General features: G+C 32.0%; 8 protein-coding genes across 16 annotated transcripts; 4 read left to right on the top strand and 4 right to left on the bottom strand.

Moving 5' to 3' along the window:
* Positions 1-786: 786 nt before the first annotated feature.
* LOC145958744 (uncharacterized) lies at positions 787-1,839 on the bottom strand. Its single transcript, XM_083076270.1, has one exon. The coding sequence runs from the start codon at positions 1,837-1,839 to the stop codon at positions 787-789; it is 1,053 nt and encodes a 350-aa protein (XP_082932396.1).
* Positions 1,840-4,741: 2,902 nt separating this feature from the next.
* Positions 4,742-11,511, top strand: LOC109796729 (putative vacuolar membrane protein YML018C). Of its 3 annotated transcripts, none has more exons than XM_020356491.3 (8): positions 4,742-5,104; positions 6,901-7,299; positions 8,068-8,282; positions 9,341-9,411; positions 9,495-9,596; positions 9,761-9,878; positions 9,956-10,091; positions 11,155-11,511. In XM_020356491.3, the coding sequence occupies exons 1-8, from the start codon at positions 5,024-5,026 to the stop codon at positions 11,215-11,217; spliced, it is 1,185 nt and encodes a 394-aa protein (XP_020212080.1). In that variant the 5' UTR covers positions 4,742-5,023; the 3' UTR covers positions 11,218-11,511. The 3 variants fall into 3 exon arrangements, with proteins under 3 accessions (XP_020212080.1, XP_029126735.1, XP_020212081.1); XM_029270902.2 differs by having other exon boundaries at positions 4,743-5,104; positions 6,914-7,299; XM_020356492.3 differs by having other exon boundaries at positions 4,744-5,104; positions 9,344-9,411.
* Positions 11,512-14,278: 2,767 nt separating this feature from the next.
* LOC109796853 (ER membrane protein complex subunit 7 homolog) lies at positions 14,279-17,279 on the top strand. The gene is made up of 7 exons (XM_020356675.3): positions 14,279-14,436; positions 14,524-14,567; positions 15,385-15,493; positions 15,678-15,741; positions 15,853-15,969; positions 16,075-16,183; positions 16,838-17,279. The coding sequence occupies exons 1-7, from the start codon at positions 14,345-14,347 to the stop codon at positions 16,930-16,932; spliced, it is 630 nt and encodes a 209-aa protein (XP_020212264.1). The 5' UTR covers positions 14,279-14,344; the 3' UTR covers positions 16,933-17,279.
* Positions 17,280-18,715: 1,436 nt separating this feature from the next.
* On the top strand, positions 18,716-23,046 carry LOC109798161 (Cysteinyl-tRNA synthetase, class Ia family protein). Of its 4 annotated transcripts, none has more exons than XM_020358403.3 (9): positions 18,716-19,129; positions 19,225-19,288; positions 19,667-19,828; positions 20,050-20,220; positions 20,377-20,658; positions 20,819-20,944; positions 21,162-21,365; positions 21,804-21,905; positions 22,650-23,046. In XM_020358403.3, the coding sequence occupies exons 1-9, from the start codon at positions 18,792-18,794 to the stop codon at positions 22,878-22,880; spliced, it is 1,680 nt and encodes a 559-aa protein (XP_020213992.1). In that variant the 5' UTR covers positions 18,716-18,791; the 3' UTR covers positions 22,881-23,046. The 4 variants fall into 4 exon arrangements, with proteins under 4 accessions (XP_020213992.1, XP_020213993.1, XP_020213995.1 ...); XM_020358404.3 differs by having other exon boundaries at positions 18,923-19,129; positions 19,221-19,288; XM_020358406.3 differs by having other exon boundaries at positions 19,053-19,129; positions 19,636-19,828.
* A 5,449-nt stretch (positions 23,047-28,495) lies between these two features.
* Positions 28,496-42,276, top strand: LOC109797401 (topless-related protein 1). 3 transcript variants are annotated; one of them, XM_083077495.1, is made up of 25 exons: positions 28,496-28,655; positions 30,460-34,071; positions 34,158-34,337; positions 34,509-34,622; positions 34,716-34,874; positions 35,009-35,235; positions 35,324-35,388; positions 37,363-37,474; positions 37,603-37,712; positions 37,817-37,886; positions 37,977-38,053; positions 38,133-38,228; positions 38,330-38,425; positions 38,522-38,649; positions 38,741-38,975; positions 39,153-39,299; positions 39,371-39,433; positions 39,643-39,798; positions 40,162-40,272; positions 40,348-40,530; positions 40,851-40,979; positions 41,073-41,168; positions 41,266-41,454; positions 41,548-41,711; positions 41,932-42,276. In XM_083077495.1, the coding sequence occupies exons 2-25, from the start codon at positions 33,986-33,988 to the stop codon at positions 42,125-42,127; spliced, it is 3,189 nt and encodes a 1,062-aa protein (XP_082933621.1). In that variant the 5' UTR covers positions 28,496-28,655; positions 30,460-33,985; the 3' UTR covers positions 42,128-42,276. The 3 variants fall into 3 exon arrangements, with proteins under 3 accessions (XP_082933621.1, XP_082933622.1, XP_029126737.1); XM_083077496.1 differs by having other exon boundaries at positions 28,497-28,929; XM_029270904.2 differs by having other exon boundaries at positions 28,497-28,990.
* A 1,060-nt stretch (positions 42,277-43,336) lies between these two features.
* On the bottom strand, positions 43,337-47,086 carry LOC109796299 (uncharacterized). Its single transcript, XM_020355985.3, has 8 exons — positions 46,246-47,086; positions 45,213-45,297; positions 45,030-45,098; positions 44,813-44,925; positions 44,418-44,529; positions 44,106-44,249; positions 43,735-43,912; positions 43,337-43,598 (listed from the first exon to the last, which is right to left on the bottom strand). Exons 1-8 carry the CDS (start codon positions 46,292-46,294, stop codon positions 43,458-43,460), a joined length of 891 nt encoding a protein of 296 aa, XP_020211574.2. The 5' UTR covers positions 46,295-47,086; the 3' UTR covers positions 43,337-43,457.
* A 2,472-nt stretch (positions 47,087-49,558) lies between these two features.
* Positions 49,559-54,363, bottom strand: LOC109797271 (protein PHOX1). Its single transcript, XM_020357254.3, has 3 exons — positions 52,031-54,363; positions 51,714-51,942; positions 49,559-49,904 (listed from the first exon to the last, which is right to left on the bottom strand). Exons 1-2 carry the CDS (start codon positions 54,099-54,101, stop codon positions 51,800-51,802), a joined length of 2,214 nt encoding a protein of 737 aa, XP_020212843.2. The 5' UTR covers positions 54,102-54,363; the 3' UTR covers positions 49,559-49,904; positions 51,714-51,799.
* Positions 54,364-54,763: 400 nt separating this feature from the next.
* Positions 54,764-58,124, bottom strand: LOC109797571 (calcium uptake protein, mitochondrial). Of its 2 annotated transcripts, none has more exons than XM_020357648.3 (7): positions 57,737-58,124; positions 57,577-57,644; positions 56,806-57,029; positions 56,579-56,662; positions 55,988-56,201; positions 55,388-55,642; positions 54,764-55,217 (listed from the first exon to the last, which is right to left on the bottom strand). In XM_020357648.3, the coding sequence occupies exons 1-7, from the start codon at positions 57,996-57,998 to the stop codon at positions 55,002-55,004; spliced, it is 1,323 nt and encodes a 440-aa protein (XP_020213237.1). In that variant the 5' UTR covers positions 57,999-58,124; the 3' UTR covers positions 54,764-55,001. The 2 variants fall into 2 exon arrangements, with proteins under 2 accessions (XP_020213237.1, XP_020213236.1); XM_020357647.3 differs by having other exon boundaries at positions 55,388-55,684; positions 57,737-58,118.
* Between the last annotated feature and the right edge of the window lie 12,124 nt (positions 58,125-70,248).

The following is a 70,248-nucleotide window of genomic DNA, read 5'->3' as shown; positions in this document are numbered from 1 at the left end:
CAAGAAGCTGAAGATTGAGTGTCCGGACGCTCCGTCAACTAGTCGGTCGATACAAGGGAGTGGGTAAGCATCCTTGGGGCAGGCCTTATTGAGGTCGGTATAGTCGGTGCACATTCTCCATTTCCCATTATTTTTTCTGACTAATACTACGTTGGCTAGCCAAGTCGTGTAAGTGACCTCTCTGATGAACTTTGCTTGCAACAATTTTTTCACCTCGGCATCGGTTGCCTTTCTCTTTTCGTCGCTCATTTTTCTTTTCTTCTGTGCGACTGGCCGAGCGTCTCTACATACTGCTAGTCGGTGACATAGGAATCTAGGGTCTATCACCGGCATATCCGACGCTTTCCATGCAAACAAGTCTCTATTGTCTTGAACCGCTCGCTTCACCTGGTTCGAATCGTTTTCGTTCAGCTGAGATCCTATGTGTGTGACCTGTTCGGGTGTTTGCCCGAGTTGGAAAGGAACAAGGTCTTCGGCTGGCTCGATTCGATCCTCCTCACCCAGGCGTGGGTCGAGATCCAAGCCCTCTGTCATCTGTCTTATTACATTTACGCCTGACAACGTTGACAGGGGGTCGGATACGGGACGGACCTTTAGGCTAGAGAGATAGCATTCTCTTGCTGTCTTCTGGTCGGCATGAACGGTTATTACCTGTCCATCTCTCGACGGGAACTTCAAGCACAGATGAGGGGTCGAGACGATGGCTCGGAGTGCGTTGATGGAGGGTCGGCCGAGCAGGACATTGTAGGATGTGTTCGCATGCACAACGATGTAACGAATTTTGATTTATCGGGAAGACTTTTGGTCGAAACCGAAGCGAGTGTACAAGTCGATGCACCCCCTCGTCATTACTCTTTCACCAGAAAACCCTACTAACGGTTCGTGATATGGTTCTAGGCTTTCTTCTGGAATTCCTAGTTGCACGAACGTGTTCCAATATAAGATGTCGGTCGAGCTCCCCTGATCGACTAACGTCTTCTTCACGATGCAGTTATGCATTTCGACCGAAATTACCATGGGATCGTCTTGTACAGGGTCGGCGCCACGAAAATCTCGGTCAGTAAAAGTGATGGGTGGCATCTTTGGCATTCTTGGCTGGTTCACATTATTCACTGATCGGATAGCTCGGAGGTGTCGCTTTCGTGCTGAAGAGGAGGAGCCGCCTCCGGCGAAGCCACCGACTATTGTATTGATCACCTTCCGTGTTCGGTCATTGTCCTCCCTGGGACGCTGTGATCGGTCTCGGCGTTCAGCCGAACGGGATCGGCGGCGTCGGTCCCTCGGTGGACGAGCTTCATGAAAATGCTCTCTTTCCCTTGACCCGTGGTCTTGGGAGGTGGTAAAGCTTTTGAGGTGACCCTGTTTGATGAGGTCCTCGATCTTGTCTTTCAATGTCGAACACTCTTCGATGGAGTGCCCCCGGTTTCGGTGGAATCGGCAATTCTTTGCCTTGTCGGCTCTAGGGGGCGTGTTCGCTCTTTTCGGCATCGCCAGGATTTCTGACGCAAGAGCCTGCTCCATTACTTTGGCCCTGCTTGCATTGAGGGGAGTATACGCTGTATAGCGGGGTCCTCTCGGGGGGCGGGTGTTTAGGGGTTCGGCGTTGGTCTTCCTCACTGGTTCTCGTCCGGGCTCCTTTCGGCTATAACCCTCCTCGGCTCTGGCCTGATTCCGGGTCTCTGCCAACTCCTCCATTTGCATGTATTTTTCTGCTCGGCGTCGGAGGTCATTCATATCCACCGGCGGTTTTTTGCACAAACTGTTTACGAAGGGTCCGGGCCTGAGTGCCGTGCTCAGCCGGTCCATTGCCACGGCAGGGTTGAGGTCGCCGATTTCCATTGCGATTTTATTAAACCGGTCCATGAAAGTCCTCAGACTCTCTTTTTTCTCTTGACGAACCCCCGCTAAGGCTAGTGAGGTCGTCCTGTACGGCTTGCTCGTTGCGAACTAGAGAGTGAATTGGGAAGACAGTTCATTGAACGAGTCAATGGAAGAGCTCGGTAACCTTGTGAACCAAACCAGGGCCCTTCCTTTCAGAGACGTGGGGAATATTCGGCACAGAGCCAAGTCGTCTTGAGTGGAGAGAGTTGCTTGAGTCAAGAAAACATTCAAGTGCTCTTCTGGGTCGGAGGATCCGTCGTACTTCTCGATCGGCATGCTCTTCCAATGGTCCAGCAGTGTTGCCTCCATGATTCTTCTGGAAAAAGGATGCCTTAGGGAGTGAACGGTGGTGTCGGCCTTGTTGGCTATCAAAGAAGTGACTGGGGTTCGGGTGACCTGGTCTGTTGGGGCGTGATAGGCGGACTCTTCCACGAGCGTAGGAGTGGACGGCACGTATGTTTGGTTCAGATGCCGGAGCTCGGCGTTTTGCCGGCGTAGCTCGGCCAGCTCTCGGGCGTCGGCTTCTCTTTGCCTTTGGATGGCCACCATTTCCTCGCGAAGTGCTCGCAAGTCGTCTTGAAAGTTCGGTTGAGTTTGACTGGTGTTCGGCTGGACTTGCTGTATCACAGGTTCCGGTTGGGTCCGAGGCATCCCGTACGGGTAACGCTCTTGGTTGGTCATGACGGGGTTGCTTTCGGGGTTAGGAATCGGGTGAGTCGTTGTCGATTGTCCTTTGCGCGTTGTTACCATATCTCGGTCTCAATCGTAGAGTAAAAAGGGGCTGAAAACGTCTCTTCGGCCCCACGGTGGGCGCCAAATGTTCCTGTGTTAGGAAACACACTTCAATTATCCTTGTTGTAACGGGTCGGATCTTAGGTCTCGGTCTTCTCGTTCCTATCCGGGTAGTCCGATGTGAGGGGGGGTGTGCCTGCAAAGATACTCCAACGCTCAAGTAAGTGCTCGGCGTAATAAATGCGGTAGTTGAAAGTTAGTTACGTACCTCGTTGGGACTCTATTTATATGACTTCTTATTGGGCCGTGATTAGGGACTGGGCCCCGGGAAATTAGGGGGCTAATCCAATGCATTACGTTAATTAAGCTCTTTGGAATTATCTTGGGGCCGGCACATGGTTTTGGCCGAGCATACCGACGTACTCCGTTCGATTCTCGGGTGATCGATATGTTAGGGTATTCGGCCAAGTGTTTGAGGGTATCCGGTCCAAGTGTTCGAGGGGTCGGGTGATCGGCCCGAGTATTCGAGGGGTCGGGTGTTCGGCCCAAGTATTCGAGGGGTCGGGTATTCGGCCAAATCGGCCCCCATACGATATATAATTGATTAAATATCTTTTTCTTCTAATAGTTAGAATCTGGGATTAAATCCAACTTCTCACGTGTTTTATATCTTTCCATGGAAAAGGTAAACAATATGTAACTCCACTTAAATTCTAAAAGAATTTAGTATTTAACTTTGTATAAGCCGTACCTTATTTTAATATAAATTTTTAAAGACTAAAAATTACAATAATAAAAAATATCTTTAAATATAGAATGATTCTTAATTAGATTAAATAAATTATGAGATCCTCTTCTTTTATTATTATTCAATATAATAGAAAAAAATAATTTGATAGTTGATTCTTTTGTTAGAAATTCAATTTTGGTCAATCATAAGAATATTAATAATGAAATTCTTTATTGTATTCAAAATATTATTTTAATAGAAAGATTTTGATTCTATTAGTGTAAAGAAATATTTTAATATAATTTTATTATATAAAAATTATTAAAAACTACATAATTAAGGGTAAAATTTATTAAATAATAGATAATTTTATAAAATATTTTTATTTAGAATATTTTTATTCTAATGCAATATATATGTTCTAAATAATTTATAAAAAAAATTAGTTATGTTACTAACTTTTTTATTATTATTTTATTTATTTTTTATGGGTATTTCTCTTCTTTATTTGAGTTTTTTTTACTCAAACAATACTATTTTTAAAAAAAATTATCCAAATAACAACTGTGCAAATTTATTTCCCCAACGAGCACTATTTACTGTTCACGTTTCGGAACGGGCTTGTTCTGATTTATTTTCCATGTATTATTTTTTAATCCGAAACGGCCTGTTCTGATTTCAGAACGGCCCGTTCCAAACATAAATAGTAATTGGTATTAATTGAGAAAATAAATTTACACAATTATTATTGGGTAAATTTTTTTAAAATAATATTATTTGAATAAAAAACCTCTCTTTATTCATCGCTCTTTCGTCGGTGTGGAAGTCACATAAGCGACATGACGTGCATTTAACTACTACTATTTACATTGCTTCATACGATTACGGAAATAATTTCAACTATACGGGTTGTCGGCAATGAAATGGAAAATTAAATTCCTCTACTATATATAAAATGAAAGACATAAAAAATTGTTCCTCTCCTGTTTCATTTTTATTAGAAAATTAATATTCACAAATAAAAAATATGTTTCTCGACATAAATTTTCAATTGACATCATTTAAATATAAATTTTAATTAGTTTAATAATTTCAAATTAAATAACTTCTAACCCGTGGGACTTTTTTTTAATTATAATTCATTCTAATCATAATATTTTTAAGATAAATATATTAAGTTGTAGTAGTTTTATATTTTTACGTGCTTTTGTCTGAGATAGCCAAACAAAATTAAAAAGTAAAATAAAATTCAGTCCTTGATCAAAGAGAGTTAACAATTTTGTTACATTGTCATTTTTCTAAATTAAAAATATCTCAATGAGGTTTTTGTTCTTTAATTTGTGAATTTGGGAAGGAAATGGCATTAGAATAGGGTGGGTGTCCCTGACAGGTGAGAAAGAATTAATTAAGGTATTAACAAACTAAGAGAGGAACTTAATTTTAACGTTTGCATCACACAGGCTTTGGCTTTTTCCGAGGTTGCAAGAAATAGAATCCTCCACCCCACCCACCTCACCTTACTACCTCTCTGTTGTCTTGTGGTGTGTCTCCGACGCAAGATTAGAGCTTTTTTCCCTTTACCAAAGAAGAAGATCTCGTTCACAAATACGATACAAATTGGTGCACGGATCTAGTACTTTCTCTCCATCCATTGCGATTGGGGCATAGCTTGTTTTTGCGATGGGTTGGAAATACAACGCTGGCTTGTTCCTCATAGCCACTGTCGTTATTATTTGGGTTACCTCTGCAGAAGTTACCCAGGTACCTATACTAACACAACACGTTTCTATTCCAATGTTTTTTTTTTTTTTTAATTGGATTCCTATTTCCTTGTTAGTTTGATTGATCCCTCAGCTTCTTTACTAATCAAAATAGTTATTGTTCCTCATCAAAATAGGATTCAAGTTAATGTTTTGACTTAATTTGACTTCATCTTCCAACCCCCCAAATCCTAAGGATCAGTTTTTTTCTTCTTACGATATATTTTTGTATACAAACGAGATACAAGATCTAGTGTGGGGAAAGGAAGGGTAGCTAAAGCGAGGTAGGAGATACAAATGGATCGGATTTCGATTTTTGATCCCAGTTCAACGGGTCAAGTCGTCTAATATACTTGGTGCCACTTGAGCTACAGCTAGTGTTAGAAATAAGGATCAACCTTTTTATTAATTCAGAATTTCAAAATTTATAATTCAATAATGTAATTTTGTGGTCGAGGTCAATGTCCATGGGTGGGGTGGAACAATTAATTCGTATAGCGAACCCAAACACATTCGATCATGTTGGTTTTGACTGAATGAGAACTGCAGCCTTGTATTGTATTGCTGTATGTTACATGTGTCCACTAGAGTCTAGAGGACACTATGTTTGAAGATTTATAGCTGTATGTTATTAGCTTCTCTTGAAAGATGGCATTTCACTTCAATCTCCTCGTAACAAAATCTGAGTCATTATCTGCATATTTTGTTAAATCACCTTATGAAGCACCGATACAGCTGCAGAACGCCATGTTGGCGTGTTTGACATGTTTTAGACACGACATATGTCAAACATGCCTTTGGCATGCATCAAACACCTCTTTGTTGTGTCACAATTCTTTTTTATTTTTTATTTTTGGTTCAAACACCTCTCTGGCACGTCTTGGGCACCTCTTTGATATGAGTTAAGAGAGTGAGCTGACACTTTCACTTAGCTAAACACTTATCTAACACCTGTTATAAGAAAATTTTTAAAAATCAACTTATTTTATAAATATCGTAAGGTTCATAACATCGCTGTTTTTTGTGAAGCTCATTTTCATATGAATAACTAGTTGGTTAACTTTTAAGAGATATATTCATCTTCTTATCTTGAATTTTTGTTCATAAAGATTGCATTGTGAAATGATCCATCTTAGTATTCTATTTATAAGGATCTTTATCATATGAAATTCTAAAGCTTAACAACTTTGTTTCTCTAAGGCAAATATATATAAATCTTAATTAATTCTCAATTTAGATTTTTGTCATGTCGATCTTTTTTATTTATACACACACACATTCCATGTCTTGGTGTCCTGATGTCCGTGTGTGTTTGGTTTCCGTGTCAGAGTTGATGCTTCATAGGTTTTAGGTCCTGCTTAAGGGATACTTCCTCTGAACTTATATTTAAGCAAAAAAAACTAATTTCACACAAATTAAGAAAGATAGTTAAATGTATTTAATTTTCACTATTTCATATAAAATGTATACTACATTTACTAAAATGTTCTTAATCACATTAACTATAGATAATGCTCTCATTTATTGTCTGAAGGGTATTTTTCAATTAAAAACATTAAATAAAGTTGACTTAGTTGAAATTTGCTTATATTTGAGTCTAAAAAACTTAAGTACTTTTTTGCTTATATATAGGTACAGAGATATTATCTTAGTATATAACTATATATGTAATATGTATACATTATAGTATCTTAGTATATAACTATATATGTAATATGTATACATTATCATGCAACAATCTCAGTATCAAAGTTTTACACCTGTGAGTAATTTTCTGAGCAAAATCTTTCTTAACAGGACATTTTTACAGATTATAAGCAGCCATTTGCAGTGACATATCTTGGAGCTTCTCTTATGGTAGTTTACCTCCCAATAGCATTCATTAAGGACTGGTTCTGTAAATTACTTAAATGCCGCTCCTCTAAAAGTGGTAAAAATGCAGAATGCGTGGATGAGTTTTCTGTCAAGATTAGCTCTCCTCTCAAAAGCAATGGAACGCAGAAAAACTATGAACTGGAACTGGGGAGTGTAATTCGAAAAGATAGTGATTTAGACCTTTCAACACTTGCAGAAGTAAAGCCGTTAGTAGCTAAATATAATGATAATACTAATGTGCTAAAGGTGGAGAGAGAACTTACGGGGAAGGAAATCGCTGCTTATGGATTTTACATTGCACCTATCTGGTTTATCACAGAGGTAACTGCAAAGTGGTATCACTGTTTTTTAGTTAAGGATTATAGCTAGCTGTACAAGTACAGCAAATATATGTGGTTATTTCTTGTCTTTCAAGAGAAGAAAAGTGCTTGATTATCTGTTTTAAAAAAGGCTATGAGTTGACAAGATGTGAAATTATATTAAGATCATATTAGTTAAACTCAGAAAAAAGGTCTTCTTCCACAATAACTGTCATTGTAGCTGGTTTTCTTACAAATTGAATGTTTTTAGCTGTTACAAAAATAATAATTTTTTCTTTAGGTTGTTATTAACATAATTTATTATGGTTGTGCTTGCATTTTATAAACAGGCATTCCATGATTTATACTAGCAGAGCATAATACACAGAACACTTCTGCAAGTTTTTTGGTCAAGTGATCCCTCATGGTTGATAACTTGATATTGCATAAACAGATATTTTACGCCATACTTGTAGATCAATACATACATATACACCTAAGTTCACTAGTCCTTGAGGCAGTTAAATGCGTTGCCGTATTGATCATATTGGTGAAATAAGATGTTTTCATGCTTCTCATTTTTAAACATTTGTTTTTTTGCTGACAATATTTGATTGATTCTATTGGACTATTTCAACATGCCTTTCATCATTTCATTCCTTTTCTCTGCCTTGATGTTTTCGGTTTCCTCAATTGCACATGCTGAACTTTGATGTTTTTCTGCTGTCACATGACAAAACTTCAGGAAAGCAGCAGTGGTGCTTTACTAATTCTCTTCTATTGCTTTCAGTATCTATCGAATGCTGCCCTTGCACGAACAAGCGTTGCAAGTACAACAGTATTATCATCAACTTCGGGACTTTTCACTCTTTTCATTGGTGCATTTATGGGTCAAGATTCTTTAAATATAGCAAAAGTAGCTGCTGTCTTTGTCAGCATGGCTGGGGTTGTCATGACAACAATGGGAAAAACTTGGGCTGCAGATGAATCACAAATAAGTGATGCGTAAGTTTTTACTCAGCTTTTGATGGCCAAATTGCATTTATTAGATTTTCTAGTTTGCTGATGAAAAATGTTAGCAACATTCTCTTTAACACTCTCTTTCTAATATTCTTTCTTTTATTGACTGAAATTTATTGGAAATTACAAATTTGGTGGTTTCATGTCTCATTTAACAAGTTTTTCTCTTGATTTAGTGGTGGGAACTACCAAAACTTGTGATTTCCAATAAATTTTCATCCAATAACTCATTATTATAAAGATAGTGTTAGAGAGAATGTTGTTTGTATTTTTCTTGAGCTGGTTAGTGGTTATTGGTCGTTCAGTTAAATTAAGAACAAAACTTAAGTACAATTCCTTAGGTGTGGTTGGTGATTTCTCTAATTAGAATTGAAGTTTTACCTCGGTAATATGCACTTATATTTAATTTAGATCTTATTAATATACATTTATGCATATTTTTTAAGTAAAACTCCAATTATGATTAGAAAATAGTACCAATTATATCTAAAAAACTGTACTTAAGTTTTGTCCATAACATTATTGGTTGGCAGTACAAATATAAAACATAAAAGAAAAACATTATAGTACAAAACAATAAATAATGACCCATATCTTACTTCTATTCTGATTCTATCATTTATCCATAATTACCTGAAAGTTATACAAAGTGAACAAAATTCCCATAAATAATTCATATAAAAAATGATAATAAAATCATTGAGGTGCAAAACACAATTTCCATTGATCCTTCTTTGTCCTGCTTCGCATTTCTCTGAAATCTATCTCTTTCTGTATTTGTTCATTGATGTATATGTCATACATAATGAAGAGACAGAAAGTACCATATAAAGTGATAGAAAACTAACTATAATTACTTAAATCATATGGCAGAGCTTTAGCGAGTCAAGTTCATGTCTTTCATGATGTTTGCATTATCCTATAGGATGTCATCAGGACTGTTCTTATAACCAAGACCGAGTCTTATAAATAAATATGTCATTATCAGCTTGTTCTTTGTAATGCTTTTTTGGGACATTGACAGTTATAGTATTTCTGTTCAGCAGTGGAAAGCACTCTTTAGTTGGAGATCTTTTTGGAATTCTCTCAGCTATGTCATATGGTCTATTTACAGGTTAAGCAATGTCCTAGCTTCTTCTGTTTTTATCAGATAATTTAGATAGATCATGACCAGTTCTTCAATCATTACTACTGCAGTTCTTCTTAAGAAGTTTTCTGGTGAAGAAGGAGAAAGGGTTGATGTGCAAAAGCTGTTTGGGTATATTGGATTGTTTACACTTGTAGCACTGTGGTGGCTTGGTAAGTTTTTGCTTATTAATGCTCCTGTAGTTACTCATTAATGTCACATAAATGAGGTTCTATGAGCACACTATTCTTTATGTACTCATTTATAATTCAGCCATGAAAAATCTATACATTGCTACACTAAACAGATTGCTCATTCTCTTCTATACTTCTCACAGTCTGGCCATTGATGGCCTTAGGAATTGAACCCAAATTTACCATTCCCCACTCTGCTAAAGTTGACGAAGTGGTTCTTGCAAATGGATTTATTGGAAGCGTACTTTCAGACTACTTCTGGTACGTGAAAAGCCATATTAATTAAAACACTTGCAATTGTTCAAAATCTTATATTAGATTTCGTTTCATCTATCCAGGGCACTTTGTGTTGTATGGACTACTCCCCTTGTAGCCACTTTGGGTATGTCACTCACCATTCCTCTTGCTATGGTGGCTGACATGGTAATTCATGGTCGGCATTATTCAGCAGTATATGTTCTTGGCTCAGCTCAGGTATTATTATCTCCAAATATATCAGCTACTTTTCTTTTCAGCTGGTGCCTGTGGGAGGATTCTTGCTTCTATTTGGCCAAACGAAAAATATTATATATATATATACATAAAATAGGGTCCTACTTTCCTCCTGGTGTTATGATGATCCTTGCAGTTCAATATCTGTTCAGATAATTTACATTTGTTTTCCTGCTTGTTTGTTTGGGCATGTCCCTAACTTGCCTGTTGTTGGTCTTGTCTTTTATAAATCGTTGTGAATAATATACTGTTAAACCCTATCATCCTTGTGTTTTTAAGTTGTTTGTCAAGTAACTTAAGAAAGTGAATTTCATCAAGTAAACCCCATTTTCATCTCCAATCTTGGCACGGATTGTCATATTAGATGCTACACTAAAGAAACATAAATACAAGTCCTCAACCTCTACCTATGCTTTTGTCAGTCAATTTTGTCTGCCATTTGTGCTTTTATTTGATGCAAGTCCCTAATAACCAGAAATGTAACAGACAAAAAATAGATCAAGGACTTGTATTTTGCATTTCTTAAGTTTAAGGATTAATACGATGATACATGCCATGATTAGGGACCAAGTTAGGGATGAAAATTAGGATTTACTGTACACATACACATGTCTCCACATTAGTAAGATATTGTTTGCTTGGGCCTATACCTCACGGTTTTGCTTTTGGATATCATCTAAAATGTCTCTCTACCATTGGAGACAATTACGTGTATATAAACACATGTCCATTCTCTTGTTTGAATGATGTGAGACTTTGTTTGCATTTCAACACTTTTAAAAAAGAAAACATTTGTCCTCCAAAATTAATCAAAACTGAACACCCATGAATGGGTTGGTGAAAAGGGGTGATCGACATGAGTGATAATTATCATTTTGTTTGACCTTATGCATGCTAACTTTTCTGTAATTCTGTTATTAATTAAACATTTAAACATGAAGTGGGAAATTTTGTCCAGCAAAACATTAACTATTGACTAATGGAGACAAATCATTTTCAACATTTTTGTTCACATATTAATGTTGGAATTGGTTTGGAATTGCAGGTATTTGCAGGCTTTGTAATAGCTAATCTTTCAGATTGGTTGACGAAGAAATTGGGATTGTAGCTATATTATTTTTTCCACCAATGATTCTTTGTTCGGTCCTTCATCCGTCCACTGTTCTGATAGGGTGCTGTACCACGAGACAACAATGTATATCCTTAATCAATGGGGTTTTTGGGTGCTGTATTTTTTTTATTTTTATTTTTGTGTATATGGTTCTAGAGTGAGATTTATTGTTGTATTCATGATAGGTTGATCTTTTAGTCATAAATCACATGGATGTAATGAAGTAATTTTACTTTTCTAGTATGCAATTTTTTTCCATATAATTTAAGGTTCTTTTCTTTCTTTCTTTTAGATGTGATATGATGTACCTCATTTCTCTTAGAACAAGTTCTTTCAATTTGTAGTGCATTTATTAATGTGAACATAACCAAAAAAACTGTTTAAAGGATAAATTGTTTTTTTTTGGTTATAGAAGATATATAATTATATCATATTGGTTCTTTCATGTCTTATATTTGTCATTAAGTTTCTTAAAATGCCATCAATTTTTTTTTTAACGGAAAAAATGTCAAGTTGCTTCTTAAAAGCAATTTTATTAGAGTTGGTTGGCCATCAATTCATTTTAGGTATTAGGTCAATAAATTACTATTATTTATTTATTTATGAGAGTTGGAACTAAGAGTAATTTCAATGGGAGTTGTTTGTCCCGTTTCTTGTTTCAAGGGATAGTTTTTTTCTTATTGGAGTATTCCTACGTGGTAATATGAGTTGCTTGAAGAAAAGAGAGATTTGTTTCTGCAAGTAACTGTTGCTTACTAAATTTTGGTGGGGAAGAGATCCGCGGGGAGGGGGTGAGGCGGGGTTTGACAGCAAGGGCGGAGCTGCGCGTGATGGCTTTATTGAAGGCGTCGAGAGCCTTGACGGCGAGGACGGACGTTGTGACATCTGTGCTTGAAGCGCTTCCCCCACCGGAGTGGCACCATGGCCTCTCGCAACGGCCCCCACTAGGCACAACATACGAGCGATATTGTGTAGAGGTTAGGGTCGTCGAAGGAGGCGGTGATCTTGGCCAGCATGTCGTATGGAAGTGTCAAGAAATGGGTGGTGGGGAGGGGGAGAAAAATGAAAAATGAGAGAGGAAGAGAATGAGATGGAGAAAAATAGAGAGTGAGAGGAAGAGAGTGATGGTTGAGAAAAAAAAAAAAGTCGTTGAGCTTAAAATTTTTTTTAAAAAAAATATAAAAGTTGAATTTTTTAAAGTTTCTTATTATTAGAGTAAATTTGTATTTGAGTTATTTAATACTGACGTGACATACTAGAGATCACTTTTTACACTTTTCAATGCATGAAGCAACTCAAATGAGTTGCTTCCATTAGAAATACTCTAAGAAAATTTATAACAATTTATGTATCTTTTTCAATTAATTAAATTAGGCTCTTTATGATTACTAATTAAAATAGTGAGTACTACTTGAATTCATGAAAAGCTTGTAATTTTGCATTATATGAATCATATTGTTGTATAAAAACTAAATAAACAATATGGTATAGGATTAGGGATAATATTTATTTTAACAACTCATGCTACTATACTAGAGTATCTATTTAATGTTTATATGACAAATATAATTCATATACAATATTTTTATATAAAATTTACAAATTTGATATATATTAACTTATGTACTTTAATCCATAATTTATTGGACTGACTAACAATCTATTGACCTAATATCTTGAGTTGATGATTAGTCTAACTTCAATAACATTGATGTCAAAGTTTTATCTTTACATTACTTAATAGCTTTTTTTTATAAAATATATACGATATTAACTTATTTAATTTTTTTTATAAAGTATATTAAGTTTATACATTTTTGTGCAAATCCAAAACTCATTGTTAATCACCTGCACTATTTTATTTTGACAAATAATATAGTATTTAAAAATATAAATAAATATCTATAGATAACATACTAACTAATAAATGTTTAATTTATTTAAAATTTGATATAAATTATCATAAAGATAATATCAAGTGATTGAACATATGAATTGATTAATATCTTTATGCAGAATATAAAATCAATATATCAATTCGTTGAATTTTGTACACAAATTAAAATCATACATATCCAGTTTTATATAATTCAAACATTCATTGAGTTGTTATCTAGCAAATAGACACTTGTTTATATTCTAAAATTATACTATTCGTTAAAATATATCAGTACGATGAAGATTTAATTAGTTTCTGATTTATATAAACTTGGCATACTTTGTAAAAACTGAGTTCAATAGTTGATTATTTAATTTTGTGTTTTACAAAAAGCTTTTTGGGTGTTTTAAGTGTCAAAGTTTGACATATATTGTAAATTTATCTTATCTCTCATATTTATTGATGTGAAGGAAACATATTTAGTGCAAATATTATTTTTATATGAAGGTGAGAAAAGTAAATTTAAATCGTACAATCACATAATTAATATTAAGAAATTTTAAAGTCATAGAACCTCTTAAAAAGATCACATAACTTTAAAAAGAAAATCACATAAGTTATATATTTTAATTAATTATAACAAGATCTAAATTTAATATTTATCCTTTTCATTCTCACCTAAAATGATTTTATCATTTGATACATCTCCTTGGTTTGAATTTCTATAGTAGATAATAGTTATTTATTTTCTTTATAGTTGAGATTTGATGAATCATTAAATTAATCCTTCTTTTTTACAAACTCTTCAAACGTACATATATAAATAATCATTAAGATTAATCTGGATGGGTGAAAAAGGGTTGAAATAGTTAAAAATATAAAAATTAAGTTCAATTCTTATTAAATATTTTTATAATCTTTTCTATTTTTTTAAAAAAATATATATAAAAAATTGGAACGAAAAATACTCAAACGTACATGTTGAACTGTCGATATAAGTTTATTATGCAGGTTTTTTTTTTTATATATTTATTTACAATTTACAAGATCAAAAGTTAATTAATTAAACCTATTAAAAGTTAGCCTCCGAAAAAAAAAAAGAGAAATTTTTTTTAGTACGTGTGACTTTTGGAGCGTGCGTGTAAAAAAGCGCAACAATATAGCGGTTTAAATAGAAAAAAAGAAAAAACAGTGTCTTGGTGTAGCTGAGAAAACAAAGGTTTAGATCACCATTGAAATTCTGCTATGGCCTTCATCAGATCACAAATACTTTTTCTTTTCATACAATTGTGTTTCTCACTTCTGCCCTACTCATTCGCGCAATCCCCTGCCTCTGGGTATCAATTCACTATTCCCTAAACCCTAATTTCACTTTCCTTTCTGTTTTCTATTGTCCTTAATTTTAACGAATCTAATTTCTCCAGGTCTGCCGAAGGTTACACCATTTATGGTCGAGTGAAGATCCCCAGTACGTTCTTACTTTTACTTTTTTTTTATTATTATTTTGAATCCCGATTATAGTTTAGTGTGTATTCCATTCAATTTTAGATGAACAAAACTATTGAACTTCGATCTGTAACAGTTTATTACACAATAAGACAATATAGGTTATGCCCTGTCATCAAGATTGATTTTGAATAGTTGTTGGGACTGGTAGTGGTACCTGGGTCAATCAGATCAAGTTCATATGAATTTACCAGAATTGCTTTTTCTCTAAAGTTACCTAGTTATCTTGTACTACATGATTGGGACAATGCGTGAAACATGTCCATGGACAAAAAACACAACTTGTATAACATGATTTTTTTTTTCTTCTTTAAATTAAAATCTTGTGGATTCACAGACAAACACACCTTATTTTACTTGACCACAAATCTTGTCATCTTTAGTTGATGAAATTTCATGCGTCTACTAGACCATAAAATTCACATTTGAATTAAGAATGTGGATGGGTTTAAAGCTTGGCGGTTGCTCTCATCAGTTACTTTGATGAACTATATTCAAACAGTTGTAATAGGAAGATAGAGTTCTTAACCTGTTACTGTGTGTTGTCATTGAACAAGTATATCGCATGGACTCATGGAGTTTAGTTATGTCAGATTTAGCCAGGTTTTATGGAAGTTGATGGTTTAGTTACCAGTGAAATAGAAAAATTTAACTGTTTATTATGCTTGATGCATATTGCATACTGTTTGTTGCATATCTATTGGCTACACACGGGTTTGCTATAGCAGTATAGCCTATAAGTCTGCTTGTATAATGATATCGGTAAATCTTTTTGGCAGGTGTGGGAACAAAAGATTATATTCTTCCTGGAAAAATTTCAAATGTCAAAGTCTTACTCAATGGTGGTCAAAGAGTTACTTTTCTGAGGCCTGATGGATATTTCTCATTGTATCCTTTGATTTTCTGCTTAATTTATACTTCTGTTTAATTTCCATGATGACTGTTTTTTGGATATTAAGTTCTATTTATTTCTATCTCTTTATCTTCATGTTCTTGATTTTAAGAAGTTGTAGTTAATGCTGGCAAATCATTGTTAAGAAATGATCTAATTCCTTAATGTGTACGCCATAAGCCACAATGTTTCTGCAGGGACACATCTAATTGAAGTGGCTGCAATAGGCTATTTCTTTTCTCCGGTGGACACTCAACCTGAAAATTACAGCTTAATTATTTTCCTCTAATATATATATATATACACTCTCTATGTATGCTGATTTATTAAATTGTTGTGTTCATTATAAAAAAAGGTACGAGTTGATGTAAGTGCTAGACACCATGGCAAAATTCAAGCAGCATTGACAGAAAATAGGAGGGGGCTTACTGAGTTTGTCTTAGAGCCATTAAAGGAGGAACAATATTATGAGGTTGGTTTATGCTACAAAGTTCCTGTTTGTGTTCCCCTGTTCCCTTCCCCATTCCTTAAAACTATCATCTACACGGTGTTATCTTCATATCTTGTCTTGCTACAGGTTAGAGAGCCATTCTCTATTATGTCCGTTGTGAAAAGTCCAATGGGTCTGATGGTGGGATTTATGCTGATTGTTGTCTTCCTCATGCCTAAATTAATGGAGAACATGGGTATGCCTTCTAAAATTTATCTGCAATTTATGCAATTTTTTTGCATGTCTATATATGGATGTACTTGATATGGGTGAAATGTTTACTTCTTTTCTTAAGGAAAAGTTTACGTGACTACTCCTATCCCATAGTTGATATTAGTGTTTCTTAGCATATGTGATTTATATCAAGTTGAAATATCTTAAATGCGTTCTATCTTTCTCCCTCTCTATTCTTGAGGAAAAAATTTTCTCCCCAAATATTCTCTTATTATTGAGTCGTAATTGGATGCCTTGCAATCCTGCTTGAGCTATGCTATTTTATGTGAATACATTATATTTGTTAAAATTTATTGGCCAGGATATGCATCTTTTCTTCTTTTAGGCTTCTGCTGATTTTTTCTTGCATGGTTATCAAACTTGATGAGTTCATCAGGAAAAACTTTTAGCTAATCATTAATTCCCAGTTGGTCAAAACTCTGATAAACTAGGAAAAAATGATGAAAGTCTTGAATTTCAAAAATCTTGTTCAACATTACTTTTGATTTTGTGAATTTCTTTGCTTATTTTATAGACAATCTGCTAAATGGTAGTTGATTCATATTATAAAGCAGCATATTCTGCTACTCTTTGCATAAAATATGCTGATGGCTTCATTGCATTTTCATGGAAACAGACCCAGAAGAAATGAGGCGTGCACAAGAAGAAATGAGAAATCAAGGAGTTCCATCTTTAGCAAGCCTATTACCTGGTGCTGCAAGAAGCAACTAGGTATCTGAGTAAAGGAAAATCCGTTAGCAAGTTGGTTAGTGGTTACCTCAAGCAGGAGCTGAAAAAATATGACATCTGATGAATGTTGAATTTTCTTATTTCAAATTGGTACCGAGAGAAATCTTTTGATTATTTATGCTGGGGTTTAGCTAAAATTTGAAACTTCTGATGGAGATGTTTATATGTTTGATTTGAACACTCAGGAGTAGGCTTCTACATAACTCTGCTCACTTTTTTGTCTATGTTGATAACCATGCGCTAATATGGATAATTTTTTTTTTTGCTTGTAGAAACTATTAATTTCCACTTTTGGTCCTCTTGAGAAAAAGGAAGTGATTTATGATCTATTTTGGCTGCATTGATCTACTCAGTTTTCTTCTTTCAATCTATTTTTTTTCCCTTTTGCTATTTGATAGGAGGGTAAAATATAGTATAAACCATCCTACTTGGTTCAATTTTCGGAACCTGGAACCAAAAAGAGGAACAGGACCGTAGGGAGTATGATTGCTAGTTATGTTAAAGACGGCAAGTCATCGGTGTAATATCTGATTGGGGTGATATTTTAAACTCGAGAGAAATTTAGATTGATGAGCTATAAGCGTCCAAATTCTGAAATAGCTGTATAATTGAAAAAGTAAGTACAGACCAGCTGATCTAGCCCATTGGAGATACTTGATATTTTCAGAAACTATGATCTTGTTTCGCCTGTTACTCATTCATCATCAAAATGCACTGATGTACTGACAAAAGCAAATCGTACACTATATAAGTTTTCTATCCAGTCTGATCTTGTCTTGTTGAAAATTAGTCGAGAGTTGAGTTTGGTTTAGCTTTCTCGTGGTGAAATCTGTTTTTTGTTCTTAACCCAATTTTTGTATCATTCAAGATTTAAGAATTATTTTTTCTAATTGTGTTTCAGACTTTCAGTATAAGAATCTAAATTAAGTTTTTAATTTATTTTATATGAATTTTACAATAGGATCAACATTTTTTTATATTTAAAACAGTTAATTGAGAATAACAAAAGTAATAAGAATAATATTGTTTTTTATTGATAAGAATCAATTATTGAAAGTTTTTATATAAAAACGGTTTACATCATATCATCCACATTAGAAAGTTCTTGTGGTAAAATTTACAAAACTCTGCTCTTATATTCAAAAATACAATTGAAAGCTCTAATCGGATATGACCTTACATTCCACATTTCAAAATTAAGTATCCATGTTATCAATTGTATTAATTTCTTCAAATAAATGGTTATCCAATTAATCATTTAAAAATTCAATCTACGGTGTGAAAAAATTGAATAAACATATATTTTCTTTTACTTGATTTGAAAAAAAAAAAAAAAAGAAAGAAGACTTTTATAAATAATTAAAAAAAAAATTCTTCAATTAAAATTTTCTTTTCTTCACCTAAACCAAACATATTATTAAAGATCTAATAAGTCAACATGCTGATGAAAATAAATCTTGAAATATCTAATTTAGTGATAAACAAAATTTTGAGGAAAAAAGTATAAACCGTCATTATATATTAATAGTGAAAAGAGATAATTTGTGTTTTTTAAATTAAAAATAAATAAAAATAAATGCTTATTTAAAAATTATATGAGAAATGATTTTTTTAATGTTTAAAAATATAATCATCCACTAAAAAGAAAAGAGAAAAATAATTACACATATTAATATCTACTTTATAATTAGCATAGATTATTATTGGAGAATAAATATAAAACAATGATAAAATTCCATGTAGCAAAGACAAGCATTTAAGTGGTACGCTGATAAACGATAACATTAGAGTGCGAATCCGGTGATGTTCATTGTGAGGGCGAAAAGAGAGAGAAGGTGCAAATGGGTACCCTGTCTCTTCTCAAGTGCTACAGACCCTTTTTCTCTGCGGTTTTCCCTCCCACACCCCGCGCTTCCACCTTCACCAGGAAAAACCTCTCTTCCTTCTGCGCCGGCTCTTCTCCGCCCTTGACGACGGAGAACAAATCCCACGCCGACGCTCTGCCCTTCAAGAGTCCATCGCCAGAGGTGTGGCTGCACAACACCATGAGTAAAACGAAGCAACTGTTCAAACCCAAAGTTGAATCCAAAGTGGGAATGTACGTGTGCGGCGTCACCGCTTATGATCTCAGCCATATTGGACATGCTCGCGTATACATCAACTTCGACCTTCTTTACAGGTTCCTCTATTCTCTTCTCTTCACTTTTCAAATTCAACCTTACCCTCCTTTGCTTTTTTCTACTAATTGGTTTTCTCCCTTTGGCAATTAGGCAGATACTTTAACCATTTGGGATTTCAAGTCTGTTATGTTCGCAATTTTACTGATGTAGATGACAAGGTCAGTGTCTATTTACTTTCCTTTTTCTGCTTGGCTCCTGTTATGATGACTTCATTGATGAGTTTAAGTTGTTAAGTTTTTTTGCTTGTTCAAAATATTAATAGCAAGACAGCTAAAGAAGAAATAAAAACCTTCAAATTGTTATTTTTGGAACTAAGCATTCGTTGTAACTTTACACCGAGTTGAGGAGGGAAATGAAGTTGGGGACAGTCACTTGTTATCATGTAAATAATTATTTTTAATCGTTCTGTTTAGACCCTAAGAACTTTTTTGAGAAGTTTTGAATTATGATTATATCCGTTTGTTACAAATGCAAGGTACCCACTGCTTTTTAATTGCTATTACAGGATCTTAGTCTGGACTTTTCAAATTATGTAGATAATTGCTAGAGCAACGGAGTTAGGAGAAGATCCAATTAGTTTGAGCCGGCGCTATTGTGAAGAGTTCTGTCAGGACATGGCAACTCTTAATTGTCTGCCTCCCACTGTGGAACCAAAAGTCTCAGAGCACATGCCCCAAATCATTGATATGATTGAGAAGGTACCATTGTTGTACATTCACTGTGGCATAGAAATTGATGCAAGAAGATGAACAATTTTTAGTCTGTTTATTCATATTCCATTTTAAAAAAGCTAACTTGGATATGTTATTGGTATATGAAATGTTTCTCTTCATAGTTTATTATCAATACCTCTTCTCTTAATCTGCTTAAGAAATATGATGTTGATTCATTGTTGATAAGTTAATATGCTTGTTGACAGATTCTTAATAATGGGTATGCCTACGTTGTTGAAGGGGATGTATACTTTAATGTAGAAAAATTTCCAGAATATGGGAAACTATCTAGTAGAGATCTAGAAGATAATCGAGCTGGTGAGAGGGTTGCAGTTGATTCAAGGAAGAAAAATCCTGCTGATTTTGCTCTTTGGAAGGTATAATATATCTGTGTTGAATAATAATGATTACACATCTGTTAAATATGTTGATTTCATTATATGTTACAATTACAAATCAATCATTATTATATTTTTGAAATATCAATTTAGTTTAGAACTTATTTATTGTGGATTTCCAATGCTCTTCTGCAGTCTGCAAAACCTGGGGAGCCATTTTGGGAGAGTCCTTGGGGTCCTGGAAGACCTGGGTGGCATATTGAATGCAGTGCCATGAGTGCCACTTATCTTGGTTACTCTTTTGACATCCACGGTGGAGGAATCGACCTTGTGTTTCCTCACCATGAGAATGAAATTGCTCAGAGTTGTGCTGCTTGTAAGAAAAGTGATATTAGCGTATGGATGCACAATGGTTTTGTCACCATCGACTCTGTGAAGATGTCGAAATCTTTGGGAAATTTTTTCACAATACGTCAGGTGACGCATTCTTGATGGTTTAAACTTATCCTGTTTAAGGCTAATGTCATTTTTTATTGGACAAAAACTATAAACTCTCATTATGGATCTGCAGTTTCTATTTGTTGATGGTTACCTTTCAAAGGGTTACATTCTGATTCCATAAACTTTGTTTTATTAGGTTATAGATGTTTACCATCCACTGGCTTTGAGATATTTTCTGATGAGCGCTCATTATCGATCTCCTATCAACTACTCAAATATACAGCTTGAAAGTGCTTCAGACCGTGTTTTTTATGTATATGAGGTACTACTTTCTTTAGATGAGCCCCCATTATCGAACTCCTATTACCTTATTTCTCCTTGATATGTTTGCTTGTCTGTTTGTCTTCCATAATCTATACAGTTTGCATATTTCATCTTTTATGCATTTGCTTCCCAGATATTCTAAATAGGGCTTACATCTTTATAATGTCATTCTATATGTTGTGTCGACGTGTCCTGAAAGTTTCATGTGTTTGCAGACATTACATGAATGTGAAAGCTTTTTGAATCAGCATGATCAGACAAATAGGAAGGATTCTGTCCCACCAGATACTTTGAATATTATTAATAAGTTCCATGATGTTTTTCTGACCTCAATGTCGGATGATCTTCACACTCCAGTTGTATTGGCTGGAATGTCTGATCCATTAAAATCAATTAATGATTTGCTGCATACCCGTAAGGTAACAATATTTTCTCCTGTGTTTTTGACATTATTATCTAATTACAGTTTTTTATTATTTTGAATGAGGTCAAGGTTTGGAAATGAATAATCTTCATAGTAATTCATCATATTTTTGGTGTGCAATTTTGGTTTTAGTTTAATGTCAATACATTGAACTTCAGATTTTGGGTTACACTTGTATCTTTAACAATCCAATTTGCTTCAAACAAATCTATGTTTTAAGTTGTTTACTTGCCAAGTGCTATATGATGCCAATAATCTAATCTTTAGCAACGGTTGAACAAAAGGGTTTCTTCCAGACCTCTTCATGGTTTTGCAGCTCTAAAGATGTGGTCTCTAATTATGTTGTTTCAGAGTTTCAGTGCTAGAAATGCATCTTTGAAATATCTTGTGGATGATTATTTGAATAATTTTTCCAAGTTCATAATCTTCTCAGGGGAAAAAACAACAATTTCGAATAGAATCACTTGCAGCTTTGGAGAAGAGCATCAGGGATGTCCTTATTGTTTTAGGACTTATGCCTGCAAGTTACTCCGAGGTATGAATATGTTGAAATGATTGCTTTCCGTCACTGTTTTCTAATTCTTATACGTGAGATATGATAATACCCATCATTTGTTTTGGGTTGGGAGTAGAAATCCCTAATTTATGTGTACATGATATATCCCATCATTTGTTTTGGGTTGGGAGTAGAAATCCCTAATTTATGTGTACATGATAGAAATCCCTAATTTCTTTTTTCTTGCTGGTGTGTAATTGTTATTTTTGAACACTTCAACCTCTTCTTTACAGGTTATTTATTTGTTTCACACAGATTAACTTCTGCTTCTTCCAATTCTGTTTCTGATCTATTTTCTACATTTTCCCACTCGGTTAAGGATTGGCTCAGTGAACCCTCCCATTTTTTTTTATAAATTCTTGAATTCCCATTCAATTGTTACCTGGTGTTTAATGGGTGGTATCTCTATGGCCATTCTTTCATGGTACCCCCTGCATTATTGACCATTGGATTAAATATCGGGATTAATCCAACAATCAGTAATACTTCCACCCAGTCTAAGGTTGGTACAACAATAGACCGACACAAAATTCTCCTTATTGATACTGCAATATATATAAAACATAACATGCTTGCAAAGTTGGTGGGTTTTATACGAGGTAAATCTAATGGTGTGAATGAGTTTGAGATTTTGTTTCTATGAATCTGTTTGTGCAACGTAATCCTAATTCTTCTGCCAAAAGCTTAATCTTTATCGTTCATAATCGTTGTTTAATGCTGCAGGTTTTACAGCAGCTGAAGGAAAAAGCTTTAATGCGTGCAAACTTGACAGAAGACGAAGTGTTGCAGAAAATTGAAGAAAGGGCTGCTGCCAGAATACAAAAGGAGTATGCTAAATCGGATGCAATAAGGAAGGATATGGCTGTTCTTGGTATTACTCTTATGGACAGTCCAAATGGCACAACTTGGAGACCTACCATTCCTCTTCCGCTTCAAGAGCACCAGATTGATTGATTCAACATCTCCAAAGAAATTTAGTTATGATTTGCTCAATATGATTATTGATTCTTGATGCTTTAGATATTAGAATAATTTTGATAATTTATATTTGAGAATACTATTTTAAAAATGAATTTGGAAGAATTAAATATAAAATGTTCTAAAATCTTGGAATAAATAATATTACGAATTAACAATGTAAAAAAGAAATATTTACACTTGAACGGCGTCGACAGAGATACGATACGAGTGTAGCCAGGCTGGCAGGAAGGATAAGTGGACAGCGCTATCACTTTAATGAACTGATAAAGTATACAAACTATCATACCTGAGCTGTACTATCCCAGAGGCGGTCCCACACAGACTTTCTATTTTCTATGTCCAAATTCACAAAAATCACACCAACATAAGGTTTTGTTTCCCAAAACACTCTCAAATGCAATTTTTTTTTCTTTTTTCACTTTAAATTTAAAATTAAAGTTTTAGAAGTAAAGTAAATATTATAATGTTTTATTTTTGGAGTTAGTTTCATTTCTAATTTTTAGAATTGTTATTGTTACTGGTATCAGCATGCTTCTGGTATTCCGGTAGGTAATATCAAAAGTGTCTTTGTAGTATATTAGTATTTTTTTAGCCAGAAAAAAATAAAAGTAATCATCACATTATTATACTAATAACATATGATTCATGGTTAAGTGAAGTGCATGTGAGTGTTATAAGTTTTTTTATATATCAAATTCGATTCTCATAAATAAAATAAAAACTTTTATAATAGATAGTTACAATCATAAGTAAAGAACAATTAAATATTAATATTTTTGGTTACTTTTAGTCAATTTTAAAATTTGGTGCTTGTATTTTTAAAATTAAAATTGATAAATATAATAAATGAATGTATAATAATCAGGTAATGAATGCATAAATTTATAAAATTTATTATTCTTTCCAGATGTTTGATAAATGTGCATTTAAATGTATTTTTTTATTAAATGTCTTACTAGTTAATGCTTTCTTCGTTTTTATAATAAGTATCATTTCATATTATAATGTTGACAAAAAAAATACTCACTTTGTTTTATAATAATTATTATATTAGAAAATAAATATTAAAATAAATATTATATTAACTTTTCAATGCAGTGTTATACACCTAATAATATTATATAGAAAGTCTGTATTGCATTTTCTAACAGAAAAAATTAATCATAAAGTTAATTTTGTAGAATTATTATTCTTTTTTATTTATCTGTTAATTTTTCTTAATATGTATAAGATAACATAAGATGACACATTATGATACAAAAGGAGTAATAAATAGATGAAGAGAATAATAATTTTATAAAATTAATTTAATCTTATGATCAATCTTTTTTATTAAAAATGATATAATAGAAGATCAATTTTTTGAAAAATAACATAAAATAGTTATTTTAAAACTTTTTTTTCTCACAATATTTATTATGAGATGAAGGAAATATAATTTATTAAATAAATAAAAAAAATAGCTAAAAATGAATTATCTAAAATGTCGTTAGTTTGGGTGGAAAAAACTGCACAAAAAAAAATCCTCATATTATAAAATTATACTTTCTCATATCCCTATTATAATGTAATTTTAATCAAATCATAAAAATTGATATAAATAAATTATGTTAGTTTATTTTATTAGATCTATAAAATAAAGTTATGATGTACTAATTTTATCTTTTTCACTTATTATTAAATTTTTAAGAGAGACTTAAAGATATTATTCTATATCAAAGTTTTTGCACTAATGTAAATAAAATTAACAGATGATATTTGGAGAGTTTAAGAGGTGAGAAAGACATTTATTTATCAAATTTTCTTCTCATTATCTAAGAACAATCTTTAGGAAGGATAAAAGATGAAAATAAAATTAATACTTCATATAAATTATAAAATATCTTATACAAATGACCACCATTTCTTATAAACTATGCATAGTAAGTATTTTACTTTTAAATATTAAATTTTAAATTTCAAAATTAAAATTTATAAATATAAATAAATATATAAAAACCAAGATGAATTGAAAATCTCATTAATGACATGTTGATACTAATAAAATGAGTAAATTATACTTTTGATCTTTTATCTTGTTTTTTATATTCATTTTGGTATGTTATCTTTTAAGATGTTTATTTTGGTCATTTATCTCCTAAGTTTAAGTCATTTAGTCCTTTTGAATCATTTTATGTCTGATTCAAAACATTAAAATTGTCTCATAAGATTTATTTTTATAAAAACTATTGAATATAATTGAAGTTCAAATCAAATATGTTATAAATATGATGATAATCAATCTTAAAAAAAATAATTTCATATTACTTTATAATTGTACATGGGATATATTTTCACATGATTTTCACCGTATTTATAGTTCTTTTGGATTTAAATGTTAATTGCATTTCATAATTTTTATATAATTGAATTTAATGTTACAAGCTTTACATATTGAATTAGTAAAAAATTATTCAAAATTATGTTACAAAATTAAAAATGATTATTACTTTAAAGGAACTAAATCAACTCAACTATAAAAGATGAGTGACCAAAATGAACATTTTAACACATAAATGACTAAAAAACCTAAAAAATAAAATAAAATAACTAAAAAATACAACTTAACCATGTTAAAACCCATTATCCTTCTTCTGGTATATAATAATAAATGTACATTTAAATCTCACTTTATATCGAATGTCTAAACGTGAATAGATCAAGGAATTTATAACATTCATACACACCCAAAGATAATAATTTTAAAAAGTTATTTTCATTTCATAATAAATGTCATGTTGAAAAACAAAATAAGTTCCAAAATATATATCATATTATGTTATTTTTTTAATGTAATATTAATTATTATTTTTATTTGTACTCCCTCGTAATATTCGGTTAAAAGAAGTTGTTATGTTGCATCATTTTTAGTAAAAATAGTTAGTTAGAAGGTTAATTTTGTAAAATTATTATTTTTCATCTATTTATTACTTCCTCCATTCCTTGTAAAACTCAAAATTTTGAATATAATTTGGTTCTTTTTAAAACCCAATCCATTATTTTCCAAGTATTAATTAATTAATTAATTTACAAAAATACTCTTGTTAAATGTATTTATTAAGTTGAAAAAGTAAGTAAAAATTATTTATTAATCTTAGTAGATTAATTATTTGAGTCATATAATAAGGGTTAGAAGGAATACTTTTTTATTGGTTTGTAATCTAAGACAACACTTATTATGGAATTAAAGAAATATCTAAAAATAAGTTTTTAATCCCTAAACTTTTTAAGAATTCGATTCTTAGTTCTATTACATTTTTATCATATAAATTAGTCATTAGAATTAAGTCTTCTCTGTTAATTGATAATGTCTACCGATAAATAATGACTGACTCAACTATAAATATTTATGTGGTTATTTATTAAATGTCAAATCATATGACACATGTAATTTTTCTATTCATTCATAATTAGACATTATTTTTTTGAAAGTAAAAAATGCTACTAAAATAAAATCTTCACTCATGTAACTATGAATGAATAGTAAAATTATACTTGTCATATGATTTAACATCAACTAAATAGTCATATGAGCATCAATATTTGAGTCAAGTATAATTTATTAACATACATCATCACTTAACAAATAAGAGTATATTCCAAGGACATGGCCATATGATTTGACATCTATTAGGTAATCATGTAAACATCAATAGTTGAGTCAATCATTATTTATTAACAAACATTATCAATTAACAAAGAAGATGATGACATAGTGTCTACCACTGGATCTATCACAAAGACAATGTCAAGGACGATACAAAAATAATGGGATCTTGATGAAGTTAGAAGACCCAAGGTCTTATTAGGCTATAAGCTTATTTCTTAGCCTTTTCTCTCTTGTTGTATTTTTACCTTATTTCCTATTTGTAGACCTTGTATTTGGGTCATGTGGTATAGGTATTTTTGCCATTGTATTATTTTTAAATTTGAGGATGTAAATAGTATTTTAGGTGGTGAACTATACAAGGTCAAATGGATGTTGTTGGGCTTGGATGGACCAACTTTGACCTTTTATACCATGGCTTAGACATCCACTTATCTTGTGCAAGTGTTTTGGATGTTAAGACATGTGGGAACCACATGTTTCCTTGTCCATCCAAGTAAGCCAACAAGTTGCATGACCTTGCCTAGTCACACAAAACACATGTGCCACATGATAAACTCCTAATGGCTCTTCTACATCTAAGATAATGTCATGAGTCACACTTTTCTTTTTTGTCCATATGACAAACTCTCATTGGTTATTCTAGATCTAAGATAGTGATATTAAAGTTTGGGTTGATTGAATCATTCTAGTTAGGGTTATGGCTAGTAACTTGAGTATAAATTAACCTAAATTAGGTTATTTCTAACCTATATTAGCTTAGATTGCACTACAAGCTACCAACCCCTATAAATACATCATCCCTTATAATATTTATAGGCACTTTGAGATTTATATGAGTAAAATTGGATATCCCTCCATTTCCAAAGTCCTTAGTTTTCTTTAGAGGAGAAACTTCTCATTAAGTTCTTTTACCAAAGAATTCTCCTTGTGGCAAGAACCTCACTCTTACTTATCTTTCTACAAGGTAGTGGCACATCCATCTCTAGTATAATCCACCATTTTTTAGATGTTTGAGCTTCAAGAATCTATAGAAGAAGGTTGGGAGCAAACAAGAAGCTAATTGGAGTGAAGAATCAACCATCCTCTAACTAGTCTCATTAAAAGAATTAACCATAAAAATTAATTTATATGACAAAAAATTAATAGAGGACTAAGAATTAACAAAAAATTTAAGGACTAAAAATTGAATTCGTAAAAAGTTTAGGAACTAAAAACTTATTTAATCCTAAAAAATTATAAATGCCCCAAAGATACTTTATATATATTTTTAAATTATAAAAAAAATACTTCCTACATCCTAAATTTTTAATCTTTTTAAATTTACTATTAATACATATGAAGTAAAATCACTAAAGATGCCTTCATAATGAGAGGTTAGAATAATATGTACATAATCCTAAGAACTTTATTGTAATTCTTATGGATAAAAAAATACATATAAATTAAGAAATATTTAAATAAATATAAATTTACACAAAGAAATTCTTATTTATTTTTTATTATCTCAACTCTATTATATTATTGTTGTAAAATAATAAATGAACAATTCATAAAGAAACTGCTAATTAAATATGAGTATACTTTGAATAAATAAATTATATTTAAAATTATAAAATAATTTTTTTATATAGGAAAAAAGACCAAAACAGAGAGAGAGCAACTAAGGACCAAAACAAATGAGATGTGTTCGTTAACTTATGAGTCACCTGTGGTCCAACTTTATTGTACTACACGACATATATATATATATATATATATATATATATATATATATATATATATATATATATATATATATATATTTTTTTTTTTTTTGAAGCAGACATATTATTCAACTATCCTAAAAAAGTTATTTAATAAATAGTTGAGATTCATTAACGAATTCCTATAAAAGTGGTTAAGTAAAACCATATTAAATATTTGTTAATTAGTTCTTTTTCCAAAAATCTGTTTCTTACTCCATTGGTTATGTTTTGGTTTTTCTTCATTGGTTTCTTCACAAATTTCATTCCATTCAAAATTTGATATCACTGAAGTTTTTAGACTTAAGTCCTACAACACTGCCACTAAATTGATCTCTATCGGCCTTCAGAATTCTTGTATGTATTGTTCAACTCCCTCATCGTATTTCCATGATTCCATCCCTTATATTCATTCTCTAATTTCCCCCAAACTAAAGAGAACCCTAGAACACAACTCCCCTAAACTTTTAAAGCATTCATGAGCGCCAGAAGATTCATGTTATTGCACGTGCTTGCTTTTTCCTTTTTTTGGAGCCATTCTTGTTCCTTGAGTGCTTTGGTGCTCCCATTTGGGACTGGTGTATGTTGTTTTTCTTACAATATTTCTGAACCGGCATCTAAAGCCATTCAGGTTGGTCTTGTTTGGGAGAATGAATGACTTAGGGTGGTTCTTTTGGAGTTCACCCATTCAGGTTGGTCACGGGTTTGATTTGTTTGGGAGAATGAATGACTTAGGGTGGTTATTTTGGAGTGGGGAACATGCATGTTCATGGGGTCATTGGTCCTTTTTATTTTTGAATTTGCATGTGGATCCAGGCCTTAGTATGGTTTGCATGTGACTTGATTTGGATAGTGAGGCACTTTTGGTGACCCTTGTAATGGTGATAAATACGTCTGGTGACCCATGTTTTTTTTTTTTTTTTTTTGTAAATGTTTTTGTTTATTAATTATAATTACTATGAATCTGAATTTGCACGTGGAGGTTGTGGGGCTTCTTGTGTTTTATTCAACTAATTTGTTCTATTTGGGTTAGGGGTTTGTTGTGGGTAGTAATATTTTTTTTTTCTTCTCTTTTTGACATGTAAATTTGTTTCTTTTATCTTACTTATTTTGCATTTGGGGGTTGGATGGGTTGTGTCTGGTGGCTGTGAAAATTGCATTAACTTGGGGTTGATTGGAATTAGTTTAATTTTGTTAAGCCTGGAGTTCAAGAATTCAAGGTCTTATTTTTACGCACTAGTTTTCTTTTGTTTAGTCTTTTGCAGTAAAAGAGTGTTTTGTTTTTACGCATCCTTTTACTGAAAAAGGTTATAATAGCTTACATGTGGCTTATATGCAATATAAGAACCCAAATTGCTTCTTTTTGGATTTTGTAATATTGTTAATGCTAGATGGTGGATTCTAAACTAAACGTATAATTCCAATTGCTTCTTTTTGGGTGAAGGATCTGGTCTTGCATGTGGGCTCTCATTAGAGATTCTAAATTTGTGTTTTTTTAAACAAGCTACCGAGTTGAGAGATTATTTTTATGTGGGAGTTTGTTTTGGACTCAAGGTTGACATTGTAAACCTTGAGACTTGCAATGTTACAAGTGGCTGACACGCCCTCTGAATGTTGATTTGCATGGGAAATTGATTGTTTTGCAAGTGGTTTGAAATGTTTTGTATGCTTAATTGTGAAGTGTTGCATGCTATTGGTTGTAAAATATGTGAGTGAAAATTGCATGTGCAGTAGATGCATTTGTTTTCATCACATAGGCATGACAAGTGGGTTTAAACTGGTATGACAGAACATTCCAGATTGTACTTCTGTTAGTTTGGCCCAAATTTGACACGGGAAGCAACTTTGAATCTGGGAAAAATGGCTCAAGCCATTACAGATTAGCTTAAGCTATTTTTTTTTTTCAACAAGTCACATTTTGCTTTCTGTCTCAAATTGACTTAAGCCAATCTGAAAAGGCTTAAGCGAATTTGATGCAGATTGTACATACCTTATTCATCTTTTTTTTTTCTTTTTTCTCTTTGGAAATCTTGTTTTATGTCTTGTTTCTTTAATCTTCTTCTCTTGTTTCAATAAATTGGTGTCATTTACTACCTTTCTTCTATCTTTTATTTAATTTAACATGCTCCCTTATTTTGTGTACTGGTTTTCTATTTTTCAGAATGCCTCTGAGGAAGCCCACTCATCAAATTCCTGCTAGCAAAAAGTGCAAGGGCATGGTTCTAGTAGAGGCCTCCCAACAGCCCCAACAAGAAGGCCATGAGGAGGAGGTAGAGACCACTATTCCTCCGGGGATCCTGGAACTGTTGAAGAGAAACAGATTTCTGAATGCAAGAACAGAGTGTGGAGTTGGAGAATAGAAAATTCATAGCAAAAAGGTGAGTGGTCTTACAAACAGGTAATGTCACAATATTTTAGTGAGCTTCAATGGAGGAATTGGGTGAGATTCACAGAAAAATTGAATGAGGTAATTGTAGAAGAATTTTATGCAAATGCAAGGCCACTTAGGAGAGATCCTGACAAAGGGGAAGTCATAAAGAAGTCTTGGGTTAGGGGTCAATGGGTCCTGTATGATCGGAATGCCTTCAACAAATTGTTGGGGGAACCCATGGTACTCCATGAAGGCCAATGTTGCTCTTATCAATTCATAAAAAAACAGCAGGAATGGGTTTCCCTGCGGGAGCTGAACTATTGTGTTTATCTGGTCAATCTTATAAGTCTAACAAGCCGGGTTTTGCATGATGTGAGGGGAAAAATGACAAAAATTGCCAGTGTTTGGATGTTTTATTGGACAATGTCTCTCGTATTGTAGACCCATGTCTCGGACATCTGAATGTCATGGGCTCATCTTTGTTCTATTTTGCACCCATCCACAATTGACACTTCAGGGTCTATTAATGCTACATTTATCAATAGATTTTGCAATAATGAGATAACAAAGGCTCCTATGGCTTCTGTCCACATCATCCTCCTATGTAGCTAGTTCTTACATGGAGCAGTGTTTGTCTACTCAAATATGGGAGAATTTTGGTAGAGGTCTTGAAAGCCTCAATGACTCTTTTTACATTGTACCAGCATCAACATGATCCAAATGCCTTTCCATGGCCTACTCCGGAGCAATTTACTTCCCTTTGTTCTTGGCATTCCATAGCCTACTCCTGTAGATGAAGATGAAGAATGAAGACTAAGAAGAGGAAAGTGATTCGGCAGAGCGATATGAGGATGAAGGACATTGAGAAAGATGACATCATTATTTACAGTTTTCTTGCATTTTTAATTTCAGTTTCAGCACTTTAAATTCAGTACTGAGTTAGTTATGTTTATATGGTGTTGTTTTGGATTATTATACTTGGTACTCTGGTATGTTGCACTCTAGGTTGCAGCGATATAATTTATCATGATCTGTTTTGGTGCTCTAAGGTAGTTTCAAATTTTGAGGGTACTGCAATACATATTTGTGATGCATTTTTGATGATCATGAGAAGAAAGAGAAAAGTTGAAATTCTTTTGAAGTGAAATGCTTTTTGAAACCTTGTGCACGAATTTTGATTATGATTATCAATGTTCAATCATGATCAATGCCTCATTGGTTTAGCATTTTAATGAAAATGAATAGAGAATTTAAAGAAAATTTGAAATTTGGTTGCATTCATATGATCATTGCATAGTCACATTTGGAATGCATTTATAAGTTAGTGTTTTTTTGACATCTAAGAGGTGAGTAATTGTTCGGTAGTTAAACCTAAGTGAGTGAGTTATGAGCATCATATAAACACTATCTGAGAGCCATCATTATTGTCTTTGTAGTTGATATTGATTGATTCTTTCAATTTTTCTATGAAACATGGACATGATCAAGACAATCATTCTTTGAAAATTTCTAAACCAAGGGCCAAATAGCCAACCTTAAATGTTAAAATTTCATTTGAACCGTATTTGAGCCTTGTGAAAACTTATTTTGTGAACCTAAAGCCTTGAAAAGAAAAACCATGATTCTCTCCTTCACCAAAGTATAGAGAGCATAAATGAGATTTGATGAAACTTAGTTTGGGGAGGACATGTCAAAGTTGAAAAGAAAGAAAAAGTTAGGAAATTAAAGGATGATGATGTGTTGGAATTTCTTGTGTTAAATGTATTTGAAGTTTATATAAACAAAAGTCAAAGAAAAGAAACAAATGTGAGGTGTGTATTGTATAAGTTTGTGTTTGTGTATAAGCAAGAGAGAATTTTCTCCTATTCAGTTTGTGATTGGGGTGGTTCTTTAAGGAAGATAATGGGAAATTAGATTAGCAAAGGAGTTGGAATAGAGGAAAGAGAATTGGGAATGAATTGGAGTTTAAATATCACTTATGCTATCCAAACCTTGGTGTTTTGATTGTTTGTCTAGAAAAACCAATATTCCTTGTGAGCCTAGCCAAGCTACAATCCTATAAAGACCTTGTGATCCATGATTGATTCTTACATTATAGTGACATGTGAGAGATACTAATCAGTGTTAGCTTCCATTGATGTAGTGTATAAATTGAGTGAAACACTCACCTTGATGAGAGAGATACATTTTGGTAAGGATCTTGCTTAATTGGTTGCTTGACTGGACTGCTAATTACCACTTGACCTTGTGTGGCCTTGCTATTTTTGTGTTGTGGGCACCAAATTGAATGAAAGACATGTTATTGATTTGCTTTTAGATTCATGTGATAGAAAACAATAATTCTTCACTGGTAATCAGCTTTGGAACACTATGTGAACTATGTCCATGGACAAAAAAAATCACAATTGAGCTAAACCCCATTGGTAGTAACTATAGAATGTAGTAATTAGTAAAAATATTTTAATCAAATAAAATTATTTTATTATGAAAATTAACATAGTTAAATTTTTAAGATATATATACGTTATACAAATAAAAGAAAATGAAATGAGGAAAGTATTTAATATTATTAATGTCTATGTGGCTTTTTACCCGAAAGACTTTGTTCATGTGATTCTCGTGACACGATAAGCCATAGCACTTATCATATCTGATGAGATGATTTTGTAGTGTACTTATCTTGCTCACAACGCCGATGAACATAGTATATTAGTCGGCCCTAGTAGTCATGTTTGCATTCTTACATAAAGGTGGTTCCTTTCCCATTCAGAAAACCTTCATAAATCTTCCCTTATTTTCTTCCTAGTTTCCCCCTCTTTTTCAGGTGAACTTCTGTTGAATTCATTTTTATTTTTATTTTTTAAATGCTTAAATTAACAAAGGAGAATTTTCCTTTTTTTCTACTGGAAATTTTCAAAACATGATGGAGGTGACTGCAGGGGAGATACTATTATACCATGATTTGTGTCATCTTTTAACTTTTATTTTTCTGCTTCAATTTTAATTGTTAATGACTCCAACCCTATATTTTTCAATTTGGCCTTTCAATAAAACATTTTGGGATCTAATTGATTCCTTTTTTGCTTTACCTTTTCTCGTGATTGTCGAATTTTTCCATAATCAAAAGCCTAGTCAAACAGACTGAGATTTTGACGAAACAGAATTGTTTCCAAGTTTTCTCTGTCCAATTGGTCTATCATTTTAATGAAAGCAATATGTTAGTATTTGATTTGGTACTAATTGTGATTTGAGTAGAAGTTTTGATTTTTATAGGATTGTGATGTAGGGTTGGTAATTTGAAACAGACAGGTTTGTAATGGAGATGTCTACTCTGGATAAAGACCTTCTTTTTTTAATCTTACAATTTCTCCATGAGGAGGGTTTCAAGGAAACCGCACACAAGTATGCCTCCCTCTGTATCTAAATTCACTGTTCTTAGCCTTTGTTTTTGGCTTTTGGCATTTTTTCCTTCAAATTTTGATTTGTAGGCTTGAGCGGGAAAGTGGCTTTTACTTTGACATGAATTATTTCGAGGACATGCTGCTTGCTGGGAACTGGGATGATGCTGAGAGGTATTTTTCTGGATTCACAAGGATTGATGACAACATGCACTCGGCCAAAATATACTTTGAAATCAGGAAACAAAAATTTCTTGAGGAATTGGACATGTAAGCATTTTTTGTCTCATATTATAGGGACCTTGTTGGTCTAAGAATAAATTTTTGGGCTTTGATACCATCTTATTGTTTACAAATGAATGCTTATTTGTTTTCGGTTAGGTAAGTTGTTCACAGCCTATGACTATCTAAACTTGTATTTCTTGTGTCATAACTCATCAGTGACAATCGTGCCAAGGCTTTAGATATCCTCATCAAGGATCTAAAAGTTTTTTCCCCAGGGCATGAAGAACTGTTCCATGAAATGACTCAGCTTTTGACAATTAACAATATAAGGTATGACTCACTGCTAGTCACTAATTTTAGATACAAGGTCAATAATATCCTTTGAAGATCTTTAAGCTTAAATCTTTTTTTGGTTCTAAAAAGGGAGCATGCATTACTTTCAACATATGGAGAGGCAAATTTTGCGAGGAATATTGTGGTGGATTATATTAAAAAAGTAATTGAGGCAAATCCTGTGTTCCATGGAAAATTGAAATGTCCTACCATTAAAAGTCAGAGGTTACATGGTCTTATGAACCAAAGGTTTCACTCTCCTTTCCCAATTTATAGTTGATAATGTATAAACATAATTTGCAATCACGATTGCCTGTATTCTTGACATTTTCCTGTGCTTTTCAACTACCGGTAGAAAATGTACTCATTATTATTTTCGTCAGTTTGAATTGGCAGCATCTACTTTGTAAAGATCCACTTCTAGATCCTGATATAAAAACCATCTTCGTGGACCATGTTTGCAAACTGGATTTAAACCTTTCATCTCTACAATCAGAAGAAAGTGATTCAATTAAAAACACTGATTTTGCTAAGCATTTGTCAAACCGTAATTCTGGCCCGTCTATTATAGCTAATTCTGTACCCTTTCTTGCTGCACTTACAAATCCAGGTATGAGCTTTATTACATTTTTTTTTCTTGCCTTAGTAATCATTTGAATATATGCTCATTGTGGTAATAGTCCATGACCTTTCTGTAGAAACTACAACGGAGGATCCTAGTGTAATATCACTCAAAGGAAGGCTTTATCAGACTTCCAATGAGGTCAGTTGGATTACTTTTTATTTTTTTAATTTTGTTAAACATGACTGCAAGATTTTGTGACACTCTCTACCCTTTTAGTTAATACTTAAAATAAAAGATTTTTGAAAAGAACACTTAAGTAAAAACAACGAAAAATCTAGGCAATACTTAAGGTATCAAATGAAAAGAGTTTGCAAACCACCTCCAAGGATAGAGGGCAATACTTTAGTTACCAAATGAAAATTGTTCACTAGCTAAAACAATTTCTAGAAGGGGATAATATTGCGGAAACCAAAACAATGAAGTCAAGTAGCTATACAGGAGCTGTTATGAGTTCTAGAGAGATCTAATAAAAGTTTCTAAACAACTAAACCAATTAAAAGGAAAGATATCAAAGAACATAAAACATAAACTTTAAGTCTCCGATGTCACATCCTATATTAGAGCATATCCTAAGCATAGCCAAGGCACCATGCCTTGTCACCGATATCATCATCTTAATAACCCTCACCTATAAAACATTCATAAAAGTACAACAAAACAATAGAGGAGTAAGAAAAGTCTCACTATGGCTACTAGTGTACGATATAGCTTGATAACCACACATCAACAACATAAGCATTTATTATACACACACAACAAATCAATATGATGTTCACAATAGTTATAACTTAAGGAATAATCCAACAAACACCATGTTTACAATGTTCATGATTCACACAAATGCAATGAACATAGACTTCACTAAACTATATGCATGTGCTGCTAGTATAACACTTTATCCTTGCTTGAAGACTCACATATAGTAGCCTAGAAGAACATATTGGAGTTAACCCATCACAACACTTTACACTAGGGAGAGATACACTGGGCACATCAGGACAACAATGTCAGCCAAGTTTCATTCCATGCACACAAACATACAGAACTAAGACTCCCAAATCCAGTTGTCCCCAAGGTCATGAATCCCTAAGCTCACACAAGAGGAACCTTTCCTAGTAGTGTATTCCACAACGTACCCTTCACACAAAACACTTAATGCATAAGGTGCATGTCACATAAGACCCAATGTACAGTTCATGTTATATCTCTATCACAAGTACAAATCACATAACTTTATCATATCACTACTAGGCACTCATGCCCAACTTTAATCCTACTAAACCTCAGCTTAGACTTCACTTGACATAACCATCATATGGTTCACACACAACATGACAGACCATCATCACATACACCTAATTAATCAAGCGGATAATTATAGATTGACCTTAACTACTCTCTTAAATCTTCACCTACTCACTATCATGTTACCATTGATGTTACAAATCATGTCCGTTAGCTAATCATCACCAAATACCTCAACCTCCATAGCTAAGTTCATGTTCATATACAAAGTGGGCCCAGGCGAGGCATCCTCGTGCCCGACACCAAACCCACAAAGAGCACATATTGCTCTTGGGAGGTCCCACATCTGGTGTGATCTTAGTCCCACCCGATGAAAACACAACATAGAGCCCATAGAGCTCCCGTACCCAGTGCTACCTAACGTATGAGCCACAAAGAGTAGCCTATGCTCTTTGTTGCTCTCGCGCCTAACGACATCATATTGGCGCTTCACACCATAGCAATTCGTCTCAAACTGCAGAATATGCGAAAATCGAATAAGCTAACCCAATTCCCAGAACTTGCAAATTGCAATCTAATCGGTAAAAATCACAATTTAAGCCTATTAGTACACAATCACATCACCAATAAAAATAATTAACTAAAACATCCTTCTCCATATAATATAGTAAACATAATAATTTCGCAACCTTTAATAATTCAATAAAACACTCATAATTATATAAAAAAAAAACCTCGAATTTATTTTCCAAAACCCAATTAATTAAATAAAACACCATTTATTAATTTTATGGAAACTTGGGGTGTTACAAATTTCCTATATATATATATATTTTAATCAAATAGATGATCTGCCTTCATGTGCAGGTGACATCAACTGTAGCAAATGTTCTTCCTGGAAATGTTGCACAAATATTGAAAGACGATTCACCTCCTATTACCATGGATTTCCATCCTGTTTGCCATACAATTCTTCTAGGTTGCTTCATAGAACTTAGTCTTAACTCCTTTTTCAAATCATTTAATCATAGATGTAGTTTGAGGCAATTGATATTGATAATAATAAATAAAAACAGCTAACATGTAGATATTGTTTTGATTCTTCAGTTGGAACAAATATTGGCAGTATAGGACTTTGGGATGTTAAATCTGGTGAGAAAATTTTCTCTAAAAATTATAGAATATGGGGTAGTGGAGCAAGCTCTGCCAATTTCAAGGTATGTTCACTTCCCGAGTATGTTGTCCTCCAAAGAATACTTATTATTATCATTATCAATGACCTAAACAGTAAATGCTCTGAATCATTATCAACAATATTTAGGAAGCTCTAGAAAAGAACTCGTGTGTTTCAGTTAAGAAAATCAAGTGGAGTCCTGACGGTACTCTATTTGGTAAGAATCTTCCGCTACTTAAAGGGTGTATCTAGTTACTAATGATTACAAAGATTTATTGCTCCTAACTTATTCTTACTTTATATGCAGGGGTTGCATTTTCAAAACATTTTGTTCAATTGTATTCCTATTGTGATGGCAATGACATCATTAGCCAACATTTACAAGTAAATATATTTCATTTCCCCCTCTACATGTCTAGTTAGATGCAAGTCTCAAATTAACTTCTAAATACTTTCTTCTCAGATTGATGCTCATGATGGTAGCGTCAACGATCTAGCATTTTCTTGTCTTAATAAGAAATTGTTGGTCATAACATGTGGAGATGACAAGACAATAAAGGTCAATTCTTATGACAGACAATAAACTATCATGCATAAAGAAACTAACCTTAAGGACCCAAAAAATAACTAACCAAATGTCCTTTCCTTTTTACTTTTAAGGTTTGGGATGCTGTTAATGGTGTCAAATGTCATACTTTTGAAGGTCACGATGCTCCAGTTTGTTCTATTTGTCCTCATGTGAAACAACATGTTCATGTAAGAATAATTTTCTGTTGTGTCATAATGTAATAATTGGTTGCATTTGTTGATCCTTCTTTTATGCTATATGATTCTTTTGCACCTACACTTCAGTTTATTTTTTCAACTTCAATCAATGGAAAGATCAAGGCATGGCTATATGATTCTTTGGGAGCTAGAGTTGATTTTGATGCCCCTGGTCATGGTTACACTACTTTGGCTTACAGTGTTGATGATCAAAGGTTTTGATCTACTAGTCGCAATACATTTGGAATAGTTTTTTTCCTATTAGCAAGTGATTGTAGTCTCACTAATGCCGACAAACTTTTATAGGCTTTTTTCTTGTGGAAGTGGTAAAGATGGAGAGCCCTATCTTGTGGAATGGGATGAAAGTGAAGGATATATAAAAAGACAGTATAAAGGACTTAAAAAACCATGTTTTTCAACCATCCATTTTGATTCAACTCAGAAAGGATTTTTGGCTGCTGGTGATGACCACATGGTTAAAATTTGGAATATGGACAGTATTGAGCTCTGGACAAGCACTGGTGTTGGTGCTGAATTACTGGTAAGTTCTTCACGAGGTCTTTTGATTACTAGATGCGACTTGAAAGTTGTTAGTGTTCTAACAATCGAAAATTCACAACTTATTTTATTGAATATCTTATATTTCGGGGGAGGTGGTGGTTTTAGTTAAACTTTGACAAGAAATAGTACTTTTAAGTTTTAATTCATTTTTCTTCAGGAAAATCCATGTATTTGCTTCAACAAGAAGGGCACATTATTGGCTGCTACTGCAAAAGAAAACAAAATAAAAATTTTAGCAATTGATGACATTTTGCTGAAACGGAATGAAATTCATGACCCCAGTAATCTACATGAAACTTTAAAGGTAATCATATGTAACTTAACATTGACTATGTTGTGGAGTTTCTCAATCCTTGAACTTTTGATTTCTTGCAGCTTACACAAAGCCCACTTTTGATTGATGCTAGTGCTGGAGTTGCAAATGAAGGCATTCCCATGGTTTGTTGTTTGAAAAGTTATAAAATAATCTTCTGTTATACATAGAAAAGTATATTTTAGATTCATTTGTTTAAGTAACCTATAAACATGATACATACAAAAATTTGTCTGTTTATCTTGTTTTTGGAGTAGAGTTTCTTTCTTGACATTTCTTTGCATCCTATACTTGGGTTTTTGAGTTAGTATCCTCATTTCAACTTGGTTTTTAGTTAAAGAATGGGCACCAAAAAGGCTTGGAGGAGGATGGGAAGTCTAATTCAATTGAAGAGTTCCACAACAAATCAAAATTTCCAAATGTCTCAGAAATTTGTGACCCATCCCATTGTCTGTTCTTGCAGCTTCCAATTCATCCTAAAATAAGCAAGGTACGACATTTGTATGTCAGTGCTTTAATGGATTATTGTAAATAGTAATTTATCACTAATTTTAACAATAGTTGAACAAGATACATATCATCCTTTAATGTGTAGTATCTATCATGGTCATGGGATAACTCTATTAATATCTCTAGCATTCTTTTGCATAAATGTTAAGGCAGTTGAAATCATAAAATAATAATTACTATTGGATCCCATGTATTGATAAACATGTCATCCACACACATCAAATCAAGAATGAAAGTTTCAGTCCATATAAAGATGGACATACAAGATAACCAAACATTTAGCCAACTAGCTTTCACAGATGAATAAGAAATTATTGATAATTTTCCCTCTCATAAAACACAGATAGTTAGACTGTCTTACACCAATGCGGGAAATGGCATTTTGGCATTGGCATCAAATGGTGATCATCTACTTTGGAAATGGCCTCATAATAACCTTAACTTGGATGGCAAGGTAAGTGGAAAAATAAAATCCACCTTTTTTTACTTTGTAGTTAAATTTATTGTAAAATATAAGCAATACATGTAGGCAACTGCACAAGTTTCCCCTCACATTTGGCAATCAAGGACTGGCTTGCAATTGATGAGCAATAAGCTTCCAAGTTCTTACAATGAAGACATAGTTTCCTCTTTTTCTTTATCAAAGAATGATTCATATCTCATGTCAACATCCGGGGGGCCAATCTCCTTGTTCAACATGGTGACATTTAAGGTAAAGAATTCTCCTTCATTTCTATGAAATTGTTTAAAGCTGACATTTTAATATCATTGTGGAAGGTTCCATTATCCCTACATTCATAAAGTTTTTCTAAAAACTTGTAGTCTATATATATGCATCAACTTTTTCTAGAATCAGAATAATTGATTTTTCATTTATTTAACATGTTATATACTTTTTTTTCCCTCCAATTCTCATTAGTTCAGAAAAAATTATTCATTGATTCTTTTTTTTATATGATATCATGCTACCGGTTACTATTTTGCTACCACGTGTGTTTGACTAATCATGTTACTCATTGCCCATAATTATAGACCGTGACGACTATCATGCCTCCACCACCTATGGTAACCTGTCTCAGCTTCTACCCTCACGATAATAATATACTTGCTGTTGGTATGGATGATTCCAGTATAATTATATATTATGTCCGAACAAACAAGGTATATCTCTTCATTTGAGAAAGATATGTATTATAATTGTTGTCTATTTCAAGGAGGTTAAGGCATAGTTTTTTGTTTCTTACATTTGTACAGATTAAAAGCAAGCTTGAGGGCCACTCCAAAAGAGTTACTTCCCTTGCCTTCTCAAATAGCTTTAATCTTCTTGTATCTGGTGATACAAATGCTCAGGTTGGTATTAATATTTTATTACATGCATCAGTGAGATGTGTTAAAGTGAACATTTTATTGTTAAGTTGTTTTGTCATTATTTAATTATATATTGCAGATTTTTGTGTGGAATACCATTGGATGGGAAAAACATAAAGCTAGGTACTTGCTAATACTTGAACCGAAGGTGCCAGAAGTACCATCTGAAACTTACGTTGAGTTTCACCGGGATCAGAGGCAATTCCTTGTTGTACGTAGTAATCATCTTGCAATTTATGAACCAACAGATCTGAGATGTGTCGACCAGGTTCTCTCTTTTCCTTACTTATGATGTGGTTTTTCACTTCTTCAAAATGAGTCGTTTCTTACTAAAGTATATATATTTTTTGTTTCATATTAGTGGGTTCCAAAAGTTCCAGTGGTTATCTCCCAAGCAACTTTCTCATCCGATTGTCAGGCTGTGTATGCTAGTTTTGGTGATGGAACTGTGGCAATATTTGATGCTCTAAATTTTCAAATGCGTTGTAGGATTAATCCCTCAGCTTACTTTTCTACAACTCCAAGGTATGTTTGTCTTCTTTTAAAGTTGCAATTTCTAGACTTGTCCAAGTTATTCATAATATGTTTGTCATGATAAATAATGTCATCTTAGAAGAGAAAAATTTTATCTTATACTTTTGTTAGATATTATTTTGGATTCTTATTATCACATTATGGATTGTCATTTATTCATTATACATATTACCTTGCCATGTATTGTAATTAAATTATTTGTTTATTCCAGATCAAGCATCTATCCACTTGCCATTGCTGCACATCCAGAGAAGCCAAGCCAGTTTGCTGTGGGGCTCACAGATGGAAGGGTTTTTGTGTTCGAGCCTCTGAAGCCAAATGATTGGAACGGGTTTAATCCTCATAATAAGGAGGCAATAAACACAAGGGTTGTGGGACCGAGCAGTATCAGAGTTGAAATGAGATGAAAATTAAATGACTAAAGAAAAAGTAACCCGACACCTGGAAAAAATAATAAAATTATATGAACTATTTGTAATAAGAGTGTTTCTTGTTACTCTTCATTATCTATTGTTACTTTCGTTGATTCAATTTTATCTTCTTAAATTATCCTTCATTACATGCATGATTCTGCTATATTCAAAGTTTTTACTCTTATACTCTAAATTTCTCATTATTAATTAACCTATATTCATTGCTTAACTTATATATAAGGAATAATAAATTTTAAATAAAAAATGCAAACAAAATATGTAACAAATGCAAAGTTAAGAAAATAAAACTATGTTGTCAATTATAAATTGATTTTTTCTTGAGTATTTATAAATTTAAGTCAAATTATTGTGCCTTTCTTGAGGCACTAGTTTTTTTTTTTTGTTTTTTTTTTTTCCAGTTTTTAGCATTACCAAAACAAAAAGGTTTGTGATATATACACCTCTTTTTTTTTCTATAAGTACACCTCCTTTTAAAAAAAATAATTAAAATTTTAAAATATTCTTAATTTTTTGTTTTAAATTTTTTAATTTTACATCCACAACATTTAATTTAAATTTTTTTTTCACACATCTTTTTTTCAATTTTTACATGCACTCTCTTATTTTTCCTTCACTTCACCTATTTTGGTAGCATGTAAAAATTGAAAGAGAAAAAAAAAAGTGTGTGAATAAGAAGAAAAAAGTAGCAAATTGAAAGTTGAAAATGTAAAATTAAATTTTTTTTAAAAAATTATAATATTTATAATTTTTTTTGAAAGGGGGTGTACTTATAAAAAAAAAAGGAGGTGTATATATCATGAGCCAAACAAAAAAGAGTCGATTTTTAGCTTCCTAAAGGAATTTTTTCACAAAAAAAAAAAAAAAAGAAAACCAGATTTGTAATAATATTTATAATATTTTTCATACATTAAGTCGCTGTACCAGAATTTCCTAATAATTGTACATTTTAAAACAATATTCATCAATGATATTCCCAAATTAATTTTTAGTTTTAATGGAGTGTTTTAGGTTTAAAAAATAGAAAATAGACTATCTTCTTACGGTGTAAAACAAAATAAATATTATGTATAATAAATTGGTTGACTTTTATAATTATATTTAAAAATTATATCAAAATCAGAAACTGGAAAACTTGTTTTCGTCCTCAAATATTTAATTGTCGTATTTGTTAACAGAAGTGAGTAAGGCGAACAAATGAGAGATATATACTGTTTGAAACCAAAAACATATAAGCCAACGTATTATAATAATACAACAAATAATAATAAACAAATCCATTGTCATGATGAAACTTTGTAAAACTTTACACAGAGCCTGAACCATCATCAATCTTTGCTACTGCTGATGCATAACTCACGCTACTGTCCATTACACTTTTGCACTGACTCGATTGCTCATAGCGAAGAAATTTTATCTTTATCTTTGTTGCGCAATTCCTCAGCATCTGATACAATTGCATCATGTTACATCAAAATGATTGACACTCAAATAAAAAGAACATGATGTAACTACATGGAATATCTTTAACAATTGATTTAACTATATTGTAACTATATAATGACAATTTACGAGGCACTTACATGGAGATAAACACTGATTGGATTGCTTCCGCAGATAGTGTTTTTATATTTCGACAGATATTTTCTAAATATGTCTGGATCTCCTGTTTCTATGATATCCATGCCCACCTTGTCTAAGGCCTCAATAAATTTGTATATAGGCCCCTCATAGTCACTGTCATAGAACGTGTATTTAAACCTGGCATCGAACACTAGTAATTAGCCTAACATAATCAAGGTTTTGGTATACATAATTTTTATATCTGATCCTTAGATTGTATTTTTTTTCTAATCAGCTAAAGAAAATTATTTCGAGCAGTATAAAGTGCATCTGTTATCTGAATCTGCTTGTGTTAATAATAACTTAATATACTAGTAAGAACTTTACGTACCGATATCCCCAATGACAAAAATCCGATGACACGCAGAAGAAGTTATTTGGATCATCCACATATTTAGAAAGTAGTTGTCCGTACATGGCTTGATTCCCGGCACTAGGCTTACCAACTAAAATGGGTACAATTTTAATCTGCTGCCTGCATCAATGTTTCAAATTCAGTTTTTGCTGCTAAGCTTCAGAACATAAATCACTATGAGCCATTTCGAGCATTTCAGTGTTTCTTTATCCAAAATAAAGATTATTTTCAATAGAAACTCTCAATTTTTAATCTTATACCTAAACGGATTCTGTTAACAAAATTTACCTCTCAAATACTTTAGCAATATATGGTAAGTGCATTTCCATGCTATGCTCAGCCTCATCAACGCGAATATTCATCAGTTCAAATTTCTGCGTAGCTTTAAGCTGCTCAATTACTTAATCAATAAAAAGAGAAGTCAATAAAGTGAAAATTTCAATCAAATTGGCTTGACGACTAGGTTGCAAAACAACAACAAAAAATGCCATAAAATGAGAAGATATAAAATTGAAATGATCCCTTTCTCGAGAACAAAGTTTCAAATTTATTGCAAGAAAATAAATATTTTGTAAAAAAAAATCTTTATTAATAACTAATTCTCAGTGACACATTGGCAAGAATCAATATCTAACTAGTAACTGCATCAGTAAGAAATTTTATTTTATATGATATGCTAGTACCTTCTAAATCAACGTGTAGGTCCCCCATGGGTGTTTTGTAGAGTGTTGCAGTTGAAAGAGCACAATTGGGTGTGTAATAGTGATGAGAAGGACCAAGAACGAACACCCGTGTACTGAAACCACAAATATAATTAAATAAGAAAAAAAAATGCTAGTAATTGGCAGACAAAAGAATAAGAAAATAAATATAAATAGAGCAGAAAAAAAATGAACGTACATGTTAGATGGATCAATGTTTGCAAAGGCATATGCAGCAGCTCGTCCAGAATGGGAATAACCAGCATGCCTAACATTCCAATGCAACTTATTAATTAGAAACTTAGAATTCTATGTCAAATTAATCAAAAACCAAAGAAAAGAGACTCAAAATTAAGCATAATAATGGTTAATTTCAACTTACGGTGCTATTACTCCTCGTACATTACGAGACTTTGAGAGACCAGTCGATCTCACCCATCCTTCTAGTTCTTTTGAAAGCTGCGTATCTGTAATATTTTATATCATAATTCTTCAGTTAAAACAACAACTAGCAGGGATCAAATGTCACTTAGGCTTATTTATGAATTGGGAATGACCCGATTTTCAAAAAAAAAGTAAAACATTTCATTCAATTACTTTAGTTTTATTCTTTATCATTCAATCACTTCAATTCATGAAAAAATTTACAAATATTAAAATAAATAAAGTAATCCAACATCAAACATTTTATTTGGGTCAATATGATATATCTCTCCATGAAAAGTCTTGAATTTTAATATTCAATTAAGAGATACATCTCTCTTAATAAATGTTGTATCAAATACACAAACCTAAAAACTAAACTTATTTTTATACCCCTCCATAATGTTTGCTCAAAGTTTATATGACATAGCCTTCTTTTATTCCCAGCATTATAATACAAAAATACTAAAACAACCTTGTCTTTCCACAAAAAAACTAACACGAAACTTTTCTTGTCGCTTCACACTACACATGCATCCAATATATTCATGTAATTTTCAATTAGAAATCACACAATTTTCTATAATACACCATTTGTACACCTTTATTCATCATTGCTTCCCTGCACCAATCATACCACATATTGCTCTGACCATTCAAATAATTCTCTCCTCCAATATCATGGCCATACCTCCTACTTCCCATGATTTGCTACCATCATTTTTTCAATAAAACAATATTGAATATCTTTAAGTTTGTAACCCCCAACCCTACAACGTCACACTCCTGACCCACTATGTCTTGTATATCATTCCCACAAGAGTATTAAATTAGACAAAAGTTCTATATTTCACAACAAAAAAATAGAGAAATAATAAAATAATGAATTTGAAAGATAAAAGATCAATATTATCAATTGTGAGTATCTCTAAATGAACAAATATAGTGATGAACGAACTTTGGTGACGAATACTATAATATAGGGAACTTACGGTTGTCTGTGTACCACAGACCGGCATGAGAAGCTCTTCTCTCCATCATTAGACACCAAATTTGAGGATTAATAAATCCAAATATCAAAACAGGAACCTTCCAATCAAACAATTTTCAGAATTCTTCTAATAAGCCACCTTTATAGTGTGTTTGGATAGAGAATTTAAATGAAGTAATTCATTTATTTGAAGAATTTCAAATTTTTTGAGGTGAAATACCTTGTTTGGATGAAGAATTTATAAAGAATTTGAAATTCAAGCATTTGTGAAATTCCTTGAAATAGTAGAATTTCAAATTCTCCCAAAAAAGTGAAAACTTGAAATTCCTCATATTTTTTTTTATTTCACTTATATATTTTATCTCATCTCTTATCTCTTCATATTTTTAATTATTGAATATTTAAAAATATTTTTAATTATTAAATATTTAAAAATATTTTTAAAATTATTAAATATTATCTAATATTAATTTTTAAAATTATTAAATATTTAAAAATTAGTTAATATTTATTTTTATAAAATTTAATTTAAAAATCTCAACATATAAATATATTTTTAAAATCAATTTTACCATGGTTGAATCAAATTATCATATCCAACCCTATAATTTAAAATTTGAGAAATTTGAATTGACTTATCCAAACAAAATATTTTAATAATGATAGAAATTGAAATCAAAATAATTAAAATACCAAGAATTTAAAATTTCTTAAATTTGTAAAATTCCTCGTCCAAACACACCATTAAGTTTCTGCAACTACTTCTCTTTTCTTAATTCGTAATCAATGGTGTTCTATTTATAAGCTATTATACCTTTTTTTAAATTCAAGTTTTTGAGCTTTTCATCTGTTTCCACCAAAAAAATATATATCTTTTAACATATATCTTATTACATGATAAGTTTTTAGGTAAGATCAGATAAAATTTTTAAATTTATTTGTTTTCATTTGATAATTATTGTATTAATTTGACCAAAATCTGTTGCTATCTAAATCTGTTGATGATTTGGATGAGGCGGTTAAACTTGAAAAAGTAAGGCAAATATAATATCTTGATATATTTTTGTTTATTATTAGATTTGAAGGGAGATCAAATTACACTAGTCTAATTATAATAATTATTATACTGTTAATAATTTTATATTAAAAGTGAATTTTATTAATTCAATCATTAAATTATAATTTTAAATTATTTTGAATATTTATGTTAAATTTTATTAAAATTAAATAATAATATATAAAAATATGTAATAATAAACAATTTAGGTTGTAATATATGATAATTATTTTTAGTTATTGACAATTTTTTAAAAAGAATATTGATATTCAATTAAGACATGAAGGAAAAAAAATATATTAAAAGGCATTGATTGTTTAAAAAACAAATATATAGATAAAAATAAAACGTGATAGTTTAAGGGAAAAATATTTTTTTTATAGATAAATTATACTTTTAATTTTTTATTTTATTTTTTAGATTCATTTTGTTTCTTTATTTCTTAAAATGTTTATTTTGATCTTTTATCCTTTACATTTGGATTGATTTAATCATTCTAAAACAATGATTATTTTCAAATTTTGAATTTCTTTGACTAATTCAAGAATTAAAAATGGTGTTGTTAGATTCATTTATTAAAAAACTAATGAATATAAATTAAATTCAAAACAAGAAGTGTTATGAACATGGTGTAAATTACATAAAAATAACATTAAAAAAATTCAAAAAATCTAATTTCATAATATTTTTTAGTTGTTCATTGGAATATATTTTTTACACTGTTTTTCACATTTTGAATTAGTTAAAAATTGATTCAAAATTATATCGTAAAATTGCTAATAATTATTATTTAAAAAAAATAAACTATTCACATTTAAGAGATAAAGGATATTTTAAAAGATAAATAACAAAAATAAATTTTAAAACTAAGATAAAATATTAAAAGTATAATTTAGTTATTTTAATTATTAATTTGTGAGATTAGTGTATGAAATATACATTTAAAAGAAAGATGAAAGAATATTGAGAATGTCAAATTGGGAGCGTGGAGAATGAGAATCTCTCTCCAAATTTTTTTATATAAAAAATGTATATTTTAAGTTATAATATTAGAATCTATTTGAAAAATATATAAAAGAAAAAATCCCTATTATTTAATAATGCTAAAACCATATAGTTGAAGAAAGAATAAAATAATCAATTTGATGATAAATTGATGAATTGAACATCATAATTTTAGTCTAAATTAATCTTGATTAAATTTTACAATGTGCATATTTAAAAAGTATCAATACTTTTTTTTTAGTATATCAATATATAATATATAATAAATACATAATAACATAAAATTGATGATATGACTTATTGTTTAAGATCTCTTTATTTATTTTTAATTGGTAAATGACTTTGAAGATTACTTTTGCTGTCTATTCCATTTAGACTTACATATTTTTTTATATTTAAAAAATTAAATAATTTAATCGATGAAATATTTTGCAGGTTTAAATTTAAAACACAATTAATATTAAATTATAAAATCATTGACGATGTGATTTTAATATAGAGATAATTATCTTTTATATTTCAAGACAAAAAGATATTGATATTTTTTATTTATAAAAAATATATGTTATGGATTGAATTTGATATAATACGTTAAAATATAAAGTAATAAACTTTAAATTTATAGATATAAGAAGTTTTGACATTAACAAATGAATAAAATAAAATTGATTAAATTTTTGTAAAAGGAAATTCTTATTAACATATAAATCATGAAAAAGAAACTATTTAAAAAATAATTAATAAAATTCAATATATAAAGATTAAAAATATAAATTCAACGTCATTAATTTAAATGATTCAATGTTTGTCCTCCGAATCGAAGATCGATCTCCAACTTAAATATAAAATTACGACCGATCATATGACTTAATATTCCAATAAATAAAAAAGAAGTTATACCTACTTATTAAAAAAATAGTTATAACTATTTAAAACCATGACCCACGAGCATGACAAAATTAATTGATATTCTCACCTTGTGTTAACAGGACCTTAAGTGTAATTATCATAAGAATATATTTTTAGTATGCATAGAATGAAGCGGATAGAGTATACGTATTTTAATATATATGTAAATGTATATATATATATATATATATGATTTTTAATGTTTTATATGTATATATCTTTTATTTAACATAACTAATATTAATTATCTATGTCATTACACTTAATATAACTATCGAGATAAAAGCATAAATCGATAACTATTAACTGGGCAAACATGAAACGAAATAAAAGGGAGCATATATACAAGCGAAAGAAACTTATGATAAAAATGAATAGTGTGATAGTGCAAAATGCTATTTGATATCCATGAATTGTTACCACGTACCAATGACAATGATAATATTAATCACAACTCACAAGCCTGCCTCCACGTATGAAAAAATCTTTATACATATTTTGGTTGCAAACTGAACAAATCATATTGCCCAATATACTCGCACACCTGTAAAGAATATAGGAGCAAAAAATATATATAACCAGGCTTTCTAGCCTAAAACCCAACTTGTACAAAACTGGCATAAGAATAGATAATCCAATCACAGCACCGAACAATGACCTAAACAACAGTATGGAGAGGAGAAAAAATCCTGCAATCAAAAGACAAAAATCTCATTCAGGCCAACAACATTGATAATGGTAGTAGACAAAACATCGGCTAAGTATATAATTTTTAAAATAATAAAAATAGAACAAACGGCAATGTTGAGTGCAGCAAGGAAAACTGTAAAATTGTTCTCTGCGGTTACAATTAGTAAATCCAATTTTCTTATGTGATGAGCATATATAGCAGATATTGAGCCTATTTGAATGTAGTATAGAAGCGCTTTGAGTTTCTCTACTTAAAATAAAAAGTATTTTTAATAGAGAAACTCTCAAAAATACTTATAAACATGTATTCAGACATCTTCATTATATAATTAATGTCATTTAAGTAACCGGTTTCTGTTCCAAGTCTAACACCAAAAGCCAACAGTTTCTTCCAGACAGAGAAGTGAGTGAATCCAATGAAAAGTTGAAAACCGGAAAATCTTGTCTTAGAAATAGTTCGCCCGAGTCAATCATCGAATAAGGTGTCCAGTGGTCATTGTGAATCGTGATATCAGTCAAACACAGTAACTCAAACTATCAGATATCATAAATCCAATAAAATATGTGATGAATATGAGAAGGTCACCCAAAAGATACTATTATTAATTAAAATCACACACGCATTAGCTATGTCAATTATCAACCATTATGCACTTTTCTAAGTTTATATAAATCCTACAAGCTAAGAACCTTGGCAAAAAATACACACATGAAACTAGCCAAAAGAACATGATACAAAAACAAATAAATCGGAGGTCATATTTGTTAAGATATAAACAAGTCCCACACCGACAAAATAAAATTAAAAAATAACAACTTATAATACATATACATATTTCAATGATTGAGAAACCTTTTGGGTGATGACCAACGTAAAACCGTGAGAACATAAGTCCAAAGCAGACAATATCTCATCATTGTGGAGTTGTGTGTGAAATAAAAAAACTCCATCTTTGATTCAGTGGTAAGTGATATATCCCCTCAGATAAATATCATAAAAGAAAAAAAACCATCAATATTCTTGCTCAATTCTAATTTCACCTTTATTAAAAGTCAATCGACACAATACAATGTCTCTTGCATAGCCTAAATTCCTATAAGTCACTAAGTTCATAAAGCTGCTGAAGCAATAGGTAGATTTGAGTTTATTGCTCACAAATTCAGATATGTGATTAGGGGAAGGGACACCAATAAATCACTAGGTAGGCAGAACCACATCAGCATTTAAAATCCCCTAGTTTTTGCCTGCTTTTTCCCCTCCCTCTGAACACACTCTTTCTGTTTTGTTTGATATTCTTTCTCTAATTCTATCATTTGTATGGCTCCATTCAATCTTATGACAGGGTGCTAGGAAACACGCACCTGTTATTGTCTATTAGTCATGGTTATTCAGCCAATCCATTTTGACACCATCCGAGTTAGTTGGCAATTATAAAATAAAAGACCAAGGTTTGGCATACACACCCAAATTTGTATGCTAAAATAACTAAAATTTCTATTAAGATCTCTCCTACGACAAACAGAAATATTCTGAAATAATATCTCAATAGTGTTCTGAGTAAACTAATGATGAGCAACAATTTATCCTCCCACCACCACCCCTCCCTCTCCCCGTTCAAAAATCATATCATGTTAACAGAAAAAACCTAGCCGACTAGTCCAGCAGCAGCATCACATTGTTCATGAAACCACAATTTCAGTTATAAACAAATTTTCAAGACAAAAAAAAAAAAAAAAAAACTATTGGAAGATCTTCTGTGATAGGAACATGGAAAACAAAATTATAGTAAATGTATAGCTTCACATACCAGTCTTAGAATGGGGTCAAAGCAGCTTCAAAATATGAAGACAAAAGAATCCACGCCTCATAGAATTCCAAACTCAAGAAGAAAACTTAAAATTGCTCCAAGATATAATGGAGTTTAGGAACACGCCGACGAAACAATGGTTCAAGTCGAAATGATGGATCACCAAACTGCCACCCTCGAGCATCATACATTTCATTCCATGCCTGTACTATCTCATCAATTTTGAACCCTGTAATTACGGAAAGTGGTTTGTTAGATGTCTATAATCCTAAAATATTTGATATTTTAAAGGAATATCATATTTTTCCATCCCATACCTTCAAGTGCTGTTTCATTTGAGCAGTGATTCTTTACAATAAAAGCAATATCCGTTGCAGAAGTTCCAGCTAGTTCAAACTTTTCAACTGCAACCTCCAAGCATTCCTCCCATGTAGGAAGGCCAAGCTTGTATTCCACAACAGAACGTTCATACAACAAGGTTCCCCATAAAAGATGTATCTGAGACCTCATCTTTGCAGCTTGCTTTGAAGCTTCATCATAAGAAATATCTTTGAAAAGACTATCCAAGCCCATTTTCTCTAACTGTTCTTTACATTTGTCTGATTTGGATATTCCATTCAAACGCTGCTCCTCCATCTCCTCCCACATCAAGATGCCTTTCTCCATGCTGTCCTCTGCCTTGTTATAGAGTTGTAGAACCTCATCAGAAAAGCCAGCTTCTAAGTCCTTCTTGCATGCCATTGCATAATACCAGCAGAGCCTTGCTTGCTCAAACTGCTGATGCCCAAGAGCAAGATATCCTTCACAGAAGTCAGGTTTGATTTTCAAGGCTTCTTCATATCTCATTTCTGCTTTCTTGTACTCATTCTGCGCCAACTCATACGCAGCTTTCATATGCACCAAGGAAGATTCTCTTGCCACGTCCTCCGAAAAGAAACCCTGGTTCCTTGCCCTGGACATTTGAACCGTCCCCCAATTAAACAATGCCAAAGCAGCCATCTCTTGAAATTTATCTGCAGCAATTCCAAAAAGCTCTTGAGCATCATTGCTTGCCACCGTATCCTCCATTGCTTCTTCATACAACTTCATTGCAACCTCATGATTATCTAGATAAGAATCAGACTCAAACCCTACATGGTTCTTGAACAGCCTTGCAAACTGGAGAAGCCAGTCCTCCACAGTAATCATCCTTTTCGCCACATCTTTATCTTTGCCTTCTTCCACACTCCCATTCTCAACACCATCACTCGGTTTTCCACCTCCACTTTGGGCCTCATCCCCATTAGTCGTTGTTCCATCATAAGAAGGTTCTTGATCTGGATTGATCTCAGTAATATAAAGCCGAAAAGATGCCTTCTGAGGAGCAGATTTTTCAGCTAACCTTAGTTCATCCGTAGTAGTGATTGTAACCAAATCACCTTCTTTATCCTTATACTTGACAAGAACACCCTTCAAACCCGGAAACCGATCCCTAGCTACATCCCTCACTAACTTCACGCTACAATTCACAGGTAACTCTGCCCATCTTATATCGTCTCCAAGCACCAACTTCACAGTCCTTGTGACAGGTCTTTCTTCCTCCACACTAATCATCCTTTTCGCCACATCTATGTCTTTTCCTTCTTCCACACCCTCATCACTTGGCTTCCCACTGTCCTTTCTCACAACCTCATCACTCGATTTTTCTTCCTCCACCCTTTTTTCCTGTTCAACTGTTCCAGAAACCACCTGTTTATCCTCAACACTTTTCACTTTTTCCTCCACAACCACCTTGTCCTCAATTTTTTTAGCTCTCTTTTTCTTGAGCTTCTGCGAAGGAGGAGTAAAGTGGAGAAGAGCATCAAAAGGCACCTCCTTGTAATCAACAGAGACTCCCTTGGCTTCCGTTGACTTGGCGAGACTGTCGAGAAGCTCCAACGCGGTGAGGTTATTAGGCTCCATTCCCAAGACAAGGTGAACGTCTCTGAGCGCCAAATCGAAGCGATTAAGCGCACGATAGCAGGTGGCTCTTTTGAGAAGAGCTTTGCTGTATCTGGGCGACACTTGCAACGCCAAATTGCATTCGTGAATGGCGCGAGGGTATTCGCCGAGACCCAATTGCATGTAACACGTGGCCATGCTCGTACGAAGTTGCGCCACATCGATGTGATTCTTGGGGAGCAGATTCAGTGCCTTCTCGTACATGAGCATGGCGCCCTCGTTGTCCCTCTTCTGAAACAACCTGTTACCTTCTTCCCTGAACTCTTGCGACATGTTGATGAACAGTGCCGTGTCTTCATCGAATGCTTTCGAAGGTTTCACGGACTTGGCGTGCGAATTTGCACCACTCGGAGTAGGAGTAGGAGTAGGAGTAGCGCTGCCCTTCTTCTTCCCTGTGGGCTTCCCCATTCTTAGCAAAGGGAAAACACTGAATCTGAATCAATGGAAATGAAGCAAGATAGGAAAAGAGAGGTGAATTTAACGGTTGGTTTTGGGGGGAATGAATGAATATGTTGCGCAGAGATGGTTCTCAATAACAGCAGCGGCGATTGCGGCACTACAGTTTAAGCCATGCTTATCGCAAAAGCGCTTATCTCTAGGGCTACGTTTGGCCCAAGTCAACGCTGCCACAAGCACTTCCGTGTATTCTCGGGACTACGATAAACTGGTTTAATAAAATATTATATTACTATATCATTCGTAACTCTTTAATCAAATTCTCCACAATACAAATCTTTTTATTAAGTATGGAACAAGTTATATGGAGAGAAAAATATTCACCTTCTGAACTTCATACTTGTCAACTTTGAGTTCATGGTTATTAACTTTTAGACACTGTGTAGTTTATTTCCATTAAAAAAAATTATTATTCGAATATTTTCATAACGTTAAAGGCGGTGTAAATACTGTTGTAAGTAAACCGAAAGCGTTAGTTGAGATAAGGTAGGTAGACAGACACTTGTGATCTAATTTTTTCTTTTTTTGTTTTTTTGACACGTGCACTGTAATTTCCCGATTAATACTTCTTTTCTTTACTTTGAGTTGACTCTTGAGTAACGAGAATGCGAGACTAGCCTATAATCCGACATTTGTAACAGTTGGGAGTAGTAGTAGTGTTACTTACATGCATAGGCATTCCATTACATTGAACGAATGCGGGTTTACACAGGTGAGGTATGTTCCCTGTCTACAAGGCCTAACAGTTCTATATTCATAAGGACACTATATTTAAATGACATTGATTTTTGAGCATACTAACTCACATTTCACAGACTATTGTGTGTTAACTTGAGGATACCTAAAACAAAATCAGGAAAAGAAGCGAGAAGATGGGGAGGTGCCCATACATTTCCAGCAGCATGACAAGAAACCCATGACTCCCGTCTCCGCAGGTTGAGCGATGTCTCTTTCTCGATGTTGTAGCACCTTAACAAACTCCTCTGTGCTTAGGTTTCCATCTCCATTCGTGTCAAACAAGTGGAAAACAATCTCAACCACATTTTCTGAGAGGGTTAAACCACAAACCTGAAATTGAAATAATCAAACACCATAATAAGGATTTACTCAACAGACATCTCATTTTGTAAAATATATTCCCATTCTAACTAACTTTATAAGCCACCAAAGTTTTTGAGTTCTTTTCTGAATTTTGTTATAATGGGGACAGAAATGAGGAAGAAATCAAAATGTCGTACATGGGATGCAGCACGCTGAAAATCATCTCTTGCTAACAGGCCTTGTACTTCTGCAAAACTGAAAAGGGCCAAAGAAAACGGTAACAGTTTTTTCCGCAGCTCTGCAAAGTTTTTGAACTCTTCAAATGTTATGCGTACATCCCTAAACCGTGGGTCGTTGCTTAATTCATCAACCCGTTCAAGCAACCTGCCCAGATGACTCAAGTCAGCAGAAGCAACTATGGAGTGTGCAAAGTCCTTGGCCAAAATAGTTTTCTGAGATTTGAAATCATAATGAGCAAACTCCAGCCTCATAATCTACACATAATATTGTAATTAGTTGTCATACACAATCACTTCTAAGGTCACTAAAGGAAATGAAACTCATCCAAAAAAAAAATGGAACAGAACACATTCTTAATCTATACAGAATGTAGATTAGTTTTTGACCGTTAATTTTGTAATATTGCATAGAACATGTCCATAGACCAATAATGTACGTAAAGTTGTATAGCAGGAGTTCAAACTTCAAATTCACAAAATGGTTTATGTAATTGAAACATCACTTTCAAGTTATCCTGTTAAAGGAAATGTAAGGCTAAGAAGCAATTAGAGACATACTTCGTCATGCAAGTCTCTTATAAACTGCACGAATTTATCATGTTTGAGGCGTCCCTTTCCATCTTTACCAAATAAGTATTCCACCATCCCTCCATTTTCTACGGAAGCATTGGCATTTTGGCCAGTTCGTCGTCCATCCCCATGGTGAGCACCTTGTCTGGTATGAGATCGCATTGATTGCATCACTTTCTTGAATTCTTCCTTATCTATCTCCCTGTAAATAGAGAAAACTAATTAAGATCACTAGGAGTGAAGAACCAGAGAAGAACGAGCACCCACAAGGACATCGAATCCAATTTAAGATTTGTAGCCAGAATTACCAGTTGCAACACTACAATGGATTAATTTATGTCTCCTTGAATTAGATGCCATTGATAAACAGTCTATGAGCATTTTGATGATGCTTAACATGTGTCCAACTAGTATTATTGGAAGTGACCATATAGTTAAGAAAATAAAATGCATAACATAGTGTGCAAGAAAGAATCACAGTCTACAATATACTAATTTACCAACTCATGCTACTAACATGCAAGGTCTACAAATTCTATTTGATAATGTGCATTCAGAGAAGGGAGCATGAGCACTGACCCATCATCATCCTTGTCAAACATTTTAAATGCTGCAGAAAAGCTTGATTCTGGGATGCCAAGCAGAGTTACAAAAAAGATATACCTGTTCAAGTTAAAATGAGACCATTATGTTGACACACAAAAAGAGAGACAGGCTAAGAAATAATGTAACACACTACTCTCTGATCCAAGTAAACTTTAGATTTTTCAAATGTGAACAAGAAATATGAAGAATACAGAACTCACTCTTTGAAAGATATAAGCCCGTCGCTGTTTACATCAAAAAGCATAAAAAAATCCGAAGGGGGACAGCATAAATGGCCAGGACTTCTTTCACCTTTCAAGTATCCCTCTCTTACAAGATTGGATTCTGATGGAGGGAAAACAGGAACAACTGCTCGCATTAGGTCCACCGGCTTCATCAATAGCTCCCCTTCTGGAGTACGACAAGATGCAAAGTATTCAAAAACCTTAATGCAGAAGAGTAGAATATGTCAATGTAGAGATCTTTGTTCACAAAGTGTCTTAAACCCTTAACGTGTGTTTGGCCCAACATTTATTTTAAAATCAATATTGAAGTGAGGTGACTTACGTTTGAATGATTTTATTTTAGAAGTTGGAGTTGAAACCCGATATTTCAATACAAAGGCTTTCTAAAATTGTTTCAACTCAAAATCGATTTTAAACTCAACTAATTTTTCAACATCTAAAACCACATTATATAGTATTTCAACATGATTTTAGATGATCCAACGTGATTGAATAAAAAAAATGATTCAACATGAATTTGAACATGTACTTAATCAACTAATTAATAAATGTTAATGTTTTATTTTAAAGAAGACAAAGATGATAATTGGATTACTTCAACTATCAAACTACCAAAAATAGTTTTATACAACAATGCTGGTAGCACAATTAGGAAACTTACAATGCATGCTACCTATATATCTCAATTGTACGTAAATACATACATAAAGAAAGCAATGTGCTTTAAAAGTAAGAGAGATTAAATACCTTTTCGGGTGGACTATGCAACCGTAGGCGCTTCTCATAGTTGAAGAAAACCTTGCTTCTGTAGGCATCTGCAACAAAACATAAATTATTTATTTAGTCTTCTAGAATAATAAGAGTAAATAAAAACACCAACGTGGCTAAATTATTTGAAAACACGTGCCTCCAAAAAGCAAGCCACGATGATCACTTTCGGGAAGGGATGATTTTTCAAACAATGAAGAACTTTGAGGGTGGTTGTTTGAGAAAGCAGAGTAGAAGCTTGAATGGGGTGTGTTAACGCAATAGAAAAGGGCAAGAGCAGCAGCAGAGGCTGCAACAATGGCTGAACCCCACTTGGGATTGCGATGTGAGGGGGAAGAGTGAAGGGTACGGAAGCGTTGGGCGAAGAGTGATAATCTCCGAAGAGTGGAAAAGGAAGGCATGACGAAAAGTTGCAGAGAAGAAGAACACAGATTCGAAGGATGTTTTTGCTTTTCTTGTAATTATTGTTCTTCTTTTGCAAAGGTGGCAAGACAAGAATCAGAACCAAATATAACTTTAACTCCAACCATCATCCAGCTAATCACAACCATAGATCGGTTATTACAGAACAACTATATAAGTCAGAAAATATAATCAACGGTCCAGATTCTCGCTTCATAGACCATCATGTTGTAGAGGCTGCAGAGAACACGGACAGTTAAATCATTCTGTTTTTTCTTGAACCAAAGACAGTTATGATTCAAGCCCGCCTTTATGTTGCAGGACTCCCTTAATGGGCTAAGATTTATACCCAACATGATTCCCTCTAAAGAAGATTGAAATAAGCCCAAAGTTATAATCATTTACTTTTTTTATGCCCCTTAAATAAATAAAATTATACTTTATTTTTTGTAATAAGAAACATTTAGTCAAATTTTATGTTTGATTATTGAATATTTTCATGCACTATCTTATTTTGAAAATTAATATGTTTTCCTCAACTATTTTTTAACCCTCTTTTAAGTATATATATACTATTTATAATAATGTTTTGATTACAAGCATGCACGCAAAGGAACTGAGTATAAATTTGAAAAATTAGACCAGGCTACAGACTTATCATAAAAATCAAAAGAAGTTTTATTCAATTAATTTATGTAAAAATCTGCTTATTTTGATTATTAAAATATATTTTTAGTCTCTTAAAATTTGACTAATTTTACTTTTGACCTCTTAAGGTTTAAGTTATTTTTTTTTATCCTTTATAATGAAAAATCGACTCATTTTCATCCCTCAAACCAATGATGTTATGCTAAATGCTGACATAGCTAATGAATTGACATGTCATTGTTTATTACATATCAATTTCATTTTACGTAAACTAGTAGTATCACGTCAAAAGAACTAAAAATGAACTTATATAACTCAGATTGAACTTTTAGATATTTAAAAAAATAAAAATATTTTATCTTATTACATATTGCAAACACGAATTTAGCTATTATAATACGCAATGCAAAGAAGTAGCCATATCCAATCAAATAAGTGACAATAGAGAAAAAAAATGGTCCTAACTAAAAAAAGAATAAACAAATTTCAAGGAATAGACTTATTGTGACACACAATGATTTTAATTAACAAGAGAGTTGGAAGACTTAACATTATCCCAAAGAAGCTTGGTAGTAAATTTTCCACTAAGTGCTAGCATTTGGCCACATGCCCCTATCTCTAATTGCAATCTTTGGGCCTTTGGCTTTCTATCACCAGGCATGACACTAATAACTTCCCTATTTAGAGGAGGCTTGCTTGGATACTAGATAAATATTCATCATATGCCCCTATCTCTTTCTTTGTTAACTCGTTATTTTAGCCAACACACTAAACCAATATAGCTCTCTTTCCTCCTTGCCAAAATGAATCTCTAGCCACCTTTTATAATCTAAAAAATAAATATTTACATCTGTTGTAGGTTTTTTTGTTATAGAGAATTTCATCTATCCTATCTTTGGCTTTTTGAGAAAAATAAAGAAGGTAGATTCTAATACTTTAGTAAAAAAATAATTGCAAAATTTGAGATCAAGGGGTGCAATGCTTCGGATGGTAAATCTTTTCACCTTTTTCTATTCAAGTATGTTGATCTTCTTTCTTTATTTTGTCCAAGATGTTAAATTTAACATATTTAAGAATCCCTTTTAAATTAACGGTTAATGCTAATACTTTAATATAATTCTATCTCTATATACGTATATGTGTGTAAAGCTTAATCTATATAACATGAATTAACTCTTTAAATTTAATTCTTTCCTTTAAAATGTAAAAGTCCAGTTTTAATCATTTTGATATAACATTATTAGGCCGGGTAAAACTTAAATGACATGCGGTGAATGATGATGTGTCAATACATTAATCATATTAACACTTGATCTAAGGTTGTTAGCCTAAGAAAAGGACAAAAATAATTGGTAAATTTCTTAAAAATAAAAGGGAGAAAAGTTGAATTTTAAAATTGAGATATCAAATGTGAATTTTGTCAAAATCTATGGAACTAAAAATATATTTAACCATTGTTAAAATTATGTTTGTTTTGAATTTTTGTTTTTAAAATTTAAAATAAATATATTACTTTCTTTTGTAACAAGAATTAAAAAAAAAGTTAATAAACACTATTTTCCTTTTGTATACTAACTTTATTCATTCTTTTTTGTTACTATATTTTAGGTGCAAAGTTATTATTGATTTTGTTGATGTATATCATAGAATCTAACTAGTTATTTTAGTAAAAATTTCTTTAAATATATTTTTTACATCACATACCTCAAATTCGAATACCTTATTATATCTAAGGAATGCGAGAGGCATATTCGGTTGTACCTTTCCATGTCTTAACACTAACTAAATTTGAATACCCCGTTGACCCATTGGGAAAAATCCATGCCGCCACAAGTTGACATTCCTCGATCCATCAAAAGCACGGGTGGCAGACTTGACCAAGAATGAGAAATCATGGTAGAATTGTATATCTACTAAACAAGTTAAACGTGGAAAATATAAAAGACTTGAGTTGTATACATGTTTTAAAAGAATTGGTCAGAGAGTCTAATTCTTTGCAGTGTTGGTGTGAAAAAAACTTATACCTTATAAAAATAATAAATTGAAGAGTGTGTGGCCGAAAATGTCCTTTACTTAATTTAACTTGCAATGGCTAGTGAAGGTAGCAGAAGATCCTTTTCCCAATTTAGAAACATAAATTGGAGTGGTGTGGGACACTGCTTGTGTGAAACTTTAATTACCACCGGGGACCATAGGGGCAGCTACAGCAACGATTAATTGCAAACACATAACTTGTGGCATCTACTAAGTATTGAAGGGACCACAATTGGATTAACTTGTTGCCTCTTGGACAAATTTTTATGGGCAAAGATGCCAATTGTCCCTCTCACATTCGTTGCTATTATATATATTCGTCTTATTAGTTGGTCCACTCACTCACATGCCAAATATTCCACTCTGCTAATTTACTATCCACTCTTCACAAATGCCATTCATCCAGTCACAGTTGTGGATAGCCTGTCCCGCAATTCAACAACAGTTTGTTTGCTCATCTAAAATCGGTTACATCCTTCCAACTGGAAATGTTTGCTCACAAATTCAGAGACACCCTTTTAGATAAGTAAGATGGTACGCGATAAAAAATATCACTTTATTATGGACCGATACAAGAGAAAAGAGTTATATTTCTTAATTAAAAAAATAAGTAAGATGTTAAATTCACCTATGGCAAACCCAAAAAATAATGAGAAAAGTTTTAGGCTAAAAACCTATTTTAGTCCTTTATAATAATTGTTTATTTTAATTTAGTTCCACTTTTATTTTTGTCTCAATTTGGTCTCTAATAAATTAATTGGTTGCAATGTCGGACTTCCGTCCAAATTATTTAAACAGAGTTAACTGTTGGTCACGTAGATGCCACGTAGATGCATAGGTGGATGCCACGTAGATGCATAGGTGGATGCCACGTGGATGCCAAATTTGATGAAAACACCTGGAACCAGAACGGGTCGTTCTGGATGCACTCTTGGTGTATTAATTTTGCATCCGGAACGGCCTGTTCAAGGTGCAAAATTAACACACTAAGAGTGCAACCAGAATGGGCCGTTCTGGTTCCAGAATGTCCAACACAAACGGTCAATTATTATAGTTCACGGTTGTGAATCGTGGAAGGAAAAAGACCTAAGGTACAAAGCATTTCAAACACTGGATTTGGTAATATTGTCAATGAAAATTGATAACTTCAATTGCTAAATAGTTAGACTATACAGTGTATCATTAAGGACAATGCAATGTATCACTAAAGACAATGATAGCAAATTTTATTTCATTGTTAGTCAAACTGGAGTAAACCACTTACTACCAAATTGACACTATACAATAAAGGATGAAATGACATGATATTTTTTTTTTAAGTCATTAACGATATACCCCAACAACAACAACCTATTCTTGAGGAGGTACAACCTAAAGTAAAGGAAAATGATACACAAGACTAACATTTCACCATACAACCACATGCAAGGACGGATCTAAGTTAATCATAGTGCCCCCACTAAAAAAATTTTCATTCTTTTTTTATATATAAAATATTAATAATTTTATAAAATATATATTATTAATTATATTTTAATTATCTTGTTATATCTAATATAATAAATACATTAATATTTTTTTATATTTTATTTTATTGTTTAATTGTTTTTTATTTTGTGGTTAAATTATTTTCATTGTTAATGAAGACAAAATTTACTTACTTCAAGAGTAAGTCTTGATAGATTTATTCTACTTAATAATTAATGTTCTATATCAAATTTTTAAAAATTTAATTGTTAAATTAAAAAGCTTTTCATGTATAAATCAAATTTGTAAAAAATTTTAAAAAATTAAAAATCATATGATACTTCGTTAAATTAATTCAAAATAAGTAAATCATATAAAAAAAATTTAAAAAATTTAATTGTTAAAGTTGGCATTCTGGAACGGACTGTTCTGAAACCAGAACGACCCGTTTTGGTTTCAGAACGGACCGTTCTGCTGTACTCGTGGTGTGTTAATTTTGCATCTGGAACAGCCCGCTTCAGATGCAAAATTAACACACCAATAGTGCACTCAGAACGGCCTGTTTTGGTTTCAGAACGGGTCGTTCTGGTTCTAGGTGTATTCAAGAAATTTGGCATCTACGTGGCATCCACCTATGCATCTACGTGGCATCCACGTGGCCAACAATTAACTCCATTTAAATAATTTAGACGGAAGTCCGACATTGCAACCAATTAATTTATTAGGGATCATATTGAGACCAAAAATAAAAGTGAGACTTTATTGAAACAAATAATTATTATAAAGGACCAAAATAGGTTTTTAGCCCAAGTTTTATCATGTCAAGGAAAGTGTGTATATGTGTGTGTACGGATCTCCCACCAACTAAGGGACTCCTTGAACGAATACTTAGATCTCAGTCAAAAGATGATCACACCCTTCCCCTGGATGATTAAGGATTGAATGCCAAGAGTGATGGAGGAAAAGCGTGCAAAGATAGTCTCCCTTAGGTCGAGAAAAATCATGAACATACAATGTGTTAGAATAGTGGATTAACCCTAACTCAACCCTACAAAACCGGCTTGTAAGGTGAGGGTTGTTTTCCACTTATATACTATTCAATTGCCTAATCTCTAGTCGATGTGGGACTTGGGTTTTTCCCAATACACCCCCTCACGTCCAGCACTATTGGGCTTGGTACGTGGATAAATGGTGGGTGGCCCTTTTTAATGATCTAGGATTGGCGGGACTTGAGTTTTTCCCAATACACCCCCTTATGCCTATGAGACATGCATCAATGGTGGGTGGCCCATTTTTAAAGTGGATCTAAATGGCTCTGATACCATGTTAGAATAGTGGATTAAGCCTAACTCAACCCTACAAAACCGGTTTGTAAAGTGAGGGTTGTTTTCCACTTATATACTATTCAATTGCCTAATCTCTAGTCGATGTGGGACTTGGATTTTTCCCAATACAATGATGTTTGGAATTTGCCCCTACTTCCCCAACAAAGTATCGGGTGATGAAATCCTGTGATTCCCAGACAAGCAAGATAATATCCATAAATGTCAAGATTTTAGGCCTGTTAATACCATTAATGATATAACATAATTTACAAAATTGTGGCAAAACGTATGAGGTTTATGTGTATGAGGCCACACCAATATATAAAGACATAACTAGATCTAGAAGATTTAGGTTACGCTTCTTGAATGTTTAAGATCGTCGTTAAGTTCTCTTAGTACTTGTATCGTTAAAGATTCTTCAACAGCAGACCCTCAATATCAGAACTATATATATATATATATATATATATATATATATATATATATATATATATATATATATATATATATATATAATGTTCATATCAAATTTTAGTGATCCAACCGTAAATTAAAAGTTTTTAATATATAGATTAAGTTTGCAAATTTTTAAAAAGTTTAAAAATTATTTGATACTTCATTTTTTTAATTCAAATTGATGGATAATCATAAAATATTTTATACATTAATTTGAATTAATAAAATGAAGTATTAAATAATTTTTAATTTTTAAAAAAATTTGTGAACTTGATCAAATTAATATAAGAGGAACTATTGATAAAGTTACTTAACTTAATAATTATGTTAAATTTCAACAATCTAACTATTAAATTAATTTTTTTAATGCATATATCAAGTTTGCAAAGTTTTTAAAAATTTTGAAAATTATTTGATATTTTATTTCATTAATTCAAATAAACTGATAATCATTAAATTATTTTATACGTTAATTTGAATTTATATAACAAAGTATCATGTGGTATTTTTTAAAATTTTATAGACTCGATATATATATGTTTAAAACATTTAATTCAATAGTTAGATCTTTGGAATTCAATGTGGAGAATGAGTGATTGGCTCTAGCAAAACTTACTTTTAAAATAAGTGAATCATTCTTTATAATATCCTTAAAATAAATTCACTAAAACAAGGGAAAAGTTGAGTTTTTGTCCAAAATAATTTAATGTACATTATTAATATACTCCAACTAAAAATAAGGTAAGAGTATGTTAGCAATCTCATATATAATATAGACTAAATTGTAAGTTTAGACCCTCTATTTTTATTAATCTATAATTTCCTTCATATATTTAAAAATAAAAATATTTAGTCCCTTTAATTTTAAAAATACAAAACTTTAATTTTTTCATCAAATTAATATTTATTAATCATTCAATTTTAAAATTTATTAATTCATATGTAAATGATACAACATTAAATAATGTGATATTTAAAGATAAAAAAGCTAAAAAAAATATACAAATAAAATTCATTAATAAAATAAATATTAAACACTCCTTAAAAATTAAAATAGATGTAAACAAAAAAAATTATGTTATTTTTTTAAGTTTTATCTTTATATATTATATTATTAAATATCACGTAATTAATGACATGTCATTAAATAACATTAAAATTTAGTAATTAATAAAAATTAAATTGATAATAAAATTAAATTTTTATATTTTTAAAAATAAAGAATTTAAATATTTCTATTTTAAAGAATCAAAATTATGAATTCACATAAATGAAGAGAAAAAGAATATATAATTAAACATATTATATACATTGTGTTGTTTTTTTTTTTGATCAGCTAAGAGAAATTTGTATTAAGGAGGCACTGGGGGTGCTAAACCCAAATACAGAAATGTTGAGAAATAGAAAAAGTTACGAATAGTGTTATGCTACTCTACCATGTTTACAAATTACAGAACTAGGATACACACTTAATACAAGAAATAGGATCCATAAGCCAATTAACATACAATAATTAACATACGAATAGTGTTATACTTGAACCTTATTTTGAACGACTAAAGGCAAAAATCCTGAGAAACTCCAATAGCCCTGGGCGAAGAACTAAATAATTGATGATTCACAATTCTAATGAGATTTCAGGGATGCAACATGTGTCCTTTACACCTCCACCTTTCGCGGGGAAATACTGACCCTATCTACATTATTCCATTTTTATTTTTTTTTATATGAATGTGTGGTAACCTTTAATGCACAGAGTCGGTGTACACATACCGAATGTATATGATATATGATATGAGCTACACATGGGAATCAACTACGCACAAAATTGAACAATTATTTGGGTATGATTGGATTTTTAAGAGGATTTTGAGTCCGCTACATCTGGGTTAGGCTTTAACCTTCAATACGCGTTATGATGAATCTGCTACAAGTCATGCTGCTCAACCTTAAGAAAATTAACATTTTCCTATCAAAATTTGTGCTTCAATCACTTCAATGTTCTATAGAACTAAAGATTTTAAAAGCGTCAATTTTTTAAGTAATAATTTTAAAATAATTGTTAATACAAAATTTTGTTAAAAAGTAGATAAATAGTGGACAAGGTGTTTTATTTTTCTTTTTATAAATTAAGTCAAAAAAACAAAATTTATAATCTATATTTAATATTTTGTATTGAAAATTATATCTTTTTAACTATTCATCATGTCATTGTTTATGTTAGTACGTATATAATCTTTTGATATTTTTATATAATGTGTTCCATATTGATGGTATAATGTCACCTCTAAAACACTTTATGACGCTTTATTTTGTTTAACTTTTGGTGAAAGATTTTATGTCGCTTTTTACTGGTAGGGGAATTCTGAAAATCCCAACTAAACCATATATTTATACTACCAGGTAATATGTCTTTTTAGTTTATATATCTTATTGACTGTTTCATTTTTTATTTTAAAATATTATATTTTTCTCATTTTTTTTTTACTTTTGTAAATTAATTTTTAAAATTTGTTATCCTCTTTAAATAATTACTTAAAATCGTTTTTATGATTTAATTATTAATTACATACACATATTTAACTTCAATTTTTTTATTATTTATTTTATTTTAATAAAATTATATGTATCGAATAAAAGCACAAATAAAAAAGGCTAAAAATTTATTTTGGTCCCTTATAATAATTTTTTGTTTCAATTTAATCCCACTTTTATTTTTTGTCTCAATTTGATCCTTCATAAGTTAATTGGTTTCAATTTGAAACTTCCGTTTAAATTATTTAAACGGAGTTAACTGTTGACCACGTAGATGCATACGTGGATACCACGTGGACGCCAAATTTTGTGAAAACACCTGGAACCAGAACGGCCCATTCTGAAATCAGAACGGGCCGTTCTAGATGCACTCTTGGTGTGTTAATTTTGCACCTGAAACGGGTCGTTCTAGATGCAAAATGAACACACCACCAGTACACTAGAACGGCCCGTTCTGAAACTAGAACGGGCTGTTCTGGTTTCAGCACGGGCCGTTCTGGTTTCAGAACGGACCGTTCTGGATTCAGAACGGCCTGTTCCAAGACTAAGAATAGAATATTCTTTATTAATTTTATTAAAAATATAATAATTTTGAAAAATATTTTTTTATGGTAAAAATTTTAAAATTATTTATTTTTATAAAATATAATTGTCTTATAAATAGAGTAATAACTTTTTCTTTCTCTTTCTGTCTGAATAAATATTTAAGTGTCACTTTATAATTTTTTACAACTTATTTAAAATTAGAGGAATAAAATGATAAAAATTAATAAGATAAATATAATAAAATTATTAATTTATTTTCTTTTAGTGTCCTCTAAATTTTTACATTCATTTAAAACAAAAATATTTTATATGTTAATTTGAATTAATTTAACGAAGTATCATATGATTTTAAATTTTTTAAATTTTTTTATAAATTTGATCTATACATGAAAAACTTTTTAATTTAACAATTAAATTCTTAAAATTTTGATATAGAATATTAATTATTAAATAGAATAAATCTATCAAGACTTACTCTTGAAATAAGTGAATTTTTTCTTCATTAAAAATGAAGATAATTTTACCACAAAATAAAAAATAATTAAACAATAAAATAAAATATAAAAATATTAATATATTTATTATATTAGATATAACAACATAATTAAAATATAATTAATAATATATATTTTATAAAATTATTAATATTTTATATATAAAAAAAAGAATGAAAAAAGTTTTAGTGGGGTGCCCCCACTATGATTAACTTAGATCTGTCCCTACATATGGTTGTGGTAAAATGTTAATCCTGTGTATTCTCTTCCTTTACTTCAGGTTCTACCTCTTCAAGAACAGGTTGTTGTTGTTGGGGTACATCGTTAATGACTTCAAGAAAAAATACTATGTCATTTCATCCTTTACTGTATAGTGTCAATTTGGTAGTAAGTGGTTCACTCCAGTTTCAAATGAAATAAAATTTGTTACCATTGTCTTTAGCGATACATTGCATTTTCCTTAATAATACACTGTATAGCCTAACTGTTTAGCAATTGAAGTTATCAATTTCCATTGACAATATTACCAAATTCAGTGTTTGAAATACTTTGTACCTGGGTCTTTTTCCTTTCATGATTCACAATCGTGAACTATAATCATTGATCGTTTATGCTTAACAGTCTGAAATCAGAACGGGCCATTCTGGTTGCACTTTTAGTGCGTAAATTTTGCACCTGGAACGGACTGTTTTGCACTTTTAGTGTGTAAATTTTGCACCTGGAACGGGCCGTTCCGGATGCAAAATTAACACACCAAAAGTGTAACCAGAATGTCCCGTTCTGGTTCTAGGTATTTTCAAAAAAATTGGCATCCACCTATGCATCTACGTGGTATCCACGTGGCCACACAGTTAACTCCTTTTAAATAATTTGGACGGAAGTCCCAAATTGAAACCAATTAATTTATTAGGGACCAAATTGAGACCAATTAATTTATTAGAGATCAAATTGAGACCAAAAATAAAAGTGAGACTAAATTGAAACAAATAATTATTATAAAGGACCAAAATAGGTTTTTAGCCAATAAAAAATGAGTTGTGTAAGAGCATCTACAATGGGAGTTGCTTATAAGCAACTCCCAACCACTTTAAATGGGTCCCACTGTACCATGTCACTCATAAACAACTCATACTATATTTGTACAACTTTTGCTCCAATAGAAATTGCTTATAAGCATCTCAACTTTTTTACAACTCATATTACACTTTTTGACACCTCACATTATATTTTATGATAAATTTTTATAAAATTAATTATTATGAATAATATATGAATATGAATAATTAATAATTAAAATAATTTTCATAATTAAAAATTTTCAATAATAAAAAAAATATCAAAAATTTTAATAATAAAAAGAAATTACATAATAAAAAAATACCAAAAATTACAATAATAAAAATAAATTTATTAATAAAAAGAAATACAAAAAATTACACTCTCTATTCACGTCTCACTCTCTCTAGACTCTATCTTCACTCTAGTTCACTCTCCCTTCACTCTCCCTTCACTCTATTCATTCTCTCTTCTCCTACCGCACTCTCTCTTCTTTGACCGACGGCGGAGGTGGTCTGGGCAGAGGGGTCGCGCGCGGAGGTGTCAAGGGCAGAGGGGTTGAGTAGGGTTCTGGCGGAGGTGGTCGCACGCGGAGCCGCGCGATGGTTCTGGCGCTCGCGGTGGCACGCGGTGGTTGCGGAGGTTCTGCTCACGACTGACGGGGGTCGGTCAAGGGTTGCGCCCGTAACTGGGGTGTTCGATGGGGGGTTTCGCGCGGCTAACGGGGTTGGTCGGGGTTTCCGCGCAGAAAATGGGTTCCGGTCAGGGGGTTTCGCGCGGTGGAGGTTTCCACCGGAGGGAGTCGACCAAGAGCAATAACAGGTGAGGAAAGTTTTATCAGTTTTTTCGGTTTGCAAAACCGTTCCACCTTGGATGACCCTCATCCAATCAAATCTCTTCATTTTCAATTTTACAAGGTTAAGAACCGTTGCTCCTGCAAGTAACAAAGAGAAAAATTTAAGAACCGTTGCTACCACGTAGATTTACTCCAACGAGAATTTCTTGTAAGTACCGTTGCTTATAACTAAGACACGCAACAAATCTGGTGCAATTTTCAAGAAGCGAGAGTCTTTGTTCAGAGTCTCGTCGTCTCTGTCACTCTCAACCGACTTCAATAACTGTCACTCTTTAGCAGTGATTTCAGGACACACTCCATTGACGATTTTCTCAATCTCGAACTCATTCTTAGTTCCAAATTTTAAGCTAATTCTTCAATCGGTGGCTTCTGCAACGTATTGAAAATTTCTCAACTTTTACGGCTATAGTACACCACGCTTCATAAAAGATAAATAAACCATTGGGATTTCAATAACTGCACGCACCCCTTGCCTCATTTCTTTCTTTTACAATTAAAGTGGAATTTCTATTTTTTTATTTTATAAAAAGATATTCTTGACATGTGTATAAAAAAAGAAAAAAGTAGGCGAAAGAATAAATAGAATATAATTATATGCGTATACAGTATCAAATATAGCATTTCATGATTAAATAATACAACTATTTTAAAAACTATAAAGTCTAGAATATTCTGGATTGTATGGTCAGGAAATACCTAACCCTGATTGAAATATTTATGGATAAAAATATGATGGATTCTTTCTTTATCACCTAATTCATTTTTAAGTCATGTGAAACCAATTTATTAAATCAATCAAGTTGAAATAATATATATATATATATAATTATAA

This window comes from Cajanus cajan, chromosome 6 (assembly GCF_000230855.2).
Source record: "Cajanus cajan strain Asha chromosome 6, NIPB_CcT2T_4, whole genome shotgun sequence".
NCBI classification, from domain to species: domain Eukaryota; kingdom Viridiplantae; phylum Streptophyta; class Magnoliopsida; order Fabales; family Fabaceae; genus Cajanus; species Cajanus cajan.
The sequence above is the reverse complement of the archived record's forward strand: the minus strand, read 5'-3'. Positions and strand labels throughout refer to the sequence as shown.

What these genes read in the sequence shown, in the direction of transcription:
- LOC109796853 (XM_020356675.3), top strand. Translation starts at nt 14,345, where the DNA reads ATGGCCTTCATCAGATCACAAATACTTTTTCTTTTCATACAATTGTGT. An exon ending in TAGGCTATTTCTTTTCTCCG is followed by an intron (nt 15,742 to 15,852) that starts GTGGACACTCAA and finishes TTATAAAAAAAG; the next exon opens with GTACGAGTTGATGTAAGTGC. An exon ending in AGGAGGAACAATATTATGAG is followed by an intron (nt 15,970 to 16,074) that starts GTTGGTTTATGC and finishes GTCTTGCTACAG; the next exon opens with GTTAGAGAGCCATTCTCTAT.
- LOC109797401 (XM_083077495.1), top strand. Translation starts at nt 33,986, where the DNA reads ATGGAGATGTCTACTCTGGATAAAGACCTTCTTTTTTTAATCTTACAA. An exon ending in GAGATGACAAGACAATAAAG is followed by an intron (nt 38,229 to 38,329) that starts GTCAATTCTTAT and finishes TTTACTTTTAAG; the next exon opens with GTTTGGGATGCTGTTAATGG. An exon ending in ATCTGAGATGTGTCGACCAG is followed by an intron (nt 41,455 to 41,547) that starts GTTCTCTCTTTT and finishes GTTTCATATTAG; the next exon opens with TGGGTTCCAAAAGTTCCAGT.
- LOC109797571 (XM_020357647.3), bottom strand. Translation starts at nt 57,998, where the DNA reads ATGCCTTCCTTTTCCACTCTTCGGAGATTATCACTCTTCGCCCAACGC. An exon ending in TCGTGGCTTGCTTTTTGGAG is followed by an intron (nt 57,645 to 57,736) that starts GCACGTGTTTTC and finishes GTTTTGTTGCAG; the next exon opens with ATGCCTACAGAAGCAAGGTT. An exon ending in TAAGAGACTTGCATGACGAA is followed by an intron (nt 55,685 to 55,987) that starts GTATGTCTCTAA and finishes TATTATGTGTAG; the next exon opens with ATTATGAGGCTGGAGTTTGC.
- LOC145958744 (XM_083076270.1), bottom strand. Translation starts at nt 1,839, where the DNA reads ATGGAAATCGGCGACCTCAACCCTGCCGTGGCAATGGACCGGCTGAGC.
- LOC109798161 (XM_020358403.3), top strand. Translation starts at nt 18,792, where the DNA reads ATGGGTACCCTGTCTCTTCTCAAGTGCTACAGACCCTTTTTCTCTGCG. An exon ending in AACTTCGACCTTCTTTACAG is followed by an intron (nt 19,130 to 19,224) that starts GTTCCTCTATTC and finishes GCAATTAGGCAG; the next exon opens with ATACTTTAACCATTTGGGAT. An exon ending in ATTTTTTCACAATACGTCAG is followed by an intron (nt 20,659 to 20,818) that starts GTGACGCATTCT and finishes TTGTTTTATTAG; the next exon opens with GTTATAGATGTTTACCATCC.
- LOC109797271 (XM_020357254.3), bottom strand. Translation starts at nt 54,101, where the DNA reads ATGGGGAAGCCCACAGGGAAGAAGAAGGGCAGCGCTACTCCTACTCCT. An exon ending in AAATGAAACAGCACTTGAAG is followed by an intron (nt 51,943 to 52,030) that starts GTATGGGATGGA and finishes CCGTAATTACAG; the next exon opens with GGTTCAAAATTGATGAGATA.
- LOC109796299 (XM_020355985.3), bottom strand. Translation starts at nt 46,294, where the DNA reads ATGATGGAGAGAAGAGCTTCTCATGCCGGTCTGTGGTACACAGACAAC. An exon ending in AACATTGATCCATCTAACAT is followed by an intron (nt 44,926 to 45,029) that starts GTACGTTCATTT and finishes TTGTGGTTTCAG; the next exon opens with TACACGGGTGTTCGTTCTTG. An exon ending in CAATCAGTGTTTATCTCCAT is followed by an intron (nt 43,599 to 43,734) that starts GTAAGTGCCTCG and finishes CAATTGTATCAG; the next exon opens with ATGCTGAGGAATTGCGCAAC.
- LOC109796729 (XM_020356491.3), top strand. Translation starts at nt 5,024, where the DNA reads ATGGGTTGGAAATACAACGCTGGCTTGTTCCTCATAGCCACTGTCGTT. An exon ending in CCTCTGCAGAAGTTACCCAG is followed by an intron (nt 5,105 to 6,900) that starts GTACCTATACTA and finishes CTTTCTTAACAG; the next exon opens with GACATTTTTACAGATTATAA. An exon ending in GTCATATGGTCTATTTACAG is followed by an intron (nt 9,412 to 9,494) that starts GTTAAGCAATGT and finishes TTACTACTGCAG; the next exon opens with TTCTTCTTAAGAAGTTTTCT.